Below are 72,089 nucleotides of genomic sequence, written 5' to 3' on the forward strand. Positions count from 1 at the left end.
CCAAACAAGCTGGGATGTTTGGCACCCACTTGGTTATGAGATCAAATCTTTTACACTTTTGAGAAACAACTTGCCCCAGACTGCCATGGTATAAGATAGGGTTTTCTTTGTTGTTTGTTTTGTTTGGTTTGGTTTGGTTTTGGTTTGGTTTTGCAACATCATACTTCCCTCTAATTTCCAGCTCTACTCATAGGGATGACTAGTATTTTGGCCCATTCTTAACTTACTCCCCACATCTGGTGGATTGCTGCACCAGACTTGGTTTAACCTCTCTTGGCAACCCTACCCTACAGAATGCATCTTTTCTTCCTGTGTGGCACAAATCCCTATTAATCCTTCTGTCTCCCTCCAAGTAACAGCATGCAGTTGACATCTTGCTTAAGTGGGCTAAAATTCTACCTTGTTAGGAGGAAATAGTTGTGTCTACATCATGGCCTCAGATCTCTCCCAGACCAGGGGTCAGCCAACTTATTCTGTGAAGGGCCACAGAGTATACACTTCAGGCCACACCACATGGTCTGTTCACAGAGTCCTTGCTTTTATCACTGGTGTTTCATAAGCTGAAGAATGAGAGACACCCAAGGAGGAGATCTGGCACTCGTGGCACAAATCAGTCAGAAAATGATTGCTCTTTGTAGGGACTTCAAACCTCTCACATGACTTTCAATTTATTCTACTCCAATTATGCATCTCTAGTACACAGCCAGGGATCAGTGACACGTTAGATAGCTGAATGAGGTTAATTTGGATCTAACTTAGGAGGAAAGACCTATAGATGTGGGCACTCTGAAAGCTCAGGATTAGGGTGGTATGCACCTGACTTCATTCCAGAATGACTTTTCACCGCAGAAAGTTTAGCCTCCAGATTTCATTTGAGTTGTTACATTTTAATAAGGGTACATATTTAGAATAATCCGAGGTTAACATTTCGAACAAAGTGTTCTGATGACGTAAAATCAAAAGAATTCAGAAACAGAGCATCTCCAGTGTGATCTGCTGGACATTCACGGTTCCCCATCTGTAAGAGAGATGAGTTCTGGGAAGGAATCCTTGAAGGAAACTCTGCATTTGTATTCAACAAATTAGCATGTCAGTCTGTAGTGTTAAATGGCTTAATTTTCCCAGAGGGCCAGATGTGCTTCCCTACATCTTTGAAGCTTATGAAATTATTCTAATTTAAAAACTTTTGTCTGTATTTGAGGATGAAATAGCAACTACTGCAATAAAAGCTCAAAGAAGCATCCTTTGCTCAGGCAGGCTCTGCTGCCTCCCCATGCATGTCATCTGCAGGCACTGTGATCCTCAACCCCCAGGTCAGCTCTGCTCAAGTAGGAAACACGATGGTAGCCTCTGATTACCTCTGTGATCGGGGCCCTATACCTTGATTCTACTGATATAGAGTAAAGCTAAAAACTGCACAGAGGCCAAGGGTCACACACAAGGCATGACACAAGGACATTTGCTGTCTCCCTCCACCCCTGCTGCATTCATACAGTGTAAGCCACAACACCTACTGTGGCAGATGTCCTCTCTTGGCCACTAAGTAGTAACCAGACCTGGTGGGCATGCCATGCCTCCTGTAGGTCTGTGAACTTGGTATTTTGTGCGTGTCATGGCCTGCAGTACTCTGTTTGACCCTGTACTACCAATTGGGACTCCACTGATTGGGTCTTGCTCTCCTTTTTTTTTTTTTTTTTTTTTTTTTTTTTTTTTTAGATTTTATTCATTTATTTGACAGAGAGAGAGAGAGATCACAAGTAGGCAGAGAGGCAGGCAGAGAGAGAGGAGGAAGCAGGCTCCCTGCGGAGCAGGGAGCCCCATGTGGGGCTCGATCCCAGGACCCTGAGATCATGACCTGAGCTGAAGGCAGCGGCTTAATCCACTGAGCCACCCAGGCGCCCCAGGGTCTTGCTCTCCTAAGCCACCAGGAGCTTTGTCCTGGAGTGGCCCAGGCTGGCTGCAACAGACACTTCTGATGTTGATTCACATTCTTGTGAAATTCCTTGTGTCCAGACATCTTCCTCCTCATGCTCTTGCTGCCAGTCTCTTGGTTTTCTCCCCTCCCTCCCACCCCCTGGATCCTTTGTTTGAAACCACAGAACCTGTTCAGTACAGGAAACTTGGCTGTCAATCCACAGAGGGTGCAAAGTGGTAGACACATTCTCCAACCCTTTTCCATCCATCCCTAGGATGAACACGTCTGTAAGGAATTCTGGAAGATAAGGCCCTGGGCCTGCTCAGGGTCAGCAATTGCCCACCCTCTGGTGGCTTTTCTTCCTGGGTTACACTCTCCTGCTCCTTCATTGTTGCTTCTAGGGAGCCCCTCCCCCAATCCCTGCTCCCAATTCATGCACTCCCCAGGCTCTGCTTTAGGGGTCAGGAGCAAACTGAGTACTGGGCCACTAGAGGTCTACAGGGAGGTCCGTCTGACTCAGAATCAGTCAGTGAATCCAATTTGTTCTCGTGGCAAAGCTATAGGAGATATAGCTGTTGCTGGAGTTACGGACGTGCGCACCCAGGAGAGATCCAGTCAGTGAGGAAAGCAAGCTGAGATGTGATGCAGTGGGATGTAGGAGCCAGAGGTAGAAGGTCAGGGGCCCTGTAATATCTAAGTCCATGGTTCTGCCACCTGAGACCAGGCATTCTGCTTCCTTCCTGTGAGTTGGTTAAAAAGTTAATAAATTCCTGCTCTTGCCTTGGCTAGTTCACAGGCACACAACAGCGAGGAAAGCCATAATTCCAGCAATCGTGTCCTGTAAGCACTGCCCTCAGCTCACCAATCCTCAGCTCCACTGCTTGAGCTGGACTGCTCTGCCCACAGCACCAACAGCCCTCAGCAATGACTAGAGCGGCCCCTCAGAGGGTTCCACCTCCCAAGCCCCTTTCTGCCAGTTCCACTGTCTTCTCCCTGTCTTTATAGATCTGCCCCTGAGACTTCTGAGTCACCACAGTGACTAGCAGAGACTGAAAGAAATCCATCTTTCAGTAAACCATGCTGATATACAACAGCAATTAATATTCTTGTCTTTGGATTCATACAGACTTGAGTTCTGCCTCCTCCCATTTTTCATGCTCCCTATCCATGTTCTTTATCAAGTACATTTTATGAAGATTGTTTGTAACCTGTAGTTCTCTCTGTGGAGCTCAGGGAGACCTGGTTTCATCACTGAGTCCCTTCTGTCACTTTACATTGGTCAGAACCACTTCAACCTGGCCTTATTCTCTCCCTCTTCTGTCCTCATGTCATCCTCATTTTCTTAATCAGTTGAGTAAAATCTGATTCTGAATCCCATTCTCTCTCTCTCTTTTTTTTTTTTTGGTAAGATTTAATTTATTTATTTATCAGACAGAGATCACAAGTAGGCAGAGAGGCAGGCAGAGAGAGAGGGGGAAAAGCAGACTCCCTGCTGAGCCGAGAGCCTGATGTGGCACTCTATCCCAGGACCCTGGGATCATGACCTGAGCTGAAGGCAGAGGCTTTAATCCATTGAGCCACCTAGGTGCCCCCATGTCATCTTCATTTTCTTAAACAGTTGAGTAAAATCTAAATCTGAATCCCATTATTTTTTTTTTCTTTTTTTAAGATTTTATTAATCTGACAGAGAGACACACAGCAAGAGAGGGAACATAAACAGGGGGAGTGGGAGAGAGAGAAGCAGGCTTTCCACTGAGCAGGGAGCCGGATGCAGGGCTCAAACCAGGGACCATGGGACCATGACCTGAGCCTAAGGCAGATGCCCAATGACTAAGCCACCCAGCCACCCCTGAATTCCATTCTTTTATAAATAACCATCTAATCTGCCATATTAATTGCAGTAAACAACTGAAGCATAAAGTCAGCGATCATTACTTTAAGGAGGGACCCTCAAGATCATAAATTTCGGAGTGCTTGTGTGGCTCCGTGGGTTAAAGCCTCTGCCTTCAGCTCAGGTCATAATCTCAGGATCCTGGGATCGAGCCCCACATTGGGCTCTCCGCTCAGCGGGGAGCCTACTTCCCCCCCTCCCCGCCTGCCTCTCTGCCTGCTTGCAATCTCTGTCTGTCAAATAAATAGAATCTTAAAAAGAGAGAGAGAGAGAGAGGGAGTGCACTGATGAGAGTCAATGTGCTTTAAAAAAAGATAATAAATTCCAACTTTTTAATTTTTTTATACATTGGGAACAAGATTCAGAGAGGTGAAATGCTACTGAAGACACAGACATAATTGGTGATCACTGTGTAACCACATAGCAGATGCGATTTCTGCAGAACATAGGCTCACAGACATCTTTAAGACTTGAACATTCTTCTTTCTGGTGGTGATTTTGTCATCATGACTCTAAGAAAAAGTGCCATAAGCTGTAAACTACAAGGGGTCATTATCATAACATTTCTGAAGACTTCTCCCTGAGCTGTCCTCTCTGCTCTGACAGGAGATGTCAATGAGGGAAGGGCCAAATGTATTTGAAACTGAGTCAGAAATAACACCTTTAGAAAAAGATGTTTTCAGAGCACCTGGGTGGGTCATTCATTTAAGTGTCTGCCTTCTGCTCAGGTTATGATCCCAGGATCCTGAGTCTGTGCTCTGCAATGGGCTCCCTGCTCAGGAGCGTGTCTGCTTCTCCCTCTTCCTCTGCCCCTCCTCCACACTCACGCTCTTTCTCTCTTTCTCTCTCAAATGAATAAATAATAAATCTTTAAAAAAGGGAAAAAAGATGTGTCATTTTTCCCATTTGTGTGATGCTTTTGAGGGAAACTTTTTTTTTGGTGTCGAAATAATACTATTTCTTTAAGCTCTTTTTGCATTCCTCTTTTCCTTCTTACATGAACATACATCAGTATCTCCTCTTGTTTAATGGCTGTGACCACAACATTTCGGGTGAAGAAAACATGAAGACAACGGGTGGTTTTATAGTTACGTGACTTCTTCAGGGACAATATCCGGTTCCAAGAAAATGTGCTAAATTAATTCTTTTAGATAATTTTCAGGGCGTATTTCCCCATGAGCTGGCTAATTACTTTGAGGACAGAAGTAGTATGTAGGCCACTGCCAGAATGTTTTCATGAAAATGAGCCAATTCTTTCAGTCAAATAAGCTCCCACTGGGCCAGCTATGCAGTTGTGGTTCATGCAGATGCCAGAGGAGCCCTTGCTGGCAGCACACTTCTCGGTATTCATCCAAAGGGCCACCCACACTGTCCAGATCTATTACAACTCCCTGACTGGATGTGCCCTATGAGCAACATTGTGGTAGGGGTTGCCAGTGCTCTACCACACGGCTTAGATCCCCCGAGCCAGGTGATCATGTGCAGACGGTTCCCTTCAGGCTGAGGACCTCCTGTGTCTTTCTACCTGGAAATGTTCCCAGGGCTCAGGAAAGGATTTGATCCACACTCAGGGTCAGGTGGTATTATTCTGTGAGCCAGTGCGCTGGAAGCAGGCTTAGCAGGGATCAACAGAAGGTAGCAGATAAACACCCCAGCTTCCTCAGTCCTCAGGATGGCAGGTGAGAGGTGTGCTCAATACAGCTGTTTGGGAGGTCTGTGGTAAGCTGAGCCCTAGTGACCACAGGGATAAGTCATTCATGAATGTACTCTGCACTAAGCACCTTCCCTTCTCAGGCATCTCCCTTTACTCTTCTAATGATGGAGCTTCCTCCCAAATAAACTACTTACACCCAAAATTTTGTCTAAAGCCCTGCTTTTGGGGGAACCCAATTAACACCAATGTAAGAGAAATTTGCTGCTTAAAATATTCAGCTTAAGGTTCACAGGTAGAACTACCTGGTTTTTCTCTCTGATTCTTAGAGCCAATGTTTGGTCAGAAACAGCTAGAATTTTTATGCAGTCTAGATTCTCTGAAGTTTGAGTGCATACCTGAAGACTGTGTGAAAACCTATACTCTGCTTCAACAGGGGATTAATATTCTGTACTTCTAACAAGCCCCTGGGTGATACCAATGTTTCCATCCCACAGACCACACTATAAACCCCAAGAAATGAGAGGACCCTGAAGCTTAAGCTTTTATTCAGATTGACATGTGACTTCTTTGAAATTGAGAGAGTCCTTTAACCTTGCTTCTGGTCCCAGGTGTCAACATATAAAGATACTTTATATAATACACTGGCATTACTCTGGGGTTTTGTTATTCAAAGAAGAAACACAGAGGTGAGTGGGTGGTTCAGTCAGTTAAACGTGTGCCTTCAGCTGAAGTCATGATCTCAGGGTCAGGATAGAGTCCGGTGTCTGCCTCTCTGCTTTGCAGGAGTCTGCTTCTCTCTCTTTCCTTCTGCCCACCACCCCAAATTCTTGCTCTCTCTTTAAATAAATAAATAAATAAATAAATAAATAAATAAACCTTTAATAAAAACAAAGAAGAAAAACAATCAAGCTTCCATATGCAATGGAGAGTTTACATGGATTCAATAGAATCTTTAAAAATCTGGAAACTTCTCTGATGCTTGACAATCTTGTTTTCTCTCTCTCTTCTTTTGATAACTTTCTCATGACTGACAAAGTGAATGAATGTAGTAAACAGACACTACCCATTTCAAAGTATCCCTCATGTCCGATCATTGGCCCAGCCAACCATCTCTAGTCAAAATAACTTTGAGCAGTGCCATTAGTTGTAGTCACATTAGTGCCTTTAATCTAGAATAGATCTTTTCTTTTTTCTTTTCTTTTTTTCTTTCCTTTTTTTCTTCCTTTTCTTGTTTTCATGGTGCAGGCAGACTTTTGAATAGATAGAGATGGTTGGTAGAATATCTTACATCAAGTTTCCCTGATTATATCCTAGTCACTTAATTTGTTTCTTTGTTCCCTATATTTTCTGTAAACTGGAACTTGGTCTAGATTTGATTAGATTCAGTCTGAATGTTTTTGACAAGAATACGTCATGGGTGACACTGTTTTATTCTGCATTCCATCATTGTTCACATCACATTTTATCAGTAGGTGTGCCAGATCTCTCTGTTAATTTAGAACTTTCCCTTGAAATTGACAAGTAATCTGTGGGGTTTCCTAATGACCCATATTTTATAGTATTACTTAGTGGCCATTGGTTATCCTTGCCTGAATCAATTATATCATTCAGGGTTGTAGAAAGGCAATTTTCTAATTCTGTCTTTTAAATGATGTTTTCCTGGAAAGAAAAATTTGCCCTTGTCAACTAGGAATGGCTGAATTCTTTCTTTTTTTTTTTAAGATTTTATTTATTTATTTGACAGACAGAGATCACAAGTAGGCAGAGAGGCAGGCAGAGGGAGAGAGGGAAGCAGGCTTCCTGCTGAGCAGAGAGCCCAATGCGGGGATGGATCCCAGGACTCTGGGATCATGACCTGCGCCGAAGGCAGAGGCCTTAACCCACCGAGCCACCCAGGCGCCCCAGCTGAATTATTTCTAAATAGGCAGAATAAATGCTTAATTCCTTCTTTTTATCATCAGGGTTTTTTTTTTTTTTACTCGAATAGGAACTTTATTTAAAAAATCAAAATTGCCAATAAAGATATAAAAAGAGGTTTGCCTTTATCGGTTTTTATTTTTTTAAAGATGTTATTTATGAGAGAGAAAGGCAAGCTCATGAGAGGAAGGAGGGGCTGGAGGAGGAGAAGAAGACTCTCCACAGGGCAAGCCCATAGCAGGGAGCCCATAGAAGGACTTGATCCTAGGATCCTGGAATCATGGCCTGAGCCAAAGGCAGACGCTTAACAAACTGAGCCACACAAGTGTCCCTATCATTAGATTTTAGAATAAGGAATTGGTCAGTCACCTCCAATGAAGACAAAGGAATAGCTTTATCTCTCCTCCATTTCTCTTCCTCCATCTCTTGCTACCTCTCCCTGTCTCTCCCTCACTTCCTTCTCCCTCCCTCTTCCTCACTCCCTTCTTCCCTCTGTACTTTCCTTCTCCTATAACTAAGGGCACATACATTTTTGTCCAATGTTTGAAATCAATTACAATAATTGTTTTTAATTTTTAAATTGTCCCAAATATGCCTGGTAGAGACCTCTTCGGACTGGTGCCTATGCCTTTTGGCATGGCCCATTTGTCTTTTGATCATCCTCTGGCACTCTAATGTATGAAGACATCCCAGGTTCCTATTGCATCTTCTCCTCCTCAGATTTGGAATCAGCCATATCAGTGTGGTCCTGAGAAATCATGATCTGGGCATTGAGGTGGTTACTGCCAAGGATGACATTGCTTTTAGGTCTTTTTAATTTTTTCAATTAAAATTTTATATTATAAGGCTTTTCTGAACATTTATAGTTGTTTCCCTTCTACCTAAGAGGATGGTTAATAACATTATTTCATTTGTTTATTTATTTTCCATATTATACATATCTATATGTATACATATAATAGTTTTAACATTTCTATATAGCATCGTTGCTACAAATGAAAAACAATGAGTGAAGACAACTTTTTTTTTTTTGCAGTTCTTGTCATTCAAATGTATTCTCCAAAGATACATAGTTAGTGTTCAAAGTCACTTAACAAAATCACTTTTTATGTGTTGATGTTCTCAATTTGATGTACACTTAGGCTTATTTCTTTTCAATTTTAGTGTTTTCCATTTATTCTTTTTTACCATAAATTTACTTTTTGACTGTGTAAGATATTAATGTGGTTCAAATATAAACATGTATATGTACTCCAAGTTCAACTCCATCCTTCATGCCTCTGCTCTTTTGCTTTTAGGTGATTATTTTATTTAAAAAATCGATAAATATCTATTAAACATGAATAAATATTTGATTTATTTCTCCAGCGGTTTTTTTTTTTCTGAAACAGAACAAAACAAAGTCATTCATACATATATGTTAACCTATTTACTAGTGTTTTCCTTTCTATTTTATACAAAATGTGGCATGCTATTTACACTGCCTCATACCTGGTTTTCTATCTCCCCTCCTCCTTCTTTCTCTCCCTTCTTCTATCTCTCCTTCTATCTCATTGATATTCTCCATTTCTTTTATTGAAGTTGGTCTCTTCAGGTTTCATGTAACTACTGTAATCAGTTTGGCGAATAATATTTTCTTCCTAGGAAATAATGTATTTCATCTAGGTTTTCAGATTTTATTACATAGACTTTTGTGAAATAGTCTCATTTGATTTATTTTCTTTTCTTTTAACAGTTATTTCCCTATTATTATTTCTTATTTTGTATATGTGTGTTTTCCTTCAAGTTAGGTAGTGGATTCTCTATTTTGTTAATTTTTTTTTTCATGCAGACAGCTTTTTAATTTGCATATTACTTTTACTATTTTTCTGTTTTCTAACTCAATAAATTCTGCTTTTAATATCTTCATTGAGAAATCTATTTTATCCAATATTAATATTTTGCTTTCCTTTTATTACTGTTTGCATGATGCATAATTTTCCAACCTGTTACTTTCAATTTGCATATAAATGTACATAACTACATGTATATAACATATATATACATATATATACACGTATGTATGAGATCCCTTCATCAAGTTGAAGATGTTCCCTTATTCTTAATAGTTTATGACCATTTTTATCATGTGGATGTTGAATTTTGTCAAACACTTTTTCTGCGTTGACTGATGTGATTATGCAAGATTTCTTCTTTAGTCTATTGACACAGTGAATTGCACTGATTCTTTTGAATATTTAATCAGATTATGTCCCTGGGACATGACTCACTTGTCCATAGTGTTTAATTATTTTTTACATATTTGCTGTTATTTTGTTAAATATTTTTATATCTGTTTTCATGAGAGGTATTAGCCTTTAGTTTTCTGTTTTCCCCTCTGTCTCTGTTTGGTTCTGGTATTAGGATACTTGTAACTTCATAAAATGCATTAAGAAATGTTTCCTGGGGCGCCTGGGCGGCTCAGTGGGTTAAAGCCTCTGCCTTTCGCTCAGGTCCTGATCCCAGGGTCCTGGGATCGAGCCCCGCATCGGGCTGTCTGCTTGGCAGGGAGCCTGCTTCCTCCTCTCTCTCTCTCTGCCTGCCTCTCTCCTTACTTGTGATCTCTATCTGTCAAATAAATAAATGAAATCTTAAAAAAAAAGAAATGTTTCCTATTTCCTTAAAAGTTATAGGGGTATGCAAGTTTTCTATTGAATATTGGGTTGGTTGTGGCAGTTTTTATTTTTTGTGGAACTGGTTCATTTATTTAGTAAGGTATCAGACGTATGAGTCTGGTGTTGTTCTTAGTATTCTCTTATTATCCTTTTGATATCTGCAACTGTGTAGTTATATCCTTCATGTCATTTCTGATATTGGTGACTTGAATCTTGTCTCTTTTTTGTCAGTATTGTTAGAGGCTTGTCAATTTTATTGATCTTTTCATATAGTAAGGCTTTTGTTTCATTGAACTTCTCTATTGTTTTTCTATTTCATTGATTTGTGTTCTTATCTTTATTCTTTCCATTTTCCTAGTTGTTTTGTTTGTTTTGCTTTGCTTTTGTGCATGTATGTGTTCCTGAGATGAGAACTTAGATTGATTTGGGAACTTTTCTCTTTTCTAACATTTATATTTCATGCTAGAAATTTCCCTCAGAACCATAGCTATATCTCATAAATTTTGATAAGCTGTACTTTCATTTCCATTTCGTTCTTTGTATTTTTTATTTCTCTTTACACTTCCTCTTTCATGCATGGATTGCATTGCTAAGAAAAGTGTTGCCTAGTTTCTAAATGTTTGCAGATTTCCCTGTCATTTTTCTGTTATTGACTTCTAGTTTGGTTCCCTTGTAGTGGGAGAACACACTCATTATGTGATTTCAATTCTTTTTAATTTGTTGATGTTTGTTTTATGGCTCAAGATTAAGATCAATCTTGATATATGTTCTGTGAGCCCTTAAAAGTCACATATATTGTGCTGTTGCCATGTGTGGTATTCTATACATGTCAATTTGAACATGTTGAAATGCTGATCGATGGTGGTGTTGAGTTGTTTTATATACTCTTTTTGACTTCTGTTGTAGTTGTTCTACTGAGTATTGAGACAGAGGTTTTGGAGTCTTCAACTGTACTTGTGGATGTTCCTGTTTCTCTTTTCACTTTTATCAGTTGTTGCTTCACATAAATTTTGACTTTGTTGTTTGGTGCATACACATTTAGGATTGCTATATCTTCTTGATAGGTTGACTATTTTGTTATTACACAATGTCCCTCTGGACCTCTGGGGATTTGCCTTGCTTTGACATCTACTTTATTTGATACTAATATATATTGCTGCTTCTGTAAAATCTTTGATTCCTTTGATTACTATTTACATATTATATTATTTTCCATTCTTTTACTTTCAATTCTTTTATATATAAATACATTCATACACAAAACCTGTTGCTTTCAATTAATATATATACTGTATATATACACATACACCATATATATTTGAATGTGTTTATATATATATACATATATGTGTATATATATATATATATATAACACTTATATACTGTACAATACTTGGGTAACTTTTTCATTATTTAATCCACTCTACCACTCTCAACTTTTTAATTGGAATATTCAGATAATTTACATTTAGCATAATAATTGGCATGCAGAGCTTAAGTCTAACATTTCATGTTTGTTTTTCACTCTAATTTTTTGTTTCTGCTTTTTATTCATGATTTCTGTTATTTGAACTTTTTTAGAATACCATTTTTATTTATTTGGAGTACTTTTCAGGGTAGCTCTCTGCATAGCTATTTTAAGTGGCTGTAGTAGGTATAATGTTATGTATATATTTTATCACACTCTACTGGTATTATCATTTTTACCTGTTTCAGTAAAAAGAATCCTTCTTTACATCACTTTATCCTCCCTAATTTAAATAGAATCATTTAAAATATTTATATATATTTAAAATCATATTAGACAGTGTTATAATTTTAATTTCAACTGTCATACATAATTTAGAAAACATGAGTAGGAAAGATTATTTTATCTATTCATATTTTGTTTATCATGTTCTTTCTTATTTCTTGATGTTCCAAAATTCCTTCTTCTATTATTATCTTTCTTAGAGAACTCTGTTAGACAATCACTTGGGGTAGATCTCCTGTTGACAAGTCCTCTTAGTTTCCCTTCATCTAAGAGTGCCTTTAATTCCTCTCTACCCCTGAAGGATATTTTTGTCAGATATCAGACATCAGGACTGATAATTCTTTCCTTTTAGCACTTTAGAAATGTGTCCCACTTCCTTCTGGTCTTTATTGATTTTGATGAGGAATCCGCTGTTATTAGAATTGCTTTTCCTCATTGGTATTATGTCATTTCTCTCTCACTACTGGCTTTTTAGAGCTGCCCTCTCTTTCCTATCTCTTTCTAGGACTGATAATTTGGATATTAGATGTTTTGTTTTAGCCATGTGTCGAGGCTATTTTATTTTGTATTTTTAGCCTATTTTCTCTCTGCTCAGATTAGGTAACTTCTGTTGTTCTATTTTCCAGATTATTGATTCTTTTCCTCCAGTTTTCTTTTTCCTTCTGCTGTTACTATTCATCACAGCTTTCTTTTTTATTTCTGTTATTGTATTCCATTGTTTCCTTTTTACACCTTCTAATTCCTTCCTCAGACTTTGCCAAAATTTTCTATTTTTTTTCCATTTGCTTCAAGATACTCATAGTTGCTTTTACTGTGACTGCTTTAAAAATCTTGATCAGATCATTTTAATTGTTCTGTCATCCGTGTTGACTTCTATCAATTGCCATTTTGCATTCAGTCTGAAATCTTTCTGGTTCTTTCTATGATAAGCGAATTTTGACAGAAACCTGGACCTTGTGGCTATTATAGTTTAAGACTCAGGATCTTATCTCAGATTTCTTTCTTAGCTGTTTTTCTTCTGACATCATTTTTGCATGGGAGAGGAAGGCACTGCCCCATTGGTGCCAGGTCGGAGTATACATCTAGGTTCTCCTTGTGCTCTTTTGACCCCCTGTGGGGTGGGGTGATCCCCATCATTGTTGCAGGACCAGGGCAGCAATTCTAACTCCTGTCCCCAAGTCTCCATTCATACCTCCCAAGTGGAAGGGATTGGAATGTTCTTTATTGCTCCCACCACTGCAGTTGTGGGAGGGATATTAGCCTCACTACTACTGCACAGTGGTGAAACACTTAACTCCCTACTAGCCCTCCTTGGACAACACTCCAGCAGGTAGAAGATGTGTTTGTTACAGCCTGGTGATGGCGAAAGTCTAGGCCCTCTATGTGGCCTTGGCTGGCATGATTGGAAGTGGGACCACACTGTTTCCTGTGGTTTGGCTGGAGAAGAGAGGTTATTGTCTGATGTTGTTCTGTCTTGTTAGTGTGTCCTTTTCCTAGTCCTTTGGCTAGAGAAATCAGACTTTTGTTGGGACTTTTCTTATCTTTAACCTGCTGGTGTTTCTGAGTTGCTACCTTTTACAGCTCCAAATCTGGGACATATAAGGTGACTAGGAAACCAAAGGAACTAACCTCTATGCCTTCTCTGAGTCCTGATGTCCTTAGCCAGTCTTCCTTCTTTTTAAACTTTTAGAGTCTTATGTTTGTTTTATATGTAAATTTTAGGGCTTTTACTTATACTTAGTGGGAAGATAAGGAGAAGTATGTTCAGTCCATGTTCCTGGAAGAAGAACAATTCTGACTATTACTAATAAGGAGGGAAATCACCATTCTCAATAACCACATTACCCTTGTTCACTACTTTCCATGTTCACAGGAGATGTAAATGTCCTGACACTGTGGCCATAGTCTATCCAGAAACTTATGAAGCTTTTCATACCTGCCTCTGAGTTTTGCTTCTGTGAATTGCTTTATTTCACCCTTAAGAACCATCAGGCACAACATTCTTCTCAAACAAGAGGAAGTCTTGGCAGCTTTTCCATGCTTTTGCCCAGGTTAAAGAAATACATATGTACTGTTCTTGATTCATAGTTTTTCTCTTGTTTTTCTATGGAGGGGGTAGGGATGGAGAGGGAGAGAGATAAAGAACCAGACTTAGGATGAGAAGTCATAAAGACAGGATGAGAAAAGAATATAATCACATCATAAAGTTTTTGGACTTCACATTCTTGGGGGCAGCCCCTGATGAAAAAGTTAGATTGTTCTCAGTAATTAGTGAATGACTGCCATTACACATCCCTTTAATCTGCCATCCCATGCCTACTTGGCATCTCTATGTGGCCATCAAGAAAAGCAAACAAGAGCAGCATTTTTTTTTAATTCTTTTATTTATTTATTTATTTATTTATTTTTTATTTTTTTTTCCATTTTATTTATTTTTTCAGCGTAACAGTATTCATTCTTTTTGCACAACACCCAGTGCTCCATGCAAAACGTGCCCTCCCCATTACCCACCACCTGTTCCCCCAACCTCCCACCCCTGACCCTTCAAAACCCTCAGGTTGCCCCAACCTCCCACCCCTGACCCTTCAAAACCAAGAGCAGCATTTTTTTTTAAATAACCAGCTGAATGTCTTTCCCATATTCCCAGAGGACACCAATAACTGTCCTTAATACATTAGGATCAATAGTTGGTGACTTGAAGCTCTCAGAGCTAGAACAATGATGGGCAGGAAGACAGGAAATATGCAGAGAACCTGGGCTTTACTCTCAAAAACATGCACTTGATCATTTCCTAAATGTGCCTTGAGTAGGGGATGTGACCTTGGCAAGTCTTAGTTTGTCACCAATAAAATGGTATGGAGTAGTACCTCGTGAGGTTGACAAGCAGATCTATGCATGGATATGAGGTCCTGGAGAAGTAGTAGATCTTATGGAGGAACAGGACTTAAAGGACAGAAGGACCAGTGCTTCACTCTTGGGAAGAATATGTTCAGGTCTTTGAGCCCAGACTCAGTTTTCCTATTCCTTTTACAGTGTCTCTGTTTTGACTTATTTCTGAATACCTTGTGCTGGCCCTGAGACTTGCTTTGTCTCCTAGGCACATCATTTGATTCTACATGTCTTTTATTGCCTGAGCATTCCTCTAGATTTTCCTGCATTGTATCCCCCATTGAGCCTATTGTGACCTGAGTCCTAGTCCGAGGATATTCTGATTGAGAAGATCTTTCATCCTGGGATGGCCAATGGGAGCCTGCTGGCTTTCTTAACACCAACCAACTTTACAACAACCTTCTCCCTGCTCATGAAACTAACTGGTTCAGACCTGCTCCTCACCTTCAGACCACATAATCAGACACAGGGGTTTTGTCAGCACCTATAAACAAAGGAGGAGATCAAACTGTGTTAAACACATTGTCTTCACAGTTAATTCATATCAATGCATTCATTTTCCTAACACAGAGGAATGTGAATGTGATATTTTGACCTCAACCAAGAACTTTTCAACATTTGTAAAATTTTTAGTCTTTCATTGCCAAATACATTGAAATTGTTGTGCTGAATCTACCATAGCCATACTTCCCCAACTGATGCATCATGAATCAAATAAGGAATTGCCTCCATGGCCCATGGTGTGGGTAAAACAACACCATGAGTTAAGAACTGAAATGGAAATCTTGGGATTATCCATGAAGGTATTGCAGGAGGAAGCCTATTTATAAGATCTCGTTGTGTATCCATGCTGAATTTTCATTTCCAGTGGTCCACCTGTCCAAGCCTGACCTGTTTTTGTGCCATTTCCCCTGAGATCCATTTATAGGTCACCACTTCTACCATCCTTTGACCATTCCTGAAGCCTACCCTGAACCACTGATTTAGCATTCTCAGTAGTTTCAAAACCTTCATATATGCTGCCTTTGTCTCTCTAAGAAACATGGGTATCTCACCACCAAGTACCATACCCCCCCCCCTTTGCAGTATGAAGACCCAAGGCAGAGAGGAGGAGAAAGGAATGGGTGTGACACACCCAGGATGGGTGTGTCAGCTTGATACCACAGAGGACATCTCAAATGTAAGTTACATTTCAGAGTTATCTCCATCCCAATGCAAGGTGCTAGGTTTTCCCATTCCCATCCTTGTCAGTCACTGTTCAGGTCCAACCAGGTTGGTGGAATGCAAGTTCCCAAGCATATCCAGTGTCTGCAGACTCTGAGTGCTTTCTTGGGAGGAGACTCACAGGCACTGGATTTGGAAGTGAAAGCATGATGAAAGGTGGGGGTACAAAAGAGGTAAAAAAAAATATCTGGCAGCGGTCAGGGTAAAGAGCTGTCACTATCTGCTGTAGAACATCCACTTTCCAGTATGTGTGTCCTCAGAACTCCAGTTCATGTGAATTTTACAGTACATATATTGGATAAATTACAGATCACATATAAATATATATAAACATATTATACGTCACATACACTTATATATAAATATTATATATATCGCATAAGTCCTGCATATTTATATATTCAACTATACTATATATACTTTATGTAAGTGGGGAACAATTTATATGTGTGTGTATATATGTGTGTGTGTATACATATAAATACATATTTACACACTTATGTACTAATATATGTATGTAGTCAACTGGTATTCTGCCAGTCACTGCTATGTGCTGGTTACACACATTAGCCAATATTATCCTAATGATCGACAGCCTCACATCATCATTTTTTTTTGAGAAACAGCTCTCAAAAGTGAGACTGGAGGTCCGTGATGTGGGCTGAGGGCACCACAGTGGATTTGGTGCAAGGAAAAAAAGGCAGAGCAAAACAGAATGAAGGATGAAAGAGCTGGTAAACAAGCAGAGTAATTGATGCAGGCCAAACCTCTTCCCCACCAAGGAAAATGTCTTCCTAGAAGTGTGTGTCTCCCCTCCCCAATAAAAAATACAATACAACCTGTGATTCTCTGGGGTAGTTATCAAGGAGGTAAATCCAATTTATAGTGAGGACAATCAGGACAAAGCCAATATGGAAACGTTAGCTGCTCACAGCAAGAGAGGGGCAAGATGGTGGGTGGCTAAGGGATTAGGAAAGGGGCACAGAGAGATGTCAAAAGCTTAGGAAGCCTGACAGGGAAGGAGAAAAGCTGTGAGAGAAGAGCTGCTGAGCTATCAGGCCCCAGGGCTCTCCTAGTGGTGGAGCCCTTGGCACAAATCATGAGTGTCTTCTGAAACCCCACCCCATGCAGAGGCATGTGACCCTCTGCTCCATCTGCCAGTCTAAGCTCCCACTGTCCCTGGGAGATCTAGGGCAACTGTGGTTATCTGGTAGTCAGTGTAGGGGGACGTGGGGTGGTGGAGAAGAGTGGGAGCATGCACAGACAACCTCCTCTGAGAGTAAGGAAGTTCTATTTACCCTGCCAGGTTGGCACTTTGCACATTGTACTCCAGTCTTCCTACAAGCCTGAGTGCCCTCTGTTTCCCCAGGCTCCCTCCTTTTGGAGCTTTTTACACTTCAGGGCTACTTTCCTTCACCAGTAAGTTAAGGCTTATCCCGTCTTCTGGGTCCATACTGGTCCTAAAGTGCACCAAGAAAGATATATCTGAACTTTTAACATCAAGAAACCTTGCTCTTGATTTTGCCTTTGCTCTGATTTCTATACCCAGCCCTGGAAAAATGGAATTTTGTCCAGCTGCACCTTGACCGTGTCCCTCTCAGCTTGGTCTCCACATCCAGCTATCAGATTTCCACCAAGTACATGACTTCCGTTCTAATTCTTGTTGTTTTGTCTCCAAAACCCAACAGGAACTAGATTCCTGCCCTCAGACAGGAGCCCAACATGTTCTCCCCTATTCTCTGCTTCAACCCCAAGGGCCTGTCCACTCCGGTCTCTGAAATCCCTGCACTCAGCCATGCCACTTTGGTGGAGCCTGGTCTGAATGAGTGAGGAGACATGTGGAAAAGGACACCCATTTTATGCAACCTACTAACGTGAAAAGTGAATTTTTTAATTTTTAAAATTTTCTTTTTTATCTTACAGTTGTTTATAAATTGTATTTTTTTTTTTTTAGGGAGTGCAATCTTAGTTTCTCAGTTGGACAGAACAAGGAGATGCTCAGTTCATGATGGACAATTTTCAGGGAAGAACTGTTTTAAAAAAATGGCTTTGAGCTGAGAGTAGTTTAGAAGTCTGTTCTGCTTACTTAGGTTGTCATGACTGTATTTCCTTGAGCTGGTGAACACTTATGCATGGTTAAGTGTTTATAGGTGAGTGGAGAATGTAAAGTTAGAAAGCAGACAGGAGAGAGTTCTGATGTAACAGATTCCTTAGCTCTGGAGTGGTGTCTGAGACAAGGAAGGGCACTGGTCAGCCAGAATCTGTTGTCCTCTTGCCTAGAGAAAAGGAAGGCAGATAAGGCTGGGGCATGAACCTGCTGGGTGATATTTTGTAACCCTATTCTCCTCTGAATCCCAGTGGGAACAAACGTGCTTTCCCTTTACCCTGTGACTCAAAGGCAGTCAGGCAGGAAAGGAGGGGGATGTTGTCTTGTGCATCCTATAAAATATCCCGTTCCCAAAGTTAAAAAAAAAAAAGAAAGAAAAAGAAAAAAAAAAACAACAAACAAACAGACAAACAAACAAACAAAAACCAACCTTGGAAACTCACATGAGTTTAATGGCTTAGAATACATTGTAGATTGGGAGAGGGGGAGCGGGCTATGGACATTGGGGAGGGGAGGCGAACCATAAGAGACTATGTACTCTGAAAAACAACCTGAGGGTTTTGAAGGGTCAGGGGTAGGAGGTTGGGGCAACCTGAGGGTTTTGAAGGGTCAGGGGTGGGAGGTTGGGGGAACAGGTGGTGGGTAATGGGGAGGGCACGTTTTGCATGGAGCACTGGGTGTTGTGCAAAAAGAATGAATACTGTTACACTGAAAAAATAAATAAAATGAAAAAGGAAAAAAAAAAGAATACATTGTAGAAAATAAAATGTGGAGGTATTAGCACGACTCACAGAAAAAGATTCAAAGCTCTGAGCAGCAATTGGTGGTGGTTTTTATTAAGAAGTTTATCTGAACTACACAGTCTGGGGGGGACAGTCTCCACAGGACTGTCCTCACATCATACACCAGCCCAAACTTCAGGATCTCCAGGACCGTCATTACTTTATACAGCTGTTTCCAAATTTGGGGATCCCTGAAGACTCCTGCAGATTTGACTCACAGAATTCAGGGAAGCATGACACCTACATTATAGTTTTATTTTAGTATAAAGATACAAATTAGAAATAGCCAACATCACAGACATGGAGGGCGAAGTTGAGAAGCCTCAAAACACAAAGTTTCTGTCATCCTCAGGCACTCATCACCCTCTCAGCATCAATGTGTCGGAGTACACACTCTTTGTGTACTGATTTTCACCTAAGCTTTGGCATCCAGGCTTTTTATTGGGGTTTTAGTATGCATGTATGATTGGTCTAATCATTGGCCACACAGTTGAACTCAATTTCCAGGAGTTCAGGCTAAAACCACCTGGCTCAAAATCGCAACATTCTAATCACATGATTGGTTTTTCTGGCTTGGTCAGCTCCTTCCTGAGTCATTTAATTAGCATAAATTATCAGGTATGGTGCTCGAAGCCCACCATGAATAACAAAGACTCCTATTGCCCTGGAAAATCCAAGTTAGAGGTTACTTCCCAAGAGCAGGGGCAAAGACCAGACCCCTCTTTTGGTAGGATTAATTCTTCATTCACAGTCATAGGTAGACAGGATTGTGAAGATCCTCAACTCCAACCACCTTTGTTTTGCAGTTGAATCATGTGGGAAATGTAGGTGTTGATACCATTCCCCTTTTGTAAGGTGAGGGTGTTCTGTTGGCCAAAGCCACGGTGGCTCAGAAAAACTTAAGGTAAAGTGAGCAAACTAGGCTTTGGTCATCTGCATTTGAATGTGTACCCTAAGCAAGATTGTTCCCTAACCCTGACCAGTTAAAACACTTGCATTTTCTTTGGAGAAGTGTTTGCTCATGTCTTCTGGCCATTTTTTGACTTATTTGTTTTTTGGTTCTTGAGTTTGAGAAGTTCTTTATAGATCTTGGCTATCAGTCCTTTGTCTATAGTGTCATTTGCAAACACCCCCTCCCATTCTGTGGGTTGCCTCTCTGTTTTGTTGACTGTGTCCTTTGCTGTGCAGAAGTTTTTTATCTTGATGAAGTACCAAAAGTTCATTTTTCCTTTTGTTTCCCTTGCCTTTGGAGACATTTCTTAAAAGAAGTTGCTGTGACTGGTGTCAAAGAGGTTACTGCCTCTAGGACTTTGATGGATTCCTGTCTCACATTGAGGTCTTTCATCCATTTTGAGTTTATCTTTGTGTATGGTGTAAGTGAATAGTTGAGCTTCATTCTGCTGTACATAGCTGTCTAATTTTCCCAGCACCATTTATTGAAGAGACTGTCTTTTTTTCCATTGGATATTTTTTTCTGCTTTGTCGAAGATTAGTTGAACATAGAGTTGAAGGTCCATCTCTGGGCTCTCTATTCTGTTCCATCAATCTCTGTGTCTGTTTTTATGCTGATACCATGCTGTATTGGTAATTACAGCTTTGTAATTTAACTTGAAATCAGGCAATGTGACATAAGAATGGCTAGTAGACACATGAAAAAAAGGTTCATCATCATTAGCCATCAGGGACATTCAAAGCGAACCATAAGAGACTATGGACTCTGAAAAACAACCTGAGGGTTTTGAAGGGTCAGGGGTGGGAGGTTGGGGGAACAGGTGGTGGGTGATGGGGAGGGCACGTTTTGCATGGAGCACTGGGTGTTGTGCAAAAAGAATGAATACTGTTACGCTGAAAAAATTAATAAAAGGGGGAAAAAAAAAAAAAAAAAAAAAAAAAAAAAAAAAAAAAAAGCGCAATCTGGGAGAAAAGTGCTAAAAAAAAAAAAAAAAAAAACCACATTGACATATCACCTTACACCACTTAGAATGGCAAAAATTGACAAGGAAAGAAACAACAAATGTTGGAGAGGCTGTGGAGAAAGAGGAACCTTCTTACACTGTTGGTGGAAATGCAAGTTGGTGCAGCCACTTTGGAAAACAGTGTGGAGTTTCCTCAAAAAGTTAAAAATTGCACTACTGGGTATTTACCCCAAAGATACAGATGTAGTGAAAAGAAGGGGCACATTCACCCAGTGTTCATAGCACCAATGTCCACAATAGCCAAATTGTGGAAAGAGTCAAGATGCCCTTCAACAGATGAATGGATAAAGAAGATATGGTCCATATATAAAATGGAATGTTACTCAGCCCTCGGAAAGGATGAATACTCAACTTTTGCATCAACCTGGATGGAACTGGAGGAGATTATGCTAAATGAAATTAATCATGCAGAGAAAGTCAATTCTCATATGGTTTCACTTATTTGTGGAACATAAGGAATAACATGGAGTACATTAGGAGAAAGAAGAGAAAAATGAAGGGGCAGGGGAATCTGAGGGGGAGATGAACCATGAGAGACTATGGACTCAGTGAAACAAACTGAGGGTTTTAAGGGGAAGGGTGTGGGGGAAGGGTTAGCCTCATGATGAGTATTAAGGAAGGCATGTATTTTGTGGAGTACTGGGTATTATACACAAAAAATGAATCATGGAACACTACATCAAAAACTAATGATGTGGGGCACCTGGGTGGCTCAGTGGGTTAAGCCTCTGCCTTCAGCTCAGGTCATGATCTCAGGGTCCTGGGATCGAGCCCCGTATCGGGCTCTCTGCTTGGCAGGGAGCCTGCTTCCTCCCCTCTCTGGCTGCTGCTCTGCCTACTTGTAATCTCTCTCTCTCTCTCTCTCTCTCTGTAAAAAAGAAAAAAAAATAAAAAAAAAATTAAAAAAAAAAACTAATGATGTACTGTATGGTGACTAACACAAAACAATAAAAATACATACATACATATATACATACATACCACTGCATTTTCTTAGAGATCTAGTTTTAATTTACAACACATTTATTTTCAGTATATCTTTAATAATAGTGATGTCCAGTTATACATTCCCTGGATATTTCCAAGGTATTTTCCCATTTTTTAAAAGATTTTAAGTATTCATTTGAGACAAAGAATACAGAGAAAGAGAGAGAAAGCATGAGCAGGGGGAGAGGCAAAGGGAGAGGGAAAAAATAAACTCCCCACTGAGTAGGAAACTCCAATGCAGGGCTCAATCCCACGACCTGGAGATCAGGCCCTGAACCAAAGGCAGACACTTAACTATCTGAGCCACCCAGGGCCCTTCCCATTGTTTAATTGTATTTCATAACCCCTGTAAACAGAGAAAAGCAGAAGCTGTGACTGAAGTTTGGGAAAATCTACAGACCATTGAATGTGGTCTGACAAAGTGTGTTCATAGTCACATGAGAGATGGAACTGGCTCTATCAGACTTCCTGGGGATGGATTGGGGAAGCTAACTGGCTGATACTGGAGAACTTTTCCTTTTGGAGAAGCATTAAATTATATTGATCTATGTAAAAATTCTTTAAAAGTCTGTATCAAATTGTAAAATTTTTTGGATTATTTCCTTCATGATGTTTTGTTCATCAGATGATTCAAGTACTTTGTCTCATCGGTGATGGTCATTAGGCAAATAATTTCAAATGGCAAGGAGATATATTTTGTGAAGGAATGGATGATTGTGAATGATAGTTTGCTGGAGAGAGAAAGAGAGATGGATAGAAATTTAAGTTGATTCTCAAAAGGTATAAACTTTGGAAAATCTTGTTATTTACCTCTACCCAGGCCAAAACTGAATTAAAGGGAATTATGGTTCTATGACTTAAGAGTTTTATAAATAAGAAATGTATGGTACCCAAAAGTATTTTTTAAGATTTTATTTTATTTTTTATTTATTTTGAGAGAGAGAGAGTGTGGGGAGAAGTAGAGGGAGAGAGAAAAACAGACTCCTACTGATCTCAGACCTGGTTAGAGGGCTAGATCCCAGGACCTTGAAATTATGACCTGAGCCAAAGTCAGACACTTAACTGACCAAACCACCCAGGTGCTCCCAGGAGTATTCTTGTTCAAGTACATACAAGTCTGGAAAAGTACAGTTTTCCAGTACAGTTTTTACAAAAAAAGTAATTTATTGCAGTCATCCTTAAAGATGCCTTAGAAATTCAACTTTTAATTATTTATTTTTTGTTTGTGTGTTTTTGCCAAGGAACGTCTGATGTAAGTGAAGAAAGATCAGCATGTTAGCCATAGTTGTAAGGAATAGAATCTGTGGTATGACACGTGCAACAGAAATAAAAGAGAAGACATGAATTTTTAGGTGTTTTTTACCTTCCCCCACCACTTGACAGCTTTCCTAATAGGCAGTGATTCTAGCTTGAAGTGTTAATTTCCCCTTGCTTTGCATAATCTGAATGAGGGGCAAAGAGAAGGTAAAACAAAACTATCAGAAAGTCTATGATGGTTACATGATGGAGAAATGGGTAGAGAGGAAAGTCTTGAGCCCTGTGGCAGGCTAGGTGTAAAAAGTGTTTGGAGGAATAGATCTGAGACAACAGGCAGGGGGACTTTGCAAAGAGTGAAAGATTGAGATAGGGACGTTATTTGGAGGACCACTGTGTTCCACACATTAAGAATGTTCTTCTCCACTTTGATTATTTTGTGTGTTTGAATAAACTGTTGAGTTGTAAACTGTATTTTCTTGTGTTATTGCCATTTCTGTGGACAGACTCCTGGTAACATGTCTGCTGAGAGTCAAGGTCTATCAGGGTTACAGAAGGAGCAGGCCAGGGTCCTGAGTACTGAGGCCTCTCTCTGTGGCCACGTCTCTTATGATATGAGTTACTTTTGCATACATGTGAATCTACCCACATTTGGTTTATTTCAGGATAATCCAGAATAAACCCAGGGAACTATGAGGCTTAGAGAAGATTGTTTTCTTAGGAACACCTAGAACGCTTGGAGCATCTGTGTACACTCTTCTCCTTGGCTTCCATTCTCTTTGAGGTCATGTTTCCTTGATATCAGAAAAGTAGTAGCTGAGGGATCAAATTTGGCTTTTGGCTTGGAGGAATAAACCCAGGAGGGCATTATTGGAAAAAAAAAAATCTTAGGATCTTACATAGACTAATCCGGGACTTGAGGCCTGGGTGGTATAGCTCGTGCCCAGGTCCCTGATTCCTGAGCAGAAACAGTGCCCTAATGAGGGCTCACAGACTGAATGGGGGCGTCAGGGCTCTTGTAGCAAGAACCCTCTCAATATATCTTAGGCCACCAATCTGGGAATTGACAACCTAGAGACCCCATGTTAACTGTAGTGAAGCACTTTCTGAATACCAAAGTGGGAAAATGTGCCTCTATGGCAGGCTGAGCAAGGGTCTGAATCTTCCTACTAGAATATCTTCATGGACACCCATCTGAGGAGGGGCACAGTCCTTCTTGTCTGGAGTCAGTAAGATAAAGAAGACATGCTCTTCAGATTCCTTTTGGCCTCAGGATTCGATGATCTAACCCCTTGCACTTTCTACTCCTAGGACCTCATCCTTCTTAGAAAACGATGACCTTAGGCTATAAAATGTGATACAGAAAGGTCTTCTTTTTAAAATATATTTTTCCCAGTCCTACTTTGGATTAAGTTGAGGGATTCTGGCCTTTGCACAGTCACTATCAATTCATAAGGCTCCATTTTAATAATCGATTCTACTCTAATTTTCTATAAGCTTGACACTCTAAACATAATTAGAAGTTTTCTTCATAGTAAAACTAATGCAGAATCATATTGAAAGAAGACCCACACATTAGATTCTTTTCCAGCAGAGTTGGAATAATTGAGGCAACACGTGAGTAGAGTTTAATGTTGGACAAAATTCTCAGAAGCTGTGGTTTTAGAACATAGGAGTTTCTCTGAGGCACTATGTGACAGGGTCAATAGTTTTCACTTTTGCAGAGCATTCTCTGAGCAAATAAAATCTTCAGGGTAATTGGTGTGCATGGTATATCTGAAAAGATGTGTCAATTTCTTAAGTGGTGTTTGTTCTGGGGAATTAAAGATTGCAAAGTGTTAAGCTTCAGATCTATTTCTTGATCTCAGATGGGTGCAGGGTACTCAGGCATCGGATGCAGCAAGCAGCTCAACATACATTGGATGAAGACAGAACTGAAAAAAGGAAACCTTGCCTTTAGTTGTGTTTAGGGTTTATTTAGATAGTACTTACTAAAATTAATTACTTATAAAAATTAAAATGCTAAATTAAAGTACTTCTAGAAAATATAATAGGTAATGTTTCCCCACAATAAGCTAGTATGATAATCATTGACTAGCCTCATGTGTGTTCTTTGATTGTGGTGTGTCTGTTGCTCTTTAAAAGAACAAGCAAAAAAAACAATGGGATTCTACTTGCCCCCAATTAAAGTTGAATTCCTAAAGATCAAAGTGGGCTTCTTATTATTCAACTGCTGTGTGAATGATTGGGCAGATAACTCAAAATATTATCCTAACTTACCATAGCTGTTTAGTCAATGTATTTTGTGACATGATAACAGACCTTAATTTGCAGTTTTTAGTAAATTTTACCAGAAGCCTTAAATGTAAGAAGATAAAGAAATCCAGGATATTTTTAAAACATGTAGCCCCATATGAATTAAAGCTGCATTCCTAGTTTCTGGTGACCCTCAGTAATAGAGGTATGACTTTGCATAGACCATACTCTTGAATGTAGAAAGGATAAAATAATTCTAAAGATGGCGTGAAAAATACTCCCTATAGGAAGAAACGCACAAGAAAATGTTCTAAGGATGCAGAAGGATCAGTTCTGGGGTCCTGGTAAGGAGAAGAACGTGGCCCAGAAAAGAGAGACCCAGGGGAGGGATTATATTTTTGTGGCATCTGTTTAGTTCAAAGGACTACCCTCTCTGAATGGAGACTCCTCCTTGGAAGATGCTAGTAAAAGAGCATCCTGGCCCAAAGTAGCTTATAACAAAATGGTGTGGAAAGGAATATTTTGGGAATGTATATACGTATGGGGAAAATAAAACTGAAGGTTGATCAAGGAAAATGTTCAGAGGGAAAAACAGGAAGAACACAGTGGGGAAAGCCTGTCTTTCAGATCCAGGCTCCATGTGGCTCTCAGAAAAGATGAGAAAGATCACTGCTTGGTGACTGTAGGCAAGACTTACCTGTCTGAAAAATGTATCAACATTTACTTTTGTGTAAAAGGAAAAACATACTCATATACTTGTATGAGATTATTTCTCAAAAGATAAGCAAGCAAAGCAAAATGAAATAGAACAAAAAACAAACCTGCTAGGAATTACTGCCTCTGGGAAGGAAACTGGACACCACATCCTTATGGTGGAGACTATTTGGGTTTTGACTGGAAGGAACAAACCCATGAGGACCCTATTGGATGCACTGGATATTCACTTGCACAGGACATACACTGACTTAATTTGATATTTGAAAAAAGTCTTGCATGCATATATTTTTTCAAGGGTTTGGAGATACCACACATACATTTTTAAATTAAAATAAAACTTTTTTTTTAAGAGCACATGTTAACTATGTACAAGATGACAACCTTGTGTTTAAAGGCATTTTACTTCACATGGGAACAGAGTCTAAATTTTGAATTTTGGGCAAGGAGATCATGACTAATTCCATTAATAAGGAGAAGACCAGTGTGGCCCTCAGGTCACTTAGGCCCTTGGCTTGGATTGTTAAAGGTACTTACATAGCACAGGATTGCTTCTTGGCTCCCACCACATCTGTGTGCTCTGGTAGCAGGGAGTTTCAGAGGGAAAAGCTGTAGAATCAGGTGGGAAGGGTGGAGAGTTAGATGTATTCATGGGGGTGTGTGGGCTACCCGCATGGAGGCAGATGTGCCCTATTGGGCTTTGAGACCTGAGCTAAGAAGCTGGAAAGTATCAGAATGCTGCACAGAAAAATACTGCTCACCTTTAACAGAAAAACAAAAAACATGCTTTAAGACAAAATCCCAAGCAAGATAGAGTGGAAAGATAGGTGGCTATCTTTGGAGAAAAATAATAAATATAAAAAATAAAAAATAAAAAAAATAATAAAACCATTGGCTTGAGGTCTGGTCTTTACGGTCCTTCGGATTACCTCAGACACCGTTGCCCCCGCTCTCCGGGAGGGCATGTTCCCACCATGGTCAGCTTGGGTGCTGTTCTGACCCCAGAGAGCTCTGACTGAATTTTGATTGCTGCTAAGGAGAGTGCCATTACAGTATGCTGAGAGATTAAAAGCAATTAGTGCTCACAAGCTCCTTGTAATTCCAAAAGTTGACGAGGTAGGCATTTAAATTGCTCTATAGTTATCTCATAGAATTAAAAATTACAGACTTAAAGTGCACATGATTACCCAACTGTGTAGGAGAGAACTGCTGTGATCAGAGAGGCCACACTGCTAACAATAATACAAAAATCAGCATAATATGACTGGCTTCTTCTGAAGTGATCATTATAATTAACAACAGTATTTTATCACTAGTTCCTTCAAATTCACAAATATTTCAGGATTAACTCTGCTAATTGGGATTAAAAATTCTTCATGGAAATCATAGCACACCATAAAGCAGTACTTTATGTACTGATTTCAGTCTCAGAATTAGGAACAGGCCAGGAAGTGGCTGGGCTGGATTCCTGGAATCAGTGACATTAACAACCATGCATGACTTCTTGTGCATTATTTTATGTGTGGTTTTAGCCCTGCTCTGTGGGTTTTTTTTTTTCTCATTTTATTTATTTTTTCAGTGTAACAGTATTCATTCTTTTTGCACAACACCCAGTGCTCCATGCAAAACGTGCCCTCTCCATTACCCACCACCTGTTCCCCCAACCTCCCACCCCTGACCCTTCAAAACCCTCAGGTTGTTTTTCAGAGTCCATAGTCTCTTATGGTTCGCTTCCCCTCCCCAATGTCCATAGCCCACTCCCCCTCCCCCAATCCCACCTCCCCGCAGCAACCCCCAGTTTGTTTTCTGAGATTAAAAGTCATTTATGGTTTGTCTCCCTCCCAATCCCATCTTGTTTCATTTATTCTTCTCCTATCTCCTACCCCCCCATGTTGCTTCTCCTTGTCCTCATATCAGGGAGATCATATGATAGTTGTCTTTCTCCGATTGACTTATTTCACTAAGCATGATACGCTCTAGTTCCATCCACGTCGTCGCAAATGGCAAGATTTCATTTCTTTTGATGGCTGCATAGTATTCCATTGTGTATATATACCACTTCTTCTTGATCCATTCATCTGTTGATGGACATCTAGGTTCTTTCCATAGTCTGGCTATTGTAGACATTGCTGCTATAAACATTCGGGTACACGTGCCCCTTCGGATCACTATGTTTGTATCTTTAGGGTAAATACCCAGTAGTGCAATTGCTGGGTCATAGGGTAGTTCTATTTTCAACATTTTGAGGAACCTCCATGCTGTTTTCCAGAGTGGTTGCACCAGCTTGCATTCCCACCAACAGTGGAGGAGGGTTCCCCTTTCTCCACATCCTCGCCAGCATCTGTCATTTCCTGACTTGTTAATTTTAGCCATTCTGACTGGTGTGAGGTGATATCTCATTGTGGTTTTGATTTGTATTTCCCTGATGCCGAGTGACGTGGAGCACTTTTTCATGTGTCTGTTGGCCATCTGGATGTCTTCTTTGCAGAAATGTCTGTTCATGTCCTCTGCCCATTTCTTGATTGGATTGTTTGTTCTTTGGGTGTTGAGTTTGCTAAGTTCCTTATAGATTTTGGATACTAGCCCTTTATCTGATATGTCGTTTGCAAATATCTTCTCCCATTTTGTCAGTTGTCTTTTGGTTTTGTTAACTGTTTCCTTTGCTGTGCAAAAGCTTTTGATCTGGCACAAAAACAGACACATAGATCAGTGGAACAGAATAGAGAGCCCAGAAATCGACCCTCAACTCTATGGTCAACTAATCTTCGACAAAGCAGGAAAGAATGTCCAATGGAAAAAAGACAGCCTCTTCAATAAATGGTGCTGGGAAAATTGGACAGCCACATGCAGAAAAATGAAATTGGACCACTTCCTTACACCACACACAAAAATAGACCCCAAATGGATGAAGGACCTCAATGTGAGAAAGGAATCCATCAAAATCCTTGAGGAGAATGCAGGCAGCAACCTCTTCGACCTCAGCCGTAGCAACATCTTCCTAGGAACAACGGCAAAGGCAAGGGAAGCAAGGGCAAAAATGAACTGTTGGGATTTCATCTGTGGGTTTTATGAGCCAGCAATAGAACAGCCACAAAAGAAAGTGAACTTGTTATCTATAGCCCTGGGTGATTTTCACTCTATGCCATCCTGCAGCTTGATTTCATGAAGGAACCCACTATAGGGAATGGACTCATTTGTCTTCCATGCATCAAAGTTGCTTTTGTTCATGTGTCTTCGTTGGCATTATTGAAATGATATTCACTCAGACTGAGAAAAGATGCCTGGCAGCTTAATGCACACAGTCCCGTAAGCAGTTCAGAAAACTCATGATCCATACTGTAGACTTACTTTTGGTCTCAGTGGATGGAGGTTTTTCTGGGTTCAACACTATAGGACCAGGATGGACGTGTATCTTCTGACTGCTGTATTATTAATATAATTTATATGTTTAATCGCTTTGCTCAATTTATCACTTCTGTGAGCATTTGTTAAAATCTGTTGGTGGTAGTATGTTTGTGAATATCCTCTAATGACTGTAGCTACCACAGTTTCAGTGGTACCCAGTTGATAACGGACTTCTGTCATTCCCTGACATGTCGGCAGGTTCCTCACTTGCTCAAAGAGTAATATGAGACCATGACATTTCAAAAATCTTGTCTGGTATATTTTTCCCCACATTATTTTAAACTTTTCTTCCTTATTAATGTACGTTTGATATTTATATTTACTTATCTGAATAACTTTGGACTTCATACTTTGAAATATGATATGCATACAGAAAACCTCACCAAATTTCCATGTGCAGTTTAAGGGCTGGTTGAAAAGCTACTATCTGTTTAACTCATGTCAGGTCAGTAAGTGGAATGTGGCGCAGCTGATGCATTCCACCCAGTAACACTTTCTGAACATGAAAGTTAAACATAAAGTGTAAAGTCAGCATGTCTGTCATTTTCTTCACATGTGTGGAAAACTGACCAATATAGTTTTGTTTTGTTTTTCCTGTTTTGAAACTTTTGAATGAAAGTATACGGTAGAGATTATTGTTTTGTTTTATTTATACAGTATAATGTTTGTGATTTTAACTACGCTTTGGCACTGATACCAAGTTCATCATTTTCATTTTATATAGTATTTATTAGAATCAATCTTTTGGATAAAATGGATTTGTACATTTAAAAAAAAATAAAGAAGGTACAGTACATTTCTTATTTGAATACAGCTGATTTCCTGACCACATCTCAGGGTCTGAGAGTCCAGTACATTTCTTATTTGAACACAGCTGATTTTCTGATCACATCTCAGGGTCTGAGAGTCCATGAAACAGAAACATATACTGATAAAAACCAAAACTGATTCACTTGCAACAAGATTCCTTATAAAATAAAACTGCTTATTGATAAGCAGACGGATGACAAAATATCCCTTTCGTTACGTTTTTTTTTTTTTTTTTCCTTCGTAAGGCTTTTAAGTTATACTTAGTAAACTTCCCTAGTGTGCTTCTTCTCATAGTTGGAGCAACAATTTGAAGAAAATTGGTTGATTAGTCGATTCAGGCAAACGATGGTGTGTTTTCAGCTCCTTCTATGGGCCTGTGCACAGAGACAGTGGCGGCTTCTCCCTGCTGTGGAGTGGGCCTGTTGAATGCTAGGTTCTGGCTAAGGTGGAAGCTTAGCAAGAAAGACCAGCCTGACAGACACTCCCCAAGCAAGTTTTTCCACCAAATAATTGAAGCTCTGGCTTGGGAGTCAGATTCCTCTTTCCTTGCCTCCCTTAAACATGTACATACAGGTTGTTTAATGTCCAAAGTGCATAGTTGCCATGGTTCCAAAGGTCTCCCCATTCACACACACCTCTCAGAAAGTTCCTGGGGACTTGGTGACAGGAGTCAGGGCTGAGGAGTGTACATGAAAGGGCTGGTGATGGGCTAGCCCAGCATGGGCACTCAGAACATTTCTCCCCCGCCTTTCATTCTGGGGTCTATCTACTGTCTTCTGGGCTCCAAGGGTACAAGGCCATGGAAAAGGAAATTTGTCTGACAAGAAAGTACATGAAACAACTCGCCTGACCTTTCTAACCCAGGAGATTTAGTTCTGTGATTCCATATCTCATTAGACAATAAATGCCCTTTTGAAAAAAGTTCCCACTGTGCCCAGATTATTATACCATCCAGCCACTGAGGGCAACAGTATTGGTGCAGATGGGCTGCAGAAGCATGCCAGATCTGCAACCCATCTTTCATCAGCCTTGGAGGCTACTGTCAAACATGTCTTGCTAGACAACCTCACCCCTCTCTCTGTATCAGAGGCAGGATGCTGGCAAGCCTAGGTTTCATAATAAATGTGGATACCTTAATGAAAATGGAATGTGGGCCTGTTTTTCTGATCAGCGGAGGTTTCATTCACATGTGCAGCTTCCTAAACTGCTCCTTCATGCTGTTTAGAAAAGGCAAAAACCCAGAAGAGAAAGAGGACAGTGTAGATACTTTCTGTCTTCAGAACAGCAACATCATGAGTGCTGGGCTCTTTAGGATTATGACAGGATGCCCATGACTGACTGCTGAGTCTGGATGTTTTCAGCAAGAAACTGGCATCCCAGTTAGGGATCACCTGGACTCAAAGGACTTCATCCCAATCTATTTTAGAGAATATGGAGGGTGAAAAGGGACAGTGAGGGGAGACTTCAGGCACCAACACTGCAGGGCAACTCCTCATCACATGGGTTGCGGGCATGGGACAGAAACCTTGTTTTGTGTTTTTAGGAAACTTTAGCAGGAAGCGCTGCTGATATTTCAGGAGAAGAACTAAATGTTCACTCTGGAATTAGGAGCATAGAGGGCTCCCGAGATGTACAAAGAATTGTTGAGTGGGCCTGGAAACCACTTCCCTCTTCCTTACTTCCCTGTGTGTGTCTTGAAGCTGTAAACCCAGAACTGGATGTCTTGGAGAACTGCAAAGACATCCTCTCTCTGTATGTTCCCTCTCCCGATCTATAGAGAGGGATTCTTGGGGTCAGTGTAGGACTGCTTCTGTCTGTCTGGCTCTGTGAGGTCCTGCTACCAGCTCCCTGGGGGGAGGGGAGGGAAACCACATCCCTTCTTCCAGCTCCTGGCAACCACCAAAGACAGACTGTCTTTATGAGTTTGACTGTGCCAGGTATTTCAAGTGTTATCTCAAATAAGTGTTTCAGGTATCTCACATAAGTTGTTATCACAATAACTTTTTGTGACTGGATTATTTCACTTAACATAATATCTTTAAGGTTTATCCATGTTGTAGCATGTGTCAGAATTTCTTTCCTCTGAAAGCTGAATGATATTCCATTATGTGTATAACCATATTTTGTTTATCGATTCTTCTATCAATGGACATTTGGGTTGTTTCTACCTTCTAGCTATTGTGAAAAAATTCTACTATGAACATGCTTGAGTACTTGCTTTCAATTTTTGTGTGTGTATATACCCAGAAGTGGCATTGTTGGATGTTGTAGTAATTCAATGTTTATTTTATTTATTTATTTATTTATTTTTTTGGAAACTGCCATGCTGTTTTCCTCAGCAGATGCACCATTTTACCTTTCTGCCAGCAGTGACCCAGGGGTTGAATTTCTCCACATCCGGATGCCAATAGTTGTAGTTTTCTGTTTCTTGTTTTGTTTTGCTTTTATAATAGCCAACCTCATGGGTATGAAATGATATCTTATATCATATTGTGGGTTTGATGTGAATTTGCCTAATGATTAAAGATCTTGACCACCTTGTCATGACTATTTGCATAATTTCTTTGCAGAAAAGTCTTTTTCAAGTCCTCTGTTTTAAAGTCATGTTTGCTTTTGGTTGTTGAGATGTAGGAGTCCTTTATTCAGGATATTGATCCTTTAACAGATAATGATTTGCAAATAGTTTCTCCCATTTGGTGTGTTCCAGTTTCACTGTGTTAATAATAACTCCTGGGTGAACATTTGTTGTCATGCCCCAGAAATCAGAGGACCCCTTGTGAGGGATAGGTGCCAAAGAGAGATGTTCTTTTGTTTTGTTTTGTTTCTCCTTTTCCTGGTGGGCGGTTCTGGGACTCATTCATAGGCTTTCTAGGTCATAGTGAGATGGCACCCAGTTGTCCATATGAGTGCCCACATATAGTAGTGGATTTCCTTCCTTCCTGTCTGTCATTCATTATCCTGTAGCTCTGCCCTCTGAGGTCAGATTCTCAAATAAACTATCCCAGTGCATGCTTTGCCTCAGGAGATCCCCAATGAAGAGAGCAACTGCTCCTTTCCCCCCCCCCCACTCACACACATACACCTATCTGTGCTCACACACACACACACACCCCTATACACACACACATCCTTGTACTTGTGTACACAAGCCTGTGCTTACACACAGACACCTGTGCCCAGAAACATATACCTGTGTTTACACAGATCCAACTATGTTCACACCCACACACAATACTTGTGCTCACACACACATGCACCTATGTTCACATGCACACACATACATACCTTGCTCACACATGCACCTGTACTTGCACATACACAAATACACACACACCTCTATGCTCCCACATGCATTTACAACTCCCCACTCCTGCCACATTAACTAATACAGTGAGTTTGACTCATTTCCAAACCCAGCTCAAGTTGGTCTTCAAATCTGATGTTCATACTTGAACCCCTTGCGTCATTCTTCCTCATGATTTCTTCTTGCGTGGGGAAGGGATTTAAGGTCTAACCCTGTTTGTATGCTTTTGCTATATGCCAGATATTGCTATAAGTATTTCCACAAGGGTTTTATTCACTTATTTCTCCCTGTAACCCATGGTAAAATATTCCTAGCCACATTACATTATGGGTAAGTGAAGTTTAGAGAAGTCATATCTCTGGGTGATGATTGCTCCTGTCTTCTAGCCTTCGATTTCAGAGAAGGTCTGAGGGAGGAAAGGTTTTTATTCCATAGGAGGCCTGGTCTAGAGCTGGAGTTCAGGTCAGACCCCAGAATGGTTGCATGGAAGGAATTGCCAAGAAACAGGAAATCTGACTTCACTGAGAGACCATCTAATTTTTCTCAATTCCAGCAGGAATTGTCTGGGAAATCTGGCTCGCTGTGGTCAGCTTGCCCTGTCCACAGAAATAGAAGCAGAGAAGAACTTTATGTTATTCAGAAGAATGGTGAAAATGAGTCACATACACGGGCTACTGCTTGTGGTGAGAGTGGAAATACCACAACAGAGAGCATTCATGGACTAGCAACTTTGCAGGGGGAATTCTCTTCTTTGATTCCTGGAGGGGGATGGGCCCAAATTTGGCATTTCACATTAACAACATCTGTTACAACACTGCACAGAATCAGAAACCCATCGAGGAAGGAGCCCAGATCTTAAGGACCACTTGGCCCAAAAACCCAGTTAGCCATTCAGGCTAATTCAAATACCAGATACCTTTGTTGCCACAGTGGTGTAACAAACCACACTGGAACTCAGGGACTTAAAACAGGAGTGCAGTGGCCTGTCAGGGCTGGTCTCACAGGGCCATTAGGTAAACTGGGCTATAGTAGCCAGTCAGACCAGTAGCCTGGTCAAACCAGGCCATTGGATGACTTGGGCTGGACCCCTCAGTTGTGCAGGATCCCAGCTGGGACAGTTCAGCTGGCAGGCCCACTTTATGTCTCCTCTTTCAGCAGCCCAGTCCTGGCTTGTTATGCAATGACACAGCATGGCTTTTGTCACATTCTTTTCTTTTCTTTTTTTTTTTTAATTTCTTTTCAGCATAACAGTATTCAATGTTTTTGCACCACACCCAGTGCTCCATGCAATACCTGTCCTCCCTATTACCCACCACCTGGTTCCCCCAACCTCCGACCCCCCACCCCTTCAAAACCCTCAGGTTGTTTATCAGAGTCCATAGTCTCTCATGGTTCATTTCCCCTTCCACTTTCCCTCAACTCCCTTCTCTTCTCCATCTCCCCATGTCCTCCATGTTATTTGTTACACTCCACAAATAAGTGAAACCATATGATAATTGACTCTCTCTGCTTGACTTATTTCACTCAGCATAATCTCTTCCAGTCCTGTCCATGTTGTTACAAAAGTTGGGTATTTATCATTTCTGATGGAGGCATAATACTCCATCGTGTATATGGACCACATCTTCCTTATCCCTTCGTCCGTTGAAGGGCATCTTGGTTCTTTCCACAGTTTGGCGACCATGGCTATTGCTGCTATAAACATTGGGGTACAGATGGCCCTTCTTTTCACTACATCTGTATCTTTGGGTATATTCCCAGTAGTTCAATTGCAGGGTCATAGTAAAGTTCTATTTTTAATTTCTTGAGGAATATCCACATTGTTCTCCAAAGTGGCTGCACCGACTTGCATTCCCACTAACAGTGTAAGAGGGTTCCCCTTTCTCCACATCCTCTCCAACACGTGTTGTTTCCTGTCATGCTAATTTTGGCCATTCTAACTGGTGTCAGGTGGTATCTCAATGTTGTTTTAATTTGAATCTCCCTGATGGCTAGCGATGATGAACATTTTTTCATGTGTCTGATAGCCATTTGTATGTCTTCATTGGAGAAGTGTCTGTTCATATCTTCTGCCCATTTTTTTGATATGATTATCTGTTTTGTGTGTGTTGAATTTGAGGAGTTCTTTATAGATCCTGGATATCAACCTTTTGTCTGTACTGTCATTTGCAAATATCTTCTCCCATTCCGTGGGTTGCCTCTTTGTTTTGTTGACTGTTTCCTTTGCTGTGCAGAAGCTTTCCCATGACCAGGTGGGAGTCATCCCTGGGTTACAAAGATGGTTCAACATTCGCAAATCAATCAATGTGATAGAACAAATCAATAAAAGAAGAGAGAAGAACCACATGGTCCTCTCAATTGATGCAGAAAAAGCATTTGACAAAATCGAGCATCTGTTCCTGATTAAAACACTTCAAAGTATAAGGATAGAGGGAACATTCCTGAACTTCATAAAATCTATCTATGAAAGACCCACAGCAAATATCATCCCCCGGAATTGTGATGCCACCAACTTTGGCTTTGTTCTTCAATATTCCTTTGGCTATTCGAGGTCTTTTCTGGTTCCATATAAATTTTAGGATTATTTGTTCCATTTCTTTGAAAAAAATGGATGGTATTTTGATAGGGATTGCATTAAATGTGTAGATTGCTTTAGGTAGCATAGACATTTTCACAATATTTATTCTTCCAATCGAGGAGCATGGAATATTTTTCCATTTCTTTGTGTCTTCCTCAATTTCTTTCATGAGTACTTTATAATTTTCTGTGTATAGATTCTTAGTCTCTTTGGTTAGGTTTATTCCTAGGTATCTTATAGTTTTGGGTACAATTGTAAATGGGATTGACTCCTTCATTTCTCTTTCTTCAGTCTTGTTGTTGGTGTACAGAAATGCAACTGATTTCTGTGCATTGATTTTATATCCTGACACTTTACTGAATTCCTGTACAAGTTCTAGCAGTTTTGGAGTGGAGTCTTTTGGGTTTTCCACATATAGTATCATATCATCTGCGAAGAGTGATAGTTTGACTTCTTCTTTACCAATTTGGATGCCTTTAATTTCTTTTTGTTGTCTGATTGCTGAGTCTAGGACTTCTAGTGCTATGTTGAATAGCAGTGGTGATAATGGACATCCCTGCCGTGTTCCTGACCTTAACGGAAAAGCTTTCAGTTTTTCTCCATTGAGAATGAAATTGGACCACTTCCTTACACCACACACGAAAATAGACTCCAAATGGATGAAGGACCTCAATGTGAGAAAGGAATCCATCAAAATCCTTGAGGAGAACGCAGGCAGCAACCTCTTCGACCTCAGCCGTAGCAACATCTTCCTAGGAACAACGGCAAAGACAAGGGAAGCAAGGGCAAAAATGAACTATTGGGATTTCATCAAGATCAAAAGCTTTTGCACAGCAAAGGAAACAGTTAACAAAACCAAAAGACAACTGAGAGAATGGGAGAAGATATTTGCAAACGACATATCAGATAAAGGGCTAGTATCCAAAATCTATAAGGAACTTAGCAAACTCAACACCCAAAGAACAAACAATCCAATCAAGAAATGGGCAGAGGACATGAACAGACATTTCTGCAAAGAAGACATCCAGATGGCCAACAGACACATGAAAAAGTGCTCCACGTCACTCGGCATCAGGGAAATACAAATCAAAACCACAATGAGATATCACCTCACACCAGTCAGAATGGCTAAAATTAACAAGTCAGGAAATGACAGATGCTGGAGAGGGTGTGGAGAAAGGGGAACCCTCCTCCACTGTTGGTGGGAATGCAAGCTGGTGCAACCACTCTGGAAAACAGCATGGAGGTTCCTCAAAATGTTGAAAATAGAACTACCCTATGACCCAGCAATTGCACTACTGGGTATTTACCCTAAAGATACAAACATAGTGATCCGAAGGGGCACGTGTACCCGAATGTTTATAGCAGCAATGTCTACAATAGCCAGACTATGGAAAGAACCTAGATGTCCATCAACAGATGAATGGATCAAGAAGAAGTGGTATATATACACAATGGAATACTATGCAGCCATCAAAAGAAATGAAATCATGCCATTTGCGACGACGTGGATGGAACTAGAGCGTATCATGCTTAGTGAAATAAGTCAATCGGAGAAAGACAACTATCATATGATCTCCCTGATATGAGGACATGGAGAAGCAACATGGGGGGGTAGGGGGATAGGAGAAGAGTAAATGAAACAAGATGGGATTGGGAGGGAGACAAACCATAAATGACTCTTAATCTCACAAAACAAACTGGGGGTTGCTGGGGGGAGGTGGGATTGGGAGAGGGGGAGCGGGCTATGGACATTGGGGAGGGGAGGCGAACCATAAGAGACTATGTACTCTGGAAAACAACCTGAGGGTTTTGAAGGGTCAGGGGTGGGAGGTTGGGGCAACCTGAGGGTTTTGAAGGGTCAGGGATGGGAGGTTGGGGGAACAGGTGGTGGGTAATGGGGAGGGCACGTTTTGCATGGAGCACTGGGTGTTGTGCAAAAAGAATGAATACTGTTACACTGAAAAAATAAATAAAATGAAAAAAAGGAAAAAAAAATATCATCCTCAATGGGAAAAAGCTCACAGCCTTCCTGTTGAGATCAGGAACACGACAAGGATGCCCACTCTCACCACTCTTGTTCAACATAGTATTAGAAGTCCTAGCAACAGCAATCAGAAAACAAAGAGAAATAAATGGTATCCAAATTAACAATGAAGAAGTCAAACTCTCTCTCTTTGCAGATGACATGATTCTTTATATGGAAAACTCCAAAGACTCCACCCCTAAAAACTCATAAAGCAATTCAGTAACGTGGCAGCATACAAAATCAATGTACAGAAATCAGTGGCTTTCTTATACACTAATAATGAAAATACAGAAAGGGAAATTAGAGAACCGATTCCATTTACTATAGCACCAAGAACCATAAGATACCTGGGAATAAACCTAACCAACGAGGTAAAGGACCTGTACTCGAGGAACTACAGAACACTCATGAAAGAAATCGAAGAATAGGGCACCTGGGTGGCTCAGTGGGTTAAGCCGCTGCATTCAGCTCAGGTCATAATCTCAGGGTCCTGGGATCGAGTCCCACATCGGGCTCTCTGCTCAGCGGGGAGCCTGCTTCTCCCTCTCTCTCTGCCTGCCTCTCTTGTGATTTCTCTCTGTCAAATGAATAAAAATAAAAAATCTTCAAAAAAAAAAAAGAAATTGAAGAAGACACAAAAAGATGGAAGACCATTCTATGTTCTTGGATCGGAAGAATAAACATTGTTAAAATGTCTATACTGCCTAGAGCAATCTATACTTTTAATGCCATTCCGATCAAAATTCCACCAGCATTTTTCAGAGAGCTGAGCAAACAATCCTAAAATTTGTATGGAATCAAAAGAGACCCCAAATTGCTAAGGAAATATTGAAAAACAAAAACAAAACTGGCGGCATCACAGTACCTGATTTCAAGCTTTACTACAAAGCTGTGATCACCAAGACAGCATGGTACTGGCATAAAAACAGACACATAGACCAGTGGAACAGAGTAGGGAGCCCAGATATGGACCCTCAACTCTATGGTCAAATAATCTTCGACAAAGCAGGAAAAAATATACAGTGGAAAAAAGACAGTCTCTTCAATAAATGGTGCTGGGAAAACTGGACAGCGATATGTAGAAGAATGAAACTCAACCATTCTCTCACACCATACACAAAGTTAAACTCAAAAGGGATAAAAGACGTCAACGTGAGACAGGAATTCATCAGAATCCTAGAGGAGAACATAGACAGTAACCTCTTCGATATCAGCCACAGCAACTTCTTTCAAGATATGTCTCCAAAAGCAAAGGAAACAAAAGCGAAAATGAGCTTTTGTCACATATTTGCCAGAGAGAATCATGGGAAAGCCAAGGCTGGAGGGGTAGGAATGAGATGGGCTGCATAGGGTACAGATTCAGAGAGGAGCAGAGAACTGCAGCTGTATTACTATCATCTGCCAGGGGATTTATCAAAAGGATTTACAGGGAATTAGAGGAAATTCCAGTGGATCTTATAGGAATTGGAAACATATCCTCCTTCTCACCCTTTCTGCCATTCCTGAGGTACCACGTGGTCTCAATTTCTGTGTGCTCTTGATGTCTCCTCTGTTAGAGCCAACATTTCTCCCTCCCTTATGGAGGTAGACATTGATAGGTGCTTACCCATCCCCAGTTTACCCCTCATTAGCTCTAAGTAGACATAGCCTCAGTGAATCTGACTGCCCCAGTCCTACTGCACTTGATATATATAAGATCTCCTATGTGAAAAAGATATATAAAGTATATACATACATATATTTAATATGATACATTGGCTGACAGGATTGTGGAGGCTGAAAAGGCTCATGATTTGGACAATCAGTAGAACCTGTGGTATAAGTTCCAGTTTGAGTCTGAAGGCCTGAGAACATGGGAAGAAATTTTATAAATTCTAGTCCAAGGGCAGGAGATGAATGTCCCAGCTCAGTGCTCAGGTGGAGGGAGAGTGAGCTGTCTCTTACTCTGTCTTTTCACTCTAACCGATGGGATGAGGCCCACCTACCTTGCAGAGAGCCATCTGCTTTACTCAGGCTACTATTTCAAAGACGAATTTCACCCCAAAACATTCTGGCAGACACACCCAGAAATAATGGTTGACACAATATCTGAGAATTCTGTGGCAGAGAGAGCAGCCAATCTGATAACTAAAAGTAACATTACTCCAGGTGCTTTACACAAAATAAAATAATATTTCATAACCATGCCAGTTCTGCAGGGGCTGAGTGTGGATGGAAATCTGTAGGATGAATGAATGGCCAGGGAACCATACCAGACACTTAGAGGCAAACCTGCATGTGTCTGTTTTGGCCAAGGGTTATAATCACTGTCATGTAACTGGAAGCAATATCAGGTCATTCCTGTACCTTTGATAGTTTTCCCAAACTGTGAACTGTCACAAAAATATTACCTTGAGATCTGTAACCCTGGGGCTAATAATACATTACATGTTAATAAAAATAATAATAATTTTAAAAAAATCACCTTGGAGTTCCAGTTTTGAAGTTTCAGTTCCCAGAGGAGTTAAAATTGTCCACTTTTCCATAGTTTGGCTATTGAAAAAGTGGACAATTTTAACTCCTCTGGGAACTGAAACTTCAAAACTGGAACTCCAAGGTGATTTTTTATGAATGGATAAAGAAGAAGTGGTATATATACACAAGGGAATACTATGCAGCCATCAAAAGAAATGAAATCTTGCCATTTGCGACGACGTGGATGGAACTAGAGTGTATCATGCTTAGTGAAATAAGTCAATCGGAGAAAGACAACTATCATATGATCTCCCTGATATGAGGACATGGAGAAGCAACATGGGGGGTTAGGGGGATAGGAGAAGAATAAATAAAACAAGATGGGATTGGGAGGGAGACAAACCATAAATGACTCTTAATCTCACAATACAAACTGGGGGTTGCTGGGGGGAGGTGGGATTGGGAGAGGGGGAGGGGGCTATGGACATTGGGGACGGTATGTGCTATGGTGAGTGCTGTGAAGTGTGTAAACCTGGCGATTCACAGACCTGTACCCCTGGGGATAAAAATACATTATATGTTTATTAAAAAAAAAAATTTGGAAGGGGAGGTGAACCATAAGAGACTATGGACTCTGAAAAACAACCTGAGGGTTTTGAAGGGTCAGGGGTGGGAGGTTGGGGGAACAGGTGGTGGGTAATGGGGAGGGCACGTTTTGCATGGAGCACTGGGTGTTGTGCAAAAAGAATGAATACTGTTACGCTGAAAAAATAAATAAAATGGAAAAAAAAGACAAAAAAAATAAAGGATTTTACTTTTGTGGGTGCCAAAAAAGAAATAAATTGTCCTCTTTTAAGTTTTAGATTTCCTGGTGGTAAATAAGGATTTTGTTGTTGTTGTTGTATCAGCATCCGTCAGCACCCGCAAAGTCAGGTCAGCCTCATGGAGAGGAGGTTGGGTGAGATACTACTGGAATGATTCCCCATTGAGAGAAGATGTCATAATTAACACTCCAATGTGAAGGAAAAAAATCACTGTGTTCTGTCTTGGCTATCGTGTGTTGTTTTTAATCAAACGTCTCTCTCTCTTCACCCTGTCCTCTTTGCTTGGCTTTCTCACTCAGACTTCTGGAATATTGTCTGACTGCCTCTGATTTATGGCTCACTAGAAATATGCTCTCTAGTCATTTAAATGTGAAGAAGTATGGTCAAGATGACATCCTCTTGCCTTGGACTGCAGCAGCAGAACCTCGCCCAGATCTGGGCTGGGCTCCTGAGGACTTAGAAGAACAATTTCACTGACACTTGAAGGCTAATATGTTCTGACTTCACTAAACCCTCGAGCTCACAGCTGTCAACAGGCTCTCAGTCCTGTAAAATCCAGTCTTTGCTGATCTAATGGTCTTATCTTTATTGAGATTTACTTTCATTAGAACCAGAGCCTAGCAGAAAGTTCAAGGCTCCTTCAGACTGTGAGTCCACATAGATAATACAAAGAGATGGCAAGGCACTAAGGGCTTCTCTGCCAGCCATGTCCAGAGGGCAAGTGTCTGTCCAGGCGGTGAGGTCTGGCAAGGTGGCAGGCTCCAAGTCCCCAGAACAGAGAGAGCAGGAATCTCGATAGTATTATTTAGTGGGGCATAGGGACTCCCTGATACCGTAAGTATCCAGGCTCTTTCCACAGCTGCATCACTTCAGTTCAGACACTATCCAAACTTCCTGGGCTATCCTAAGAGAAGAGTAGGAATAAAAGGTTCCTTGAAATCCATTTCAGCTATGCATCAGAATCCTTTTCTGGCTTCAGAGGTGGTTGTTGATGTTATACCAGTGGGTCTGCAGTTCCCCATCATCTGTCTTGTGGCTTTAAATTCTAGACACATCAAAGGAAAAGGAGGACCATCTTGCATTTAAATAATTTGAGATTCAGAAGAAACTTGTCTTCAATCTGTCCTGATGTCTAAAATCAGCAAGTGAGCAGTCTTTTCTTAGTCCCCTAGTAAAGTCATGGGTTTTAAAACTAAAATTAGTCACATTATGCAGAGCCAAAAAAAAAATGCACTAGGAACAAATATTGATTTTCCTCATCTTATTTAGCACTGCATATTTGCAGACTGTTTTACAGCCCACCATTAACTAATAGCCAGGGCCTCAGTGTGAGAAGAGCAGCAATGAGCCCCATTAGTCAGAGAAAATACAGACAAAGCCTGCATATCAACTACCCACTCCTGCAGGACTGTCATTTCCCATCTGCCGAGGAGCTTGTTAACACACCCTCCCTGAGGGCTGGTCTCTGCTGTCAAGGTCCCTGTTTGTAAAGAGCTGCTACAGAAAGGGGGCTTCTTAGCAGCTCATTTTCAGTGAGAAGGACCTCTCTAGTAAGGACTAGATGGAGCTTACATTAATTACAAAAGGTGCTCATTGATCAGGTCTGCTCACATTTTAGTGTGACCACATTTTACTATCCCATCTTATTCACAGGCTATATCCCAGCATATATATTCACAGGACTCCCAGCAATTTCCAAGCTATGTATTCTGCAGGATGCATAGGAGCATGTTACCCAGGGGACCTCATCAGATTTGATCTGCACTCACTCTAGAATTCCTGCTAGCAGGGCATATCTTTAGGAAAGGGGGCAGCAGACTTAGGGGATTCCAGGCTTTCGGGGAAATACAATGTCCTCATGTCACAGAACATGCATAAGGCTGCGGAAGAGTCTGGCAATAGCACCCCGTTGCTCTAGGCTTATGTAATGTTTATCAAAGTTCAACATGGTGCTACTGCACACAGGGAGGTCACAGATTTAATTCTCACCTTCTATTATAGCAAACTCTTCATTCCGGTGGACCAAAATAACTGTCAAAAGAGCACAGCAAAAGTGCAAGGAAAGAAGCACAGGCCATGCAGGGGTACATCAAAGAGCCCATGTCACCCTTGTTCTCATCTGGCTGGTCAAAACAATAGGAGATCGCACAGCACAGTTCCATGAGGTAGACCAGCACTGGGACCTGCTGAGGAACCAAGAAGTTCATTCCTGTGGGATGGTGGGCACTGTGGGGGCTAAAGCAGCTGAGTGCCAGGAGTGGTCCAGGATGAGGGACAAGGAGGCAAATGGTCACTAGGTTTGGGGCCTCTTTGTAATGTGACTCTACTATAGATAGGAGAGTGTGATAAGCAACAGGCACTAAAGAAGTGAGCAGTGCTCTGAGTCAGGTCACTATGTCAGGACCCCAAGATGATAGTGGTCAGCCCCGAACAGAGCAGCCATGGTGACTCAGGGTGAGGGACTGGAGAGAGCAGATTCATATATCCCAGGAGGTGGCATCCTAGACTTTTAGAAGAGCTGTCTCCCTTCTCAATAAAGGTAATTTTCACAAATTGAATGATCTTCTTGAGCAATTGCAGAAGCTGCTAAGTTTCTCTTAATCTCACAAAACAAACTGGGGGTTGCTGGGGGGAGGTGGGATTGGGAGAGGGGGAGCGGGCTATGGACATTGGGGAGGGGAGGCGAACCATAAGAGACTATGTACTCTGAAAAACAACCTGAGGGTTTTGAAGGGTCAGGGGTGGGAGGTTGGGGCAACCTGAGGGTTTTGAAGGGTCAGGGGTGGGAGGTTGGGGGAACAGGTGGTGGGTAATGGGGAGGGCACGTTTTGCATGGAGCACTGGGTGTTGTGCAAAAAGAATGAATACTGTTACGCTGAAAAAATTAATAAAAAGGGAAAAAACAAACAAACAAAAAAAAAAAAAACAAGGGCAAGCAAACCCTTGGGAAGGGGAATGTGACTGTGCCTGCAGAATGCCTTGGGGCTCCATGGTTATCACTCTTACACTTCCATAGGCTATTTTGTCACAGAGGACGAGAAACGGAGGACAAAATGTTCCTTTCCAGATGTCCTGGTGGTCTAATGTGTAGTCTTGCACCATTGGTTTGAGTCAAGATTTTAAAGTTCTCACTGCAGTGGATTTTATGTCTCTCAAGTTAATGCTGTGTCACCCCCGGAGGTCTCTCTACAGTGGCTCTTCATTAAACCTGCCCTGATTGAGGCTTGACATGGACCCATCTAAGTTCTCCCAGGCCATTCCTTCCCACTCTTACCACTCAAGTAGGTATCTTATTGTTCCTATGGGATTTTTCTGACCCTTGAACAATGAAGGATGCCGTACAATGCCTTTTGTTGCCCCCTGTTGGTCTCACCTCTCAGCTGGGGCATCCCAATGCTCTGATACCTTTAGTTGGTACAGAGAGCCACAGAGAGGATGCTGTGTCTTAAGAATAATATGAGAGTAAGAAGCTAAACTGGGTTGACATTAACCGAAGTCTGTTGAAGTTACTTATCGGATTTTCAGAATGTATTGACAGTCTCATTGTCTATTAAAATTAGTAGTCATTTTAACCAAGAGGTGTTTGCATTTTAATTGCCTCCACAAACCACTGGAACAAAGTAAATCTCCATTAAGCCTTTTGGTCCTCAGGAAATGTATGCTCATTTTGGCTCAGAGCCTGTGTTGAGAATGTAGGTGGTGTGGGGCTGCACAGGAATTCTTTCAGAACACACATCCTTTCCAGGCAGGGCAGTGCTAGGGCTGTGCCAGGCAGACTGGGAACCTGTTAGGAGTACCCTCACATTAGCAACATCCTTCAGCATCCAGGGAACAGAGTCTCTAGCTTTCCTGTTTTTGGCCAAGACTTCTTTGACACGGGAACAGAGGATGTACAGGGCTGAGTCAGGTGTGTGCTCAAGGTGGAAAGTGACAAAGAACAGTAGGTCTGTTGGTGCCATGCCCCAGCTTTCATGCTGGATGAGCAGAAGCATTTCTTTCTGAGACTCAACAGGTTCAAGAAAAAGTCAAACTGTGTATTTAGGTAACCTGTTCCCTTGTATAAATCCGTTGTTATTTGAAACCTTCTGTGAAGATATTACTAGGACAAAATATGATCAAATGCTCAGAGTTCAGGATCCAACACTCCTCCCTCCACAGCCCCTGTACCAAGCTCCTCCTTTAGTGAACTTTGGTCTCAGGACTGGAAACCTGGTGGTGTTCATTAGCAGAGTTTCTGCTCCCAGTCCTATTTCATTGGAAGCAAAATGCTGAAAACATATTGTCCAGTTCCTACAGCAAGGGTCTCAAATCACCTCCAAGAAGTTATGCTGGCCCTTGCACAGGGTCTCACTTCTAAAGTCCATAGTTTTGTGTGCCATTTCGTGATTACTGATGAGTGGAATAGAGTATCCTGCCCACTTCCTTTTGAGTTACTTGCCACATAGGAAGAAAGTGGAGTAAAAGCGATGTCAGAATAACTTATTTATTATCTATTATTAATAATAAATACGTATTGAATAAATAACATTTATTATTCTATTTTACTTAGGAGAAGAAAAAGATCCACTAGGCCTTATAGAAACAAAGTCTGTCGATGGACAGGTTGAACAAGGTTTCTGGCTTTCCGCATGAGATTTCTTCATTTGCTTCTGAATGTACAGAATCCTTAGAAGTCCATTACCTGTAGTTTTACTGAATCTGCAGAAATCAACTGCCAACTCACATAACGACATTTTCTGGGTGCTTGGGTAACTAGGTTCCCTGAAATAGGTAGAATAACAGGTTCTCTCTGAGCCAGTTTCTACTTTAAATAAATTCCACAGCAGGGAGTTTTGCAATGTTTATAAATTAAGGCATCCATGTTCTGCAGGTCACCAGAGAAGTGGCTCACCTCACCATGCTCCAAGAGGTGCTGTGTTTTCGAATGTGCTCTGACATATTCCTAAAAAACAAATAATCTTATCCCATGGGTATATGAATGTTCATGAAGATGATATAGAACATCATTTTTTTTTCTCTACAGAAAGCCTACTGACATCTCCTAGGATAGCAATATCTGCAGGAGCAGAATCCAAGGTGGGTGAGCCTGATCCATGGCACTTAGGGCTTCTTCCCTAAACAGATCCTTAAAGAGAATGTTGAGGAGGGGGAAGATTGTGATCCTAGATGCTGTAAATATCTGCTCTAACTATTCCCTCCTTGTCTAGGAGTCCACAGGGCATCACTTTATCTACTGCTCTGGGAGAAGGGGTGGGCTAGGAAATGGGTTACCATGGTCCCCAACTTTGTGACAGGATGGGAATATTCTACTCACATCCTTTCCTTTTCTATATCTCCAGGAAACAGATATAAATTCCATACCTCAGCTTCTATCTGCTATAAGCTCTCTGACCAAACTGACCATCAACAATGAAAAACAGCAGACCCCAAACAATTTGACCAATAGCTCATAGACATCCCAATCCCTTGATATCATCCAACATCCAGAGGGATGATTGTCATTCACTGCACACACTAGGTAACAATGTAACATATGGTTATATAAGTAAAGACCTGTTCATAGTTCATGGGGAGTGTGGAGAGCATAGGTTCTTTCCAAGATGCCAAAGATGGTATTTTGTGACCTGTAACAAGTAGAAACTCATCCTTCTTGGAGGTGGTCATGGCAGAGCTACTGATCACTCCCTCAATATCCATTCTCCACTTCTGCCATAACACATGGCCACCCAGAATGAAGTCTATATTCTCTAGCCTCTGTGATTAGGAGTGGCCATGGTACATGAGAGCACAGACATGATATGGGAGCACCCAGAACCTTCCCAAAGGGTAGTAGGTGTGCTCCTTTGTGTTCTTCTACTATGTTTCTTCCTCCACTCATCCTGCTACCTGGAGAATGAAAGAACCAACATGGACCATGGGATTAAGGCCATACACAACAGAGAAACAGGATAGGAAAGCCATATCCTCTGTGAGCAGCTGGGTCTTAATACAAGTGGAATGAACTTAGGTCTAGTTTAAGCCTTTGATAAATTGAGATTTCTATCCCTTGTAGCTGAACCCAATCCTAACTGATTTAGTCTATCTCCTATTTGGAGAAGTTGGGCTCCATATCTTGTGGAAAGAAGTGGCTAAAACCTCAGGGTCTGGAGTTAGGCTAGCTGTGTTAGACCTCAGGGTTGCAGCATGGCATGTGGAACGTGGCATGTAGCATGTTTTGGGAGGATTGACAGACATTAATGCAGAAGACCTTGTCTCAAAGCTAGTTCTTTCACTTCTCATCTCCCAGTCTCTTGGAGGCTTGATTTTCTTATCTCTGAGAGAGAAGGATTAATCACAAAGTATCCAGCACCCTGACTGGAACTTTTGGGAGCACTCAGTGGTTTGAGTTGTGTTGGAGAAAGAGACTGAGTGTACCTTTAGCAGGTCCTTTGTCTGACTCTTTGGGGTGGTTTCTCAGCCTCAGACACTCTCCCCACACCTGTGATGGTCCCAATGGACATGTTTTCAAACGACAGGCCGACAGCCAATTTGAGAGCTCAGGGTTTATCTCTGACAAGGAGGTCCATGGCAGATTGCTGGCCCAGTGTGCATGGAGAGAAGGGAAGTTGCATCACAGGAGTGACAATGTTTTCTCACAGGTGTTCTCCATCAGTGCTTATTCATAGTTCACCTGAGTGAGGTGTCAGCTTTGCCTTACTTAAAGGAAAATTAGCCTTCACTTTTCTGTTTTAGGTCTATACGTGTGTCAAATTTTGTAGTCAAAACTCAGATGGTAGGTTTTCAAATGAGTTATGTGTGGGGTTGACAAATTATGATGAGAACAGGATGAGTGGTCTCTTGTAAGAAACAAATCTTAACAATAGTTGACAATAGGGGTGTCTGCATATACCTGATAGCTACAGTCTATCAGGAGACACACACCTGCCTCCCATTATTATACTCTCATATAAGTTATTTCACTGTGGTTAACAGTCCTGCATGCAGCAACACTAATGTGTCAAGTCCCTGCTTTACTTTAAAGTAAAAATCTCTCCCGTTGCTTTAGTATTCCTCATAAAGAATCTGTTTTGTTGTTGATAGAGTCATCCTGCTTGGCTCTCTATGGATGATAGATCAGAATATACTGCCCCTGACCTCAGAGCCGGTAAGCTGATGCTTAATGTTGCTCATTATGAAATGTCAGGAGCAAAAGGCAGGCAACTTCAAAATGCAGAGAGATGGCTCTGGGAAAACTTGATGTCCTAGGGACCAAAAGCCTGACAGCCAATGCATCATTTTTCCTGGCTGAAATGAATTGATTCTGTCACCAGCAAACTAAATGTAATCAGGATCTTTACTGGAATCATAAATTGCATTTAAATTACAGTTAGCAGGGAACTGAGGCTAGAAACTAGTGCAGACGAGTTTGCAGAGATACATGAATGAATGGTTTCCCATTTTCTTAGAATCCTAAAATCTATTACTATTATTATTTTGGGAATTATTCTGCTACACACCTGCCTATCAAAAAAAAGTGTGTCTCAGGGAAGAAGAACGTCTCTTTGGTGATCATATTTACTTAAACTAGAGTGTATTACACAGTGCCCAAAAGTCATGAAGCATCAAGACAATTTTTTTTTTTTTGGTGGGGTATTATTTGTTGAGTGAAGAAAGTTTTAATAATGGTGAACTATGAAGCCAACAAATGCCTGGTTGTGAGTTCTACATGCATTAATTTGCTCCTTCAGGGGGAGAGGACACATTCTCACTCTGTCCATCTATCCTAGAAAGTCCCCTTTTGAGTGGGGACAGGTGCCTTGCCGATTAAATATTTCAAAATATGCCAGCCCTCAGAAAGACATATCTCAAAAGCAGTTCTTTGCAAGGGGAGCCTCTCTTGATTATCTCAGGAAAAGAGAAGCAGTGATTCATGTGAAAGTGATGTCTGTCATGAGTAGGATTTCTGGGACATAAATCCTTAGAAGACCATGGATTAGAAATATGTTAGCTAGAAGACCAGGTGATGGATGTAGGGAGAGTGAACCTCCCAGTGTGGGCGGGTTGCTGTGTGCCTATTCTGTGCCTATTTCTGACAGAGAAAAAAAAAGGAAAGGGAAAAAAAAACTTAAAATAGCCACTTTTTTTAGTCAGGCCAACATCTTTTTTTTTCATTGTTTCAGACAGACATCCTTTTTTAAAATTTTTATTTATTTATTTTAAATTTCTTTTCAGTGTTCCAGAATTCATTGTTTATGCACCACACCCAGTGCTCCATGCAATACATGCCCTCCATAATACCCACCACTATGGCTCACCCAACCTTCAACCCTCCTCCCCTCCAAAACCCTCAGTTTGTTTCTCAGAGTCCCCAGTCTCTCATGGTCGTCTCCCCCTCCAATTTCCCCCAACTCACTTCTCCTCTCCACCTCCCCATGTCCTCTGTGTTATTCCTTATACTCCACAAATAAGTGAAACCATATGATAATTGACTCTCTGTGCTAGACAGACATCTTTTAAATAAAGTTTACTACGTGAAAATATAAGCTATAAAGGAAACGTAAATGAAGACAGGGCAAAAGAAATGATAAAGATAAAAGCATATTGTAAAAAGACAATAAGAAATAAACCAGAAGATCTGAGTTCCAAACCTTGGGGGAAAAGGAGAAACACAGAATAAAGAAACAGTGAAACAGATAAAGCAGTGGGTGAACCAGTCAAAGAAAAAAAAAAAGAAGAAGAAAGCACAAATAAAAACTAAAATTAGAAATTCAAAGGTTGTATTCTTAAAGAAATGAAAAGCCTTTTTAAAAATATGTTTAACTTTAAATATGAGAGCCTCCCAAAAAAGCTGAGGAAGGAAAAATATCTGTATTAAATTACCAAAACTGATGTAAGAGTAAATGTAAATAATAAATATACAAGGGAGAAAAGAAAAAAATGATTTGAAACAGCTTACAGAAATGTAAGAAAGACAAGAGTCTGTGGTGTTTGGACCGCACTATATTCCTTTCTGCATTATTCAGACTTATCATGAAGAATGTTAATTTGTAGAGAACATAAACAAAAACACAGGGCTTTTCCTCCCCTGCTCCAAGACTAGAGCTTCAGAATATTCCTTGGAGGGAGAGGCAAACAGCATTTCTCACCACCATTACCTCATGCTGTGGAAAGTCTATTTCAGGGAGTCATGACCAAGGACTCCCTTTGTATAGTCCCTTCCATGGCAGACCAGAGTTTGCTTGTAGGGGACACAGGGACCATTGAGCTGAGAGTATCAGAGTCTCATATCTCTGCCCAGTGCCTTGTTCATAAAGCATGAGTGTCCTCCCCAGCTCTAGAAGAGTAGAGCAAAGTTTTAGCTTAGGAGGAGAGATAGGCGATTAAAAATGGAGAGCTCCATATCCCTTCTCAAATGGAATTCACTTCACTTAGAAGAGACCATGAGGAAGTTCAAGCTTAAGAGTTGTCTTAAAAATAATGGAGGTGTTAGTGGTAAGCTATTAAGGGAAACTGGTGGTTGTATAAAACTGGTGGTTGTAGTAAAAGCCAAGCCATAGCCTAGTTAGGAGCTTACCAGAGGGAACCACGAGAAAATACAGCTAAGAAGAGTCCTTCGGGTTCTGAACAAACCTTAAAGCCTGGCATCAAAGACTGCCGAAAATGGACACAAATGTAATTGGATCAGACGGAAGAAGGATTAATGCCTCCAAGACATTTTAGAAAAGAGTAAAGGAGTTCAGCATTACTCAGCATCAGGGAAATACAAATCAAAACCGCAATGAGATACCACCTCACACTTGTCAGAAAGGCTAAAATGAACAACTCAGGAAACAACAGATTTTGGTGAGGATGCAGAGAAAGGGGAAAACTTTTACACTGTTAGTGGGAATGCAAACTAATGCAGGCATTCAGGAAAATAGTATAGAGGTTCCTCAAAAAGTTAAAAATAGAACTATTCTACAACCAGGAATTACACTATTAGGTATTTATCCAAAGGATACAGAGAAAGGGGGCACATGCACCCCAGTGTATATAGCAACAATATTCTCTGGTGTATATAAAAGCAATATACACATTCAAAGCAATCCCTATCAAAATTCTGTCAATATCTTTCACAGAGCTGGAATAAACAATTCTGAAATTTGTATGGAACCAGGAAAGACCCCAAATCACCAAAGGAATGTTGAAAAAGAAAACCAAAGCTGGAGCCATAACAATTCCAGACTTTAAGCTCTATTACAAAGTTGCGATCACCAAGACGGTATGGTACTGGCACAAAAACAGACACATAAATCAATAGTAAAAAATAGAGAACTCAGAAATGGACCCTCAATTTTATGTTCAACTAATCTTTGGGCAAAGCAGTAAAGAATATCCAATGGAAAAAAGACAGTGTCTTCAAAAATGGTGTGGAGGAGCACCTGGGTGGCTCAGTGGGTTAAAGCCTCTGCCTTCAGCTCAGGTCATGATCTCAGGGTCCTGGGATCGAGCCCCGCATCGAGCTCTCTGCTTGTCAGGGAGCCTGCTTCCTCCTCCTCTCTCTCTGCCTGTCTCTCTGCCTGTCTCTCTGCCTACTTGTGATCTTTGTCTGTCAAATGAATAAATAAAATCTTTAAAAAAAAAATAAAAAAAATTAAAAAAAAACAAAAATGGTGTGGAAAATTGAACAGCCACATGCAGAAGAAGGAAACTGAACCATTTTTCTACCATATACAAAAATAAAATCAAAATAGATGAAAGAAGTAAATGTGAGACAGGAATCCATCAAAATCTTAGAGGAGAACACAGGCAGAAAACTCTTTGACCTTGGCTGCAGCGACTTCTTGCTAGACACATTCATAGGGGGATAAAAAGCAAAAATGAACTACTGGGACCTTATCAAATAAAAAGCTTTTGCACAGCAAAGGAAAAGAGTCGATAAAACTAAAAGCAACCCATGAAACAGGAGGAGATATTTGAAAATGTCTAATCAGATAAAGGACTTGTATCCAAACCTATAAAGAACTTAACAAACTCTTTGTTGAGAGTTTCTCCTGCTAGTCATTCTGTTGAGTGGTGGTTGAGCAATCCAAAATACCAACTATGACCCAAGCAAAATGCACCCTAGAAAAAATCTGAAGTGGTCAGAAGCTACCACAGATACAAAAACAAAGTCAAGATGATCCAAACCAATTTTAAAAAGGGGGAGGAGACTATAATCTCTCAGGGTGGAAAAAGCAGGGTAATCTGCCTATTCCTGATTGACTTTTGTTCTTTGTGTTAGAAAACACTATATCTCAAAATTGCGAAGAAATTGGCTTCTCGGGCTTCTTTGTCTGGGTGGAGTTTCCCCACACCTTGTCAGGGTGGGATGAGCTTAATGTGAGTTGGTCATCTGGATGGCTTTTGTTCCCTGGTGGCTATCTGTACCTCTTTAAAGAAAGGGTCAGAGCAAATATGGCCCTGCAGGAATCTCTGGCCCACAGTCACAAGGTCGTGGTCCCCTTTCTTCAATAAACCCTCCAGGTCAAACCATCTCCCCTTCTGGTGTACTAAACTCCAACTCGTGCTTTTTGAGCCTGCAGCAAGTCTACTGGGGGTCTTCTGGGGACCTGCAAGCATCTCTGAACTTTGTGCCTTTGCAGTTGCAAGTGACCATGGGCTCATGGATGCATCCTCTTTCACCACTCCCAGGTCACAGCTGGTGCTGCTCCAGTGTCCTTTCAGGTCCACACTGCCCTGAGAGCTGTTGCTCTGTCATGGGTGCAAGCCATTTCATGGCTTCCCTGGGATGTTAAATATCCCACAACTTCTCATCCTTTTCAGGGTCCTCAGGTGGAGAGCAGTCTGTCTCTCTACCAGCCTGGCTCATGGTTTACAGTGACCAGAGCTGAGAGTCTCTTCTGGGCTTACTGATATAACCAGTCTTCCTGTTCCACTGCTTGGGCACTCTATTGGTTCAAGCTCCCCTGTTCTTTCTGAGTCTCCTGGGATCCTGGACTACAACAATCCCCCTTAGAATTCTGCCCTATTCATCCCCTGCGCCCTTTTGAGAAAGGGCTGTCTCTCATTGGAGCAGATTTCTAAGGGTCTGGATTTTGTGCTCTGGTGTTAGATCACTTTCCATTCGCTGCCTTATGGGGGCTTTCTTCCCCCTCAATTTTTCTTCCGATATTCCCTATGAAGATTCAAGGCTCCCACCTCCTACCTTGCAAAAAGTAGTCATTTTTCTGCTTGTAGAGATCCAGATAAATTTTCTTACATCTCAGGTTGAATTCATGTATGTTCAGATTAGTTTGATAGTATCCAGCTAAGTTCAAGGGACCAGATGAAAGAGGAACCCTACGCTGCTGTATCTTGTCCCTCCCCTTGAATGTTGAAAAATGCTTAACGAAATTAACACACTGAATCTTGCAGCATATAAGAAAGGGTTATACACAATGACTAAGTGGTATTTGTTCCAGGAAGGCAAGATTAGCTTAACATCCAAAAATGGATGTTAATTTTTTTTTATTGTTCTGTATTTGTCAGCATTCTCCAGAGAAATAGAATCATGAAGATGTATATATATATATAGAAAGAGATTTATCAGATGGAACTTGCTTGCATGCTTATGGAGGCTGGTAAGTTTAAAATCTTCAGTGTGGCTCAGAAGGCTCCAGACCCAGGACAGCCAATGGCCCAAATGGACTCTGAAGACATTCTGCTGAAGAATTACCTTTTGCTGGAGGTGGCTGGTCTTTCTGTTCTATTCAGGCCTTCAAATAATAAGAGGAGACCTACTCACATTACAAAGTGTATATAAAAATTCACTGATTTAAATATTAATCTCATTCAATAATACCCTCCATGCTGATACATAATCATCATAGATCCAGACTTAGTCAGATTAACACCCATATGCATCTCCTTAAACCATACTTAATCTCCAATAAAAACAATCACAAGATCATGCTTCCACATAACATGATACATTGCTCCTGCATACAACCTTTTCCCAGAAGGCGCAATCCTTGGATGATATTTATTAATCTCCTTGATATCTTATAATAATAATTCTATGACATAAATTATACTTAAATACTATGATATAAAGTCAATACATGTTATATATATAAGGGAATAAGAGAGGAAAGAAAAAATTCTTCATTTATACATGTGTATGCATGTATACACATGTATAAATGTATAAATGTGTAAATGAAGAATTTTTTAACATCCAAAAATGGATGTTAAATGCATGTATGCACATGTATACACATGTATAAATGTATAAATGAAGAATTTTTTTCTTTCCTCTCATTATTATCACATTAACAACATAAGAAAAATCACTCATGATAATTATAGCCTTTATTTCTATGAATGGGTAGTGATCATAGATGGTATTTATAGCTGTATTTTACCACTACCCATTTAATATTCCCTTTGTCTTTAATGAGAACCTCAGGCTGATTGTGATCCTTTACCTGGTAGAATAACCCAAACATTCATTCCTGAAAAACTTAGTTTTAATCACAGGGCATGGTGATATTAGGAGACAGACTAAATGATCTCCTGTATTCCAAACATACCCATCCTTAATGCAATTATAAAATGGCAGTCTCATTTCTTCTTGGTAGTAAATACCAACCATTCCATCCAGATCAGTATCTCTCTTCTTCGTTATTTGCTAGCTGCGTGGCAGTCTTAACTTCCAGTTCAATGAAATTGGTGTTTCTTCTGGTAAAGCATTCTTCCCTTTGGAATTAAGACCCCTAGACAACAGAGCATAAGATTCTAGAAATAGAAAGCAAATATTTTACTAATGAGTCTCTAAGGGTAAGGGTAAGTGGTGTCATGCTGATTTCCATCCCTTATTCCTGGACCCATGATTCCTGGCAATGGGAGAAACAGCACCGTATATTGCATGCTGATTCAGAGTATATCCAGCTTCCTGGAGAACTTTGCCCTAGCCCAGTATTGCCAACTGGCTGATAATATAAGTGAATCTCAAAAGGCCATTCTATCATTCTACCAAGTTAGCAGCTTAGGGAATGTGGTAAAACCATGAATTTCATAATCATGGTCTTGTTGACACACTTTGTGTTCCTTGATCAGATGCAATGCTGTGTGAAATACCATGAAGGTGGATAAAACATTCTGTAAGTATACAGATGGTAGTTTTGGCAAAATCACTACATGCAGGGAAGGCAAATCCATATCCAGAGTAAGTGTCTATTCCAGTAAGAAAAACAAAACACTGTCCCTTCCATGATGGAAGGGGTCCAATGTAATCAACCCGCCACCATGTAGCTGGCTGATTACCCCAGAGAATGGTGCTTTATTGGGGGTTCAGTATTTGTGTCTACTCCTGGCAGATTAGGTACTCAACCTTAGCTTTAACCAGGTCAGCCTCGGTAAGTGGAAATCCATGTTGTTGAACCCATGCATAACCTCTATCCCTGCCACCTAGGTTATATAAATAATGAGCCCACTGGACAATGACAGGGATGGCTGGGGAGAGGGACTGGTAGTATCCAAAGAGAAAGTCATCCTCTTCACTTGATTTTTAAAATATTTTGCTGAGGTCATCTATGGTATGCATTCACATGGGGCACAAATATCTTCAGTTTGTACCCATTTAGAGAGGTCTATCCACATCCTTCTTGCCTAGATTTCCTTGTTACCAACTTTCCAATCATGTTCCTTAAAAGTCCCTACCATCTGCCAAACTATTGGCCACAGCCTGTGAATCATTTTATGATCACATGCCTGGTAATTTTTTCTTCAGAACAAAGTGAACAACCAGGTGTGCTGCCTGAAGTTCTGCTGACTTGAAGTATTTCCCTCCACCACTGTCCTTCAGGGATGTCCCAGAAAGAATGTGTAGTAATGCAGCTGTCCACATTGAGGGGGAGTCCATATATTGTACAGTCTGTATCTATAAAACAGGCCTGAGGTTTTATTCTCTATCAGCTGATCATAGGGAATACCGAAGAGACTATAGGTGCAGACAGGGGAATAAAAAGCAGAGTAATAAGGAAAGGGGTCATGGACATTTGGGTCATTCTTCATGTAACTTACTTGTGCCTTCATGGCTTACTTACTAAGTAAGTAAGTAAGTAAGTATATGTGTATATGTATATATATATATGTATGTGTATATATATATATGTATATATGTATGTATATATGTGTGTGTGTGTGTATATATATATATATATATACACGTACATAATACACTATTATGTATATGTCATTTCCATTTGATGATGAAGTGCTGCTGTGCACACCCAACTTTATGACTTGGTGCATAAATTACACCCAGTTCATGAAGGACTGCCCAGGTTGCATAGTAACTTGGTGGCCTATGGCTAAGTATTTTGTCTCTGGTAAGACCTGATAGCAGCCTTGAACTGTTTCTAAAAAGGGGAGTAATCATTTTCAGAGAGTGGCTGGGCTTTGCTCCAGAATCCTAAGGACCTTTCTCCATGAGTTACTCATAGAGGGCTTTTCAAAGTCTCCAAATAGCATCCCTATCTGCTGATGACACTTCAGGCACCAGTGAATCTGTAGGGTCATATGGTGTAAGCAGAAGAGCAGCTTGCATGGCAGCCTGGACCTTTTTCAGAGCCTTCTATTGTTCTTCCCCCACCCCTAGAATGAATAGCTTTTTTCAAGCAGCTTTGTTCTATAAATGGGAAAAAGTAACATTCTCAAATGAAGAATATGTTGCCTCCAAAATCCAAAGTGACCCCCTAGGTATTATGCCTCTTTTTTGGTTGAAGGAGGGGCAGATGCCATAACTTATCCTTCACCTTAGAAAGGAGATCTCAACATGCCTCACATCTCTGGGCCCATCGAGAGTTCACTGAGATACAAAACTATTAATTTTTGTCATACTTATTTCCAACCTCATGACACTTAAATGTCTTACCAGACGTCTAGAGTAGTTGTTACTTCTTGCTCACTAGGCCCAATCAACATAATGTTATCAGTAATACAGACTTCTAGCTCACTAGATCCAATCAGCATAATGCCATCAGTGTAACAGCCCAGGGTGATGTCTTGTGGAAGGGAAAGGCAATCAAGATCTCGCAAACTAAATGATGGCAAAGGGTTGAAGAGTTGATATTCCCCCAAGGTAGGAGAGTGATGGTGTGTTGCTGGCCTTGCCAGCTGAAAGCAAACTTCTTTCAGAGGTTGCTATTAACAAGGATGGAGAATAAAGTATGTTCCAGATGCATACCAGGTACAAAGGTATATGTTAATTCAGTCAAGCAATAAAATTACATCTGGATAGCAGCTTCCACTAGAGTCACCACCTGGCTAAGCTTCAAATAATCCATTGTCATTCCTCAAAGTCCATCTTTCTTCTGCACATACAAAAATAGACAAGTCAAATGGGGATGTGATAGGAATTACCACTCCTCCATTGTTCAAATACTTGATGGTGACACTAATCCCTGAAATCCCTCCAGGAATGTGGCACTGCTTGGGGTTTACTATTTTCCTAAGTAGAGGCAGTTCTAGTGATTTCCATTTGGTCTTTCCCACCATAATAATCTTTACTCCATAGGCCAGAGTACAAATATGGATTCTTCCAGCTACTGAGCATACTTACTCCAACCATGCATTCCAGAACTGAAAAAAATAACCATGGGGTGGACACAGAGACCCACTGAGAATGTAATGACATATACCTGAATTAAGATTCCATTGGTCATCTGGCTTCCATAAATCCCTACTCTGACTGGTGGGCCATGTGACATTTGGGATTTCCTGAAATTTGTTTCAGTTCAAGTCAGTGCCCTATAGTCCCAGAATGGTCTTATTATTTTCTTTTCCTCAATTCAGTTATCCTGATAAAAGGACTTAGTCCCTTTTGGGGAAGCTGGGAGAAATTTTAACAATATGTATTTCTGAAAGTGTACCAGAGTCCTTCCTCAAGGGAACCTGGCCTCACCTTATTTCAAGAACTCTGCATTTGCAAACTGGCTGAAATCAGGGAATTGATTGAGGGGTCATGTTATCTGTTTTTATGATTCAGGTTCAATATTTGTTTACATGACATAGACCAGTTCTACATGCATAAATCAAGTAAGAATTTAAAGGTTTCCAACATATGTCACATCTAGGAACACATCATCTGCTAGCCAAATCCATAGTTTACTTGAGTTAGACTATTCTGTCTCCGTTTTGACACTGCTGGCCATTATGGTAATCACATCTGCCTTGCTTTGGGCAAATGTTCTGACAGTTAGCCTCTGCCACTCCACAACTCTGTTACTCTCATTTCATGTGTGTTTCCCTATATAGTGGGCACAGCCCCCATCAACATCTCTGGCCTGCAGTGAAGAGCAATCACAGAGCCCTTCAAGTATGCTAAGGTTCCCCACATGAATTTATTTTCCTGATCCTGGAGAAATGTGTCTCTTCTAGACTCTTCCAGTGTGGGTGAATAGATCTTCAGTGACAAATTCAGTTTAAATTCTAATCTCCCTATGGCTTAAAATTCCCTCCCCTACTACTGTTTATTAACCAAGGCAGGTCTGGCATTTTACCTCACTCTGGCACTTTACTCACCCTCCTGGGCCACCTTTTGGTTCATGTTTCAGCCAGACAACCAAACTGTGACAGCCCCTTCTAACTCCTTGAGCTGCAATATTAAATGTAGAATCTTCATTTAGTGGATCCATATCCAACAAGCCTGCCCAGCTTTGTTTCTTTCACCATTATCCACACACCCACTCCCACATATATTCCATGGATTTCTGTCTGTATAAGCTAGAAAATTCCAGCAGTTCTTTTAGAGTATAGTGCATTTCATGGATCACAGTTTGTACCTTATCTTTTGGGGGCTGCTGGAACTTGAGTCTAGTATAGGTCTATAAGAAAAGAGTGCTGGTAGAGGTGGGTCCTGAAGAGAGCCAGCATTGCTTTGCAAGGCAACTATCTCAGGGTTGGCCATTTCAGGGTTGCTTTTCTCACATGGGGATGGGGAAGCTGCTTGTACTGGGGATGGAGAGTCTTCTTCTATTGGCAGATAAGATTCATCAGAATTTAGGGAATCAAGAGTCAGTTTAGTGTCCAGTTCTTGATTTTGGTTCAGGTCATGATCTTAGAGTAATAAGATCAAGCCCCACACTGAGTTACATGCTCAGGATGTAGTCTGCTCAAGATTCTCTCTCTCTTTCTCTCTCTCACCCTCTGCCCCTCTCCATGCTCACTCTCCTCCTCTCTAAAAATAAATAAATAAAATCTTTTACAAAATAATTTTTTTTTTTAAGTTTAGGTGGTCAGTGTCCCCAGCTTCATCTGGGTCTTCCCACATAATCCTCATTCCAACTTTCAGGATCCTGTCCCTTCCCAATCAGTGCTGTCACTTTAACAATAGACACTGTAAAGCTAGAAATTTAGTATATGTCATAAGTCAGTCACTGATTGGATAGATCTAGGGTTTTATTTTCAGCAATCTCAGCCCTTCAGCTACAGAAGATAAGTGTAACTTTCAGGGAAAATATGTGTTTGAGCTAGAAATTTTAAAACCTTGAGCTCATCTTTTACTTTCCCCACTTTGTCCAATGCCATTAGGAGCAACCAGCCAATGTCTCTATACTAGTTAGTTTGATAAATATGTGTAAAAGTATCATATACACAGTTGTTCAGATCCTTGCTTGTTATTGGTGGTTGACTAGGAGTATCTAATGATGATATCTTCCACACCTGTATTGCCAGATCACCCCATGTACTATCAGTAATCTCTTTACTACTGGAAATCAAGTCATTAGGGATACTGGACAGCCTGTCAGCACTATGAATGGGGACTATTTGAAACATATAAAACAGGGACACCTGGATGGCTCAGGTGGTAGAACACGTGATTCTTGATCTCAAGGTCATGAGTTCAAGCCCCATGTTTGGTGTGAAGCCTATATTTTTTAAATAAATAGATAAATACCAAAAAGAAGCACAATATTTAAAAGCAATATCCTAAAAAGACATAAATAGGATGTTTGTTTACAGTACAAAGGCTGAAACAAGATGGCAGAACACTGTCTTGTTTAGCCTCAGTTGGTAATGTGTGCATCAGGTGATTCAAGTTTTTGCTTCTCTGTACATGTCTATGGATAGTTTCAAAAGCATTTTGAGAATTGATTTTGGGGTTACAGATAATTTTATCAAGCAGGAAAATTTAAAAACACAAAATCCATGAATAATGAGGATTGACTGTATCGGGTATAGGTCTATTATCCATATTATATAGAGAAATCTTACAACTTAATATTTAAGAGGACATACAATGAGTTGAAGTGGGCAAAGGATCTACCTAGATGTTTCTCCCAAAAAGATATACAAATAGCTCAGAAGCACATGAAATAATGTTTAATGACATTAGCCTTAAGGAAAATGCAAATCAAAGCCACATGCTATTCCTTTATACCCAGTGGAATGGATAAAATTTAAAAAATGATGAATAATAACAAGTGTTGACTAGACTGAGAAGAAAGTAGGAACTTTATTTACTTATTTTTCTTTGTTTTTAAGTTTAATTCCAGTATAATTAACATACTGTGTTATTAGTTTTTTTCCCCTTTGCTCATTTGTTTTGTTTCTTAAATTCCACATATGAGTGAAATCATATGGTATTTGTCTTGCTTTGACTGGCTTATTTCCCTTAGCATTATACTTTCTAGCTCTATCCGTGTGGTTGCAAATGGCAAGATTTCATATATTTATGGCAAGATTTAATATATAAATATATATATCAATATATGAATACAGTAGCCAAATATTTATATATATATATATATATATTTATAATAGCCAAATTATAAAAGCTACCCAAGTGTCCATCGGTAAACGAATGAAACAGAAAATTTGCCATGACATTCTTTTAAGTATGTGTTCCTTTGGAACATTAAAGGAGGCTTTTATTAACCTAGTTAAGGATACTGCAGGAAGACAACCATCCATGCAACCTTTTTACAGGATTACATACACACTCGGCAGCATGGTAATTATTTTTCTTTCTAGGCTTTCTAATATAATCACCAAGAAATCTGCTGATACATGTAATTATTTATTATTTTTAACTTTACTATAAACTAAGGGTCCCCTAAGAAGTGACATTTCTCAGTTGTCTCCAGAATGAATGAGAAGACTGATAGTGTATAAGCTCAAAAGCCTAAAATGAAGGTAATTTATGTTTGATTTCTGCAAGGGGACTTCCTCATTGCCCATGAGAATTGAAGTCTCAAGTCAATTGCTAATGCTGAGGCCATGCTGGGAGCAGACATCTCCCTCCGTCTCCCTCTGATTCCCTCAGTCTCCTGGTGGGATGGTAATGCTGACCTTCTGGGTTGGTCCTGCCCTGGTGGCGACTGCAGGAGATCTGGACATCTCTGCCTTGTTCTTTCTCCTGCTGAGAGGACAGTGTGCTTCCAATGCCTCTCTGAACTGTGTATTACTTACCTACAAGCTAGAGATCTTGACTGTGGGCTCCCTCACTGGTTGAATAGGTAAAGCACAAGTGAGTTTTTAAGGCAGTGGAACACTTTGGTTTGATTTACTAATGGTGGATACATAACACTATGGGGTTATCAAAATCCACAGAACTTTATGATACATACACTGGAACTTAGTGAATGAAAATTAAAACAAATTGTTTGGGAGTTTGTGAGAATCCTAAGATGGAATGCAGCTGTGACAAAAAAACAAATATAGAATATAGGTATTACAAATGTATAAAACAACCTCACTGAAAGCGTGGTAGTAAGAGGTGCTGAACTAAACAACTTTGGAAAAGAGTGGAGTTTACAAGATAAAGATAAAGGAACTACAACATAAGCATTCTACTCTGGTTGATAAAATTGTTTCCCATGGGAGTACATGTTAACATTCTGCTGTACATGTGTTCTGGGATTGAGAAATTAAGTGAAATGGTGGAAGCCAGTTTCTCATTGTTGGAATGGGAGATACAGATAAGCAAGGCAAGGAGACAAGAATGACCCATGTAATAACGGACTCAGGTGAAAACATCAGTATGAACTCGTATTTAGCATAGTAGAGATATAGGTAGCTACATATAAAAAGATTATATATATGTGTATATATGTGGATTAGTATACACACATATGTCCTTGTTCTGCTAGCTGAGGACAACAGCTAGCAGAAACCACACAGCAGCAATGAGCATACTTAAGACTCATATCTAGGCTTCAAATGCAGGCATACCTCATTTTACTGTGCTTTCTTTAATTTGCTTTGCAGATATGGCATTTTTATTTTTACAAATTGAAATGTTGTGGAGACCTTGCACGAACCAAGTGTATAGCACCATTTTTCCAACATCTGTTCACTTGTGTGTCTGTCACATTTTAATAGTTCATATTGAAAGAATATTTCAAACTTCTTTGTTATAATATCTGTTATGGTGACCTGTGTTCAGTGATCTTTGATGTAATTATTATAAGTTTGGGGGGACATCAAAAACTGGGCACATATAAGATGGTAAATGTAACTTGTAAATATTCTTTGTATTCTGACTGCTTCACTGACAAGTCAGTCATCTTGCATTCTCTCTCCCTTTCCTTGGGCCTCCTTATTACCTGAGACATAACCATATTGAAATTAATGTCATTTAGGAACTAAAATGGCCTTTAACTGCCCAAATAAAAGAAAGAGTTGCATGCCACTCACTTTAAATCAAAAGCTAAAAATGATTAAATTTAGTAAGAAAGCATGCCAAAAGCTATGATAGGCTGAAATCTAGGGAAAGGTTCTTGAAGGAAGTTAAAAGTGCTACACCAGTGAATACATGAATGACAAGAAGGTGAAACATGCTTATTGCTGATACAGAGAAGGTTTCAGTTGTCTGGATACAAGATCAAACCAGCCACAACGTTCCCTTGAGCCAAAGCCTAACCCAGAAAAAGACCCTAACTTTCTTCAATTCTATGAAGGCTAAGAGAGGTGAAGAAGCTGCAGAAATTAGGTTTGAAGCAATCAGAGTTTGGTTCATGCGATTTAAGGAAAGAAGCCAGCTCCACAGCAGTGTAAGGTGAGGCAGCAAGTACTGATGTAGAAGCTGCAGCAAGTTACCCAGATCTAGGGAAGATAATTAATGCAGGTGGCCATACTGAACAATGATTTTTCAATGTAGATTAAACACCCTTATAATTGAAGAAGATACCATAGGAATTTCATAGCTATAAAGGAGAAGTTAATGCCTTTCTTCTAAACTTTGAAGAAATGCCAATTCTCTTGATAAGGATTAATGCAGCTGGTAACTTTAAGTTGAAGCCAATGCTCATTTACCATTCTGAAAATCCTAGAGCTCTTAAGAATTATGCTATGTCTACTCTGTGTTCTCTAAATGGAAAAACAAAGACTTTCTCTTTAAAACATGGTTTTTACAAAATGGTTTACTAAATGTTTTAATCCCACTGTTCAGACCTATTGCTCCAAAAAAAATATATATATATGTGTATATATGTATATATACACAAACACATGTTCCATTTAGAGAGTGAATATATATATATACTCCTTATAGTATATTCAAAACATTATATTAATATTAAATATTAAATAAAGTATGAAGTATGTATATACATATATTGATATGTATATATTTTGATATTAAAGTATGCACAATTTCTTTAGCTATAATGTCATTGTACACTTAATAGACTGCAATAGCATGTGAACATGACTTTTATACATATATATACATATATGTATATATATATATACACATATATGTATATATATATATATACATATACACACACACTCATGAATATTCCTTTCAAAATATTACTTCTCAGTGAGAATGCTTCTGGTCACCCAAGAGCTCTGATGCAGATGTCCAAAGAGCTTAATGTTTTCATGCCTGTGTATAAGAAACTTAATGCTGCCAATGGATAAAGGAGTAATTTCAAAGTTCACTTCTTATTATTTTAGAAATACATTTTGTGAGATTGTAGTTACTATAGGTAGTAATTCCTCTGATAGATCTGGGCGAAGTGAATTGAAAACCTTCTGAAAATGATTCACCATTCTAGATGCCATTAAGAATATTCATGATTCGTGGAAAGAGGTTAAAACATAAATACAAGTTTATAAGAAGTTGATTCCAGCCCTCGTGGATGGCTTTGAGGTGTCCAGGATTTCATTGTAGGAAGTAACTAAAGATGTGATAGAAATAGCAAGAGAATTAGAATCGGAGCCTGAAGATGTGACTCAACTGCTGCAATCCCATGATAAAACTTGAACAAATGAGGAGTGGCTGCTTATGGATGAGCAAAGAAGGTGGTTTCTCAAGATGGGACCTACTCCTGGTAACGATGCTGTGAAGATTGTTGAAATTACAACAAAGGATTAGAAGTTACATTTGCTTACTTGATAAAGTAGTGTAAGATTTGAGAGCCTTGACTCCAATTGCAAAAGAAGTTCTATTGTGGGTAAAAGGTTATCAAATAGCATCACACAGGAGCACCTGGGTGAAGCAATTGGTTAAGCATCCAACTCTTGGTTTCAGCTCAGGTCATGAACTCAGGGTCATGAGATTGAGCCCTGTGTCAGGCTTCACAGTCAGCACAAAGTCTGTTTGATATTCCTTATCTCTCTCTCTCTCTCTGTCCCACCTTGCTTATGCTTTCTCTCTATCTTTCTAAAATAAATACTTATAAATAAATAAAATCTTAAAAAAAATCTTAAAAAAAATAAAATAAAATCTTTTAAAAAAAAGCAGCACTACATGTTACACAGAAATTGTGAAAGGAAAAGCCAAACTTCAGTGTTGTCTCATTTTAAGAAATTGCCACAGACTCCACAAGCTTCAATAGCCACCACCATGATCAGAAAGTAGTCATCAATACTGAGGCAAAACCCTCTATCAGCAAAAAAGATTATGACTCACTGAAAGCTCAGATGATGGTTAGCATTTTTTTAACCTGTAAGGCATATCTATCAATCTATCTACCATCTATCTATCTATCTATCTATTTATAAATATTTTATTTATTTATTTGTTAGAGAAAGATACAGTGAGAGTGGGAACACAAGCAGGGGTAGTGGGAGAGGGAGAAGCAGGCTTCCTGCTAAGCGGGGAGCCCAGTGTGGAACTCGATCCCAAGACCCTAGGATCATGACCTGATTCAAAGGCAGATGTTTAACAGCTGAGTCACACAGGCGCCCCCCAATAAAGCATTTTGATATTGAAGTATGCACATTTCTTTAGCTATAATGTCATTGTACACTTAATAGACTGCAATAGCATGTGAACATAACTTTTATACACACTGGAAAACCAAAATATTCACTGGACTTACTTTCTTTTGATATTTATTTTATTGCAGTGGTCAGGAACTAAACCCAAAATATCTTTGAGGTATGCCTGTACCCTTCATCAATAAAAGGAACCAGGCCTCCTTGGTAAAATAGCAAATTGTAAGACAGGGACAGGAAATGTATAAGATAAGACTGCATCTTATAAGGCAGAAAGCTAATACCTCCTGTAATGCAAGAGAGTAAGGACATGGTAAAAACACAATCAAACAAAACCACATTCATGACAGTTTGTTCAAAAAACACTGGAGCCAACTGCAAGAGGTCCCAGTGGCCATGGCCAGTGCAATTTGATAGTGACATAAATAAAGCAGTCTGGGATTATAACCCAGAATACAAAATAAATATTCATGAGTTTGTTCAGACTCCTAAATCCTTAATGTTAAGCTGTACATAATAACTTCCTTCCAAAGAGGACAGTAGACAAAAAGAAGAAAAGATTAACTCTTCAATGGAAGAACTTAACAAATGTAAATCCCAAGCAGATGAACGTCAAGAGTAGTATTCATGTTGGCAAAAAGCACTCTTGATAAGGTGTGGTGAAACTGCCATTTTACCTCTGTAGTCTTCCTCATGGAAACCAACAACCTTAACATACTTGTGAAAAGAAAGTCAAATAAATCCCAACAGTTTTCCCTCCCTTCCCCTGTGTTCTTCTGCTCTATTCCTTATATTCCACATATGAGTGAAACATATGATAATTGTCTTTCTCTGTTTGACTTATTTGACTTAGCATAATCCCCTTCAGTTCCATCTATGTCAATGTAAATGGCAGTATTTATCCTTTCTGATGGCTGAGTAATATTTCATTGTGTATCTGAACCACATCTTCTTTATTCATTCATCTGTTGAAGGACATCTCAGCTCCTTCCACAGTTTGGCTATTGTGGACATTTATGCTATGAACATTGGGATGCATGTGCCCCTTCTTTTCAGTACATCTGTACCTTTGGGATAAATACCTAGTAGTACAATTGCTGGGTCATAGGGTAGCTCTATTTTTAACATTTTGAGGAACTTGCATACTGTTTTCCAGAGTGGGTGTATCAGCTTGCATTCCAACCAACAATGTATTAGGGTTCCCCCTTCTCTAAATCCTTGCCAACATTTGTTGGTTCCTGGTTTGTTAATTTTTGCCATTCTAACTGGTGCAAGGTGGTATCTCATTGTGGCTTTGATTTGTATTTCCTTGATGGCTAGTGATGTTGAAAATTTTTTTCATGTGTCTGTTAGTCATTGGTATGTCTTCTTTGGAGAAATGTCTGTTCATGTCTTCTGTCCATTTCTTGATTTGATTTTTTTTTTGGAGTCTTGAGTTTGACAAATTCTTTATAGATCTTGGATATTGGCCCTCTGTAGTGTCATTTGCAAGTATCTTCTCCCATTCCTTGGGTTGCCTCTTAGTTTAGCCAACTCTTTGCTGTGCAGAAGTTTTTATCTTGATAAAGTCCCAAAAGTTCTGTTTGCTTTTGTTTCTCTTGCCTCTAGAGACATGTCTTAAAAGAAGTTGCTGTGGAATGTCAAAGAGGTTATGGGTATTGAAGAGGGCACATGTTGTGATGAGCACTAGAGTCATACACAACTAATGAATCATTGAACATCACATCAAAAGCTAATAATGTAATATATGTTGGCTAACTGAACATAATAATTAAATATATACATATTTAATTATATATTATATATATTCACACATATATTTATATAAATATATATATTTACACATATATTTATATATATATACATTATATACACATATATTACAAATATATATATTTATATAAATATATATATTTACATATATATAAAATCCCAAGAGATGGGAAGTCTACAAAATACCTGATCAGAACTCCTGGTCAGAAGCAAGAACATAGGAAAAATGGAAAAGGTACTTCAAGCAAATACTAACCACATGAAAGCTGGTGTCACTATCACAATATTAACAAAAGGGATTTTAACAATAATAGTAGGGGACTTTAACACTCCCCTCACTGAAATGGACAGATCATCCAAGAAAAAGATCAACAAGGAAATAAAGGCCTTAAATGACACACTGGACCAGATGGACATCACAGATATATTCAGAACATTTCATCCCAAAGCAACAGAATACACATTCTTCTCTAGTGCACATGGAACCTTCTCCAGAATAGATCACATCCTGGGTCACAAATCAGGTCTCAACTGGTATCAAAAGATTAGGATTATTCCCTGCATATTTTCAGACCACAATGCTCTGAAGCTAGAACTCAATCACAAGAGGAAAGCTGGAAAGAACCCAAATACATGGAGACTAAACAGCATCCTTCTAAAGAATGAATGGGTTAACCAGGAAATTAAAGAAGAATTGAAAAAATTCATGGAAACAAATGATAATGAAAACACAACAGTTCAAAATCTGTGGGACACAGCAAAGGCAGTCCTGAGAGGAAAATATATAGCAGTACAAGCCTTTCTCAAGAAACAAGAAAGGTCTCAAGTACACAACCTAACCCTACACGTAAAGGAGCTGGAGAAAGAACAAGAAAGAAACCCTAAACCCAGCAGGAGAAGAGAAATCATAAAGATCAGAGCAGAAATCAATGAAATAGAAACAAAAAAAAAAAAACAATAGAAAAAATCAATGAAACTAGGAGCTGGTTCTTTGAAAGAATCAATAAGATTGATAAACCCCTGGCCAGACTCATCAAAAAGAAAAGAGAAAGGTCCCAAATCAATAAAATCATGAATGAAAGAGGAGAAATCACAACTAACACCAAAGAAATACAGACAATTATAAGAACATACTATGAGCAACTCTACGCCAACAAATTGGACAATCTGGAAGAAATGGATGCATTCCTAGAGACATATAAACTACCACAACTGAACCAGGAAGAAATAGAAAACCTGAACAGGCCCATAACCAGTAAGGAGATTGAAACAGTCATCAAAAATCTCCAAACAAACAAAAGCCCAGGGCCAGACGGCTTCCCAGGGGAATTCTACCAAACATTTAAAGAAGAACTAATTCCTATTCTCTTGAAACTGTTCCAAAAAATAGAAACGGAAAGAAAACTTCCAAACTCATTTTATGAGGCCAGCATCACCTTGATCCCAAAACCAGACAAGGATCCCACCAAAAAAGAGAACTACAGACCAATATCCTTGATGAACACAGACGCAAAAATTCTCGCCAAAATACTAGCCAATAGGATTCAACAGTACATTAAAAGGATTATTCACCACGATCAAGTGGGATTTATTCCAGGGCTGCAGGGTTGGTTCAACATCCGCAAATCAATCAATGTGATACAACACATTAATAAAAGAAAGAACAAGAACTATATGATACTCTCAATAGATGCTGAAAAAGCATTTGACAAAGTACAGCATCCCTTCCTGAACAAAACTCTTCAAAGTGTGGGGATAGAGGGCACATACCTCAATATTATCAAAGCCATCTATGAAAAACCCACCGCAAATATCATTCTCAATGGAGAAAAACTGAAAGCTTTTCCGTTAAGGTCAGGAACACGGCAGGGATGTCCATTATCACCACTGCTATTCAACATAGCACTAGAAGTCCTAGCCTCAGCAATCAGACAACAAAAAGAAATTAAAGGCATCCAAATTGGTAAAGAAGAAGTCAAACTATCACTCTTCGCAGATGATATGATACTATATGTGGAAAACCCAAAAGACTCCACTCCAAAACTGCTAGAACTTGTACAGGAATTCAGTAAAGTGTCAGGATATAAAATCAATGCACAGAAATCAGTTGCATTTCTGTACACCAACAACAAGACTGAAGAAAGAGAAATGAAGGAGTCAATCCCATTTACAATTGTACCCAAAACTATAAGATACCTAGGAATAAACCTAACCAAAGAGACTAAGAATCTATACACAGAAAATTATAAAGTACTCATGAAAGAAATTGAGGAAGACACAAAAAAATGGAAAAATGTTCCATGCTCCTGGATTGGAAGAATAAATATTGTGAAAATGTCTATGCTACCTAAAGCAATCTACACATTTAATGCAATCCCTATCAAAATACCATCCATTTTTTTCAAAGAAATGGAACAAATAATCCTAAAATTTATATGGAACCAGAAAAGACCTCGAATAGCCAAAGGAATATTGAAGAACAAACCCAAAGTTGGTGCCATCACAATTCCGGACTTCAAGCTCTATTACAAAGCTGTCATCATCAAGACAGCATGGTACTGGCACAAAAACAGACACATAGATCAGTGGAACAGAATAGAGAGCCCAGAAATCGACCCTCAACTCTATGGTCAACTAATCTTCGACAAAGCAGGAAAGAATGTCCAGTGGAAAAAAGACAGCCTCTTCAATAAATGGTGCTGGGAAAATTGGACAGCCACATGCAGAAAAATGAAATTGGACCACTTCCTTACACCACACACGAAAATAGACTCCAAATGGATGAAGGACCTCAATGTGAGAAAGGAATCCATCCAAATCCTTGAGGAGAATGCAGGCAGCAACCTCTTCGACCTCAGCCGCAGCAACATCTTCCTAGGAACAACGGCAAAGGCAAGGGAAGCAAGGGCAAAAATGAACTATTGGGATTTCATCAAGATCAAAAGCTTTTGCACAGCAAAGGAAACAGTTAACAAAACCAAAAGACAGCTGACAGAATGGGAGAAGATATTTGCAAACGACATATCAGATACAGGGCTAGTATCCAAAATCTATAAGGAACTTAGCAAACTCAACACCCAAAGAACAAACAATCCAATCAAGAAATGGGCAGAGGACATGAACAGACATTTCTGCAAAGAAGACATCCAGATGGCCAACAGACACATGAAAAAGTGCTCCACGTCACTCGGCATCAGGGAAATACAAATCAAAACCACAATGAGATATCACCTCACACCAGTCAGAATGGCTAAAATTAACAAGTCAGGAAATGACAGATGCTGGCGAGGATGTGGAGAAAGGGGAACCCTCCTCCACTGTTGGTGGGAATGCAAGCTGGTGCAACCACTCTGGAAAACAGCATGGAGGTTCCTCAAAATGTTGAAAATAGAACTATCCTATGACCCAGCAATTACACTACTGGGTATTTACCGTAAAGATACAAACATAGTGATCCGAAGGGGCACGTGTACCCGAATGTTTATAGCAGCAATGTCTACAATAGCCAGACTATGGAAAGAACCTAGATGTCCATCAACAGATGAATGGATCAAGAAGAAGTGGTATATATACACAATGGAATACTATGCAGCCATCAAAAGAAATGAAATCATGCCATTTGCGACGACGTGGATGGAACTAGAGCGTATCATGCTTAGTGAAATAAGTCAATCGGAGAAAGACAACTATCATATGATCTCCCTGATATGAGGACATGGAGAAGCAACATGGGGGGGTAGGGGGATAGGAGAAGAGTAAATGAAACAAGATGGGATTGGGAGGGAGACAAACCATAAATGACTCTTAATCTCACAAAACAAACTGGGGGTTGCTGGGGGGAGGTGGGATTGGGAGAGGGGGAGCAGGCTATGGACATTGGGGAGGGGAGGCGAACCATAAGAGACTGTGGACTCTGAAAAACAACCTGAGGGTTTTGAAGGGTCAGGGATGGGAGGTTGGGGGAACAGGTGGTGGGTAATGGGGAGGGCACGTTTTGCATGGAGCACTGGGTGTTGTGCAAAAAGAATGAATACTGTTACACTGAAAAAATAAATGAAAAAAAAAAACAAAAGGGATTTTACTATGAAAATTGTGTGGTAAATGGACATTAAATAATAAAAGGTTTACACAATAAGAAATACACAGTAACTCAAAACTTTAATGCACTTATAAAAATAGTTTAAATATTTATATATGTAGCATATTTGATAAGTCTCCAGAGTAAATGGACAAATCACTTATATAGTGGATTTTTTTTAATTCAAACTGTAGTTAGATGATAAAGAGATCCATATTAGTTTCAGGAATAGAGTTCAGTGGTTCATCACTTACGTACAACACCCAGTGCTCATCATAACAAGTGCCTTCCTTAATGCCCATCACCCAACTAGCCCATTCCACCACTCCACTTCATCAACCTTCAGTTTGTCTGCACAGTTAAAAGTCTCTTACAACTTCTTTCCCTTTCTCTCTCTTCCTGCCAAATGTTCACACATTTTGTTTCTTAAATTTATGTAGTGAAATTTTCTTAACGTTCATTTGCTAATATTATGAGGTCATCTAGGGAAAGAATTAGTCAGGATTTAGAAGAACACACAATGAACACGTTTTTTATAAAGATTTTATTTATTTATTTGAGAGAGAGAGAGATCAGGAACAGGGGGTAGTGGCAGAAAGAGTGGGAGAAGTATGCTCCCCATTGAACAGAGACCCCAATGTGGGGCTTCATCCCAGGACCCTGGGATCATGATCTGAGCTGAAGGTG

This window comes from Meles meles, chromosome 16, assembly GCF_922984935.1.
Source record: "Meles meles chromosome 16, mMelMel3.1 paternal haplotype, whole genome shotgun sequence".
NCBI classification, from domain to species: domain Eukaryota; kingdom Metazoa; phylum Chordata; class Mammalia; order Carnivora; family Mustelidae; genus Meles; species Meles meles.